This window comes from Anguilla anguilla, chromosome 12, assembly GCF_013347855.1.
Source record: "Anguilla anguilla isolate fAngAng1 chromosome 12, fAngAng1.pri, whole genome shotgun sequence".
NCBI lineage: Eukaryota > Metazoa > Chordata > Actinopteri > Anguilliformes > Anguillidae > Anguilla > Anguilla anguilla.
The window spans coordinates 5,169,730-5,241,536 of NC_049212.1; the positions used below are offsets into that span (position 1 = coordinate 5,169,730).

Here is a 71,807-nt window from a genome sequence, read left to right on the forward strand (position 1 = left end):
TTTTGTGCCTTTTTTGTGATCAACTGTTTAATTATTTCGCACATAAAAAAAGGCGTGATAACACAAAAAGGGAGAGGGGTTAATTAAACACGGAAAACATCTGCACACAATATAACTATTCTACAAATGAAAAAACGAAAAGAGGTATTCCATCAGATCCATATGGGTAAAAATATGTGTACGATCAACATAGCAGTACCAGTTTTGCAGTGCTGTAATGATATCTAGTGCCATCAATGGTATATAAAAGTCACAAATTACATTCAGATATATTTTATTTTAGCAATAGCAATGTTAATCGTATACACACAGTATATAACTATAGCAACAATGCTATAATGCTAGTAGATTTGGCATCTCTACTGAATTCGATGTACCATATACAGATATCTGATATACAATTATTCAGATATTTGATAAGCTGCATCCCAGAGTTGTATGGTTGAGGAATGGGCATTAGTAATGTGCACAACAGACAAAATAATGTTTGGAATTGAATAATCCAAAATCCCTGGTTAAGTGTGTCAGGGGTCACACGTAAAGACCGAATGGCATTTTTGGCAGCTGTTTGTGCTCCTGGAATTATTTTCTTCTCACGCACTGTAAAGGAAATTAGTATTCACCTGTTCTGATAGGCTGGTCGATACAGTGGTCTAAAAAGCTGGGGATGTTTCCAGAACATGCGCATATAGTTGGCTGTGACATCCTTGTATCTGTTACACCTGAGTTTCATTTGATCTGGCCTTAGAGGTGTGGCATGAGCTTTATGCACATGTTAATAATGTATGAGCTGATGGATCTTTAGAAGACGTGAATATGTTTTCCCAATCTACCTCAGCAGCATATGACTCCCATTCATTCCGCCGGTTCATAGTCGTCCCAAGAGTGATGCAGTCGCACGTTATCCGATTCTCACATGTGCAGCCACACTGCTGGAGGGAGTTTGGGGCCAAATCGATTCTGCTCTGGAGTGTTGCAGGAGGCTAATGTTCCACGGAACACCGTGCGCTTTGAAAGAAGATCTTGCAGGTAAATGAGAAGAAAACCAGAAGCCAGGGAGGGAGTGCTGAAACTACAGCTCCTGAAAAAAGCCACATCATTGTAAATGTCCTTTAGCTTACCAATGCCTTTATTTGCCCATGGATGATAGACAAAACATTTGAAATCAGATAAAATGTAGTACTTGTTCCAAATGGAGGAAAGATCTCAGAATTTTCTTTTATGGCCAAGGAATTGGTCATTGCATGTTTGCTCATTCAGAACGGTTTCTTCTCTTCATGGCTTCTGCCTGTAGGTGTCTTTTGGGTGCCATTCCCTTACCATATCAACTTCTTAAGGTAAATGAATGCGTCCTCACACAATTGGCAGTTGTTTGAGCATATACAAATTGACTTGGGTAACGGGGGTAGGGGTATTTTACCCTTTACTTAGATTATTTTGACAAAATATTGATTTAAATGTGCCTTTCCTTACTATGTTTCATAGTCCAAATTAAGTAAAATGAGAATTTTTATTTGTTTATTTATTTATTTATTTATTTATTTTTTGCTGAGCTGACTTCGTGCCCCCTGCCAAGCAGTGGTGCCCGACGTGTATTTGGAGGGGGCTGTCCCGCTCCTGATCCAAAGCATACCACCTCATCTCCGAAACACAGTGGAGGTAGTGTTATGGCTTGGGCATGTATGGCTGCCAGTGGAACTGGTTCACTTGCCTTTAGTGATGATGTGACTGCTGACAGCAGCAGCAGAATGAATTCTATAGTGCACAGAAACATCTTGTTCGCTCAGATCCAACATCTTATCTGCTCAGATCTAAATCAAAGAGTACATCAGCATAACCCCATGTCAGGATTCACCACGTCATTTGACAGATGGTTTACCATGTCCATTGATGGTGCTTCACATTGCAGTAGGACAGTGACCTAAAACAAACTGCTTAAATAACCAATGAGTTTTTAGAGCCAACATATGGGAAGTTCTTGACTGGCCAACTCAATCACCTGATCTGAATTCAACTGAACATGCGTTTCACTTGCTGACACTGAAGGCAAAAAGTCACTGAAACAAGCAGGAGCTGAAGATGGCTGCAGTACAGGCCTGGCAGAGCATCACCAGGGAAGATACCCAGCATCTGTTGCTGTATATGTGTCACAGTCATCAAATCCAAAGGATTTACAACCAAGTGCTAAATTTGATGACTTTATTCAAGATTATGTTAATTCGTCCAATTACTTTTGGTCCCCTAAAATGCAGGGACTGTGTACAAGAAATGGCTGCAATTCCTACCCAATGTGGATCACAGGATATCAATGTAAATACCCTTAAATTAAAGTGCTGACAGTCTGCACTTCATATCTACTTCTTTAAATCCAGTGTAGCACAGAGCCAGAAAAACAAAAATCATGTCGCCATCCAAATACTTACTGGACTGTACTGTATATAACACATAGAGCATTGCACATTTTTGCATTTCAACATCTTTAAGATCTGTTTGTTCTGTATGTCTGTTATATGTCTGAAATTTACATTTAGGAAGTCTCTCATCCAATGCAAACCTTCCTGGTGTATTCCTGGCTTCCTGGCCTTCCATCTTTGAGATCTTTTATAGAATTTTAGCCAAGTTCAAATTTCATATGTACAATGTGCAAGTACGTTGTAAATGTTTATAACTGGAGAACTAGCATCCGTGGTCAATCTAAGTGAGACAGTTCATGGGTTAAAGTAGCAGAATAAGGCCTCGCAGCCTTTTGAAAAAGCACCAAACTTCAAACCTGTGTGTGATGTCATTCAGAAAGTCACACACAGTTAAATGTCCAGTGTTAATTCAACTCTTAACGGATAACATTTGGTCCCAGTCTGCAATGTGTTGAATTAACACTAGACATTTTATTGTGCAGGCATTGATTTGGCAGCAGGTACTTGGAGCATAAGAAAGGTCTAAGGGTTTAACAGGTTGGGTAATAATGAGTTCTAGGACAGATGATTTATTTATTTATTGGTAGTCAATAGTATCCTTGTTTCTAAGTAACTGGAGCGTGCACAAAATAGCAGTAAAATACTCATGATTTTAAAAAATAAGTGATGACTAACATACAGTTAGGCATGGCAATAATCAATTTGAGTTTATTTGTTGTTGTTGTTGTTGTTTTTTCCTTCATGCTTGACAGATGTATCTCTGTTTAGCTTAAAAAAACGTAACTATACTTTTTTCTTCATGCGTACCTTCATGAAAGAGCAGTCGTTTTGGCTTCCTTTGTTGCAATGATTTGCTAATCTTGTCATCTTGGTGCAGATGAAATTTCAAAATACCATGACAGGCAATTTAAAAAAAAAATCATGATAAAGAAGTAGAAAAAAAAAAATAAGAGCAAAATTTAGGTGGTTTGTCTTCAGCTACTATTGAAGGCTTAACATTTTCATTATAGATAGTTCATGTTAGTTGGCAATCCGTGTTAAGTTCTTATGCAGTTAATTGAGTTAATGTTATCAATGTATCCACTGAGGTAACTGGTTCATCAAAATTACACAATGTATACTAGCTTTTACTTAACAGTCACAGTCTCTTTTGTAGTTTGACAGATTGGCACTTTCCTTTGTTATTGAGATTATTTCCTTTTTATTTTTTATGCACTGGCTGTTGGACAATATATAAGATTAGGAAGTATTAATATAACATGCATTGTAAAGAAATGTATGAACTTGTTTATATTTACATATGTTTATTATTTATATGCTAGTATACAATGGCAGTCTGTACTCGCCCCCAGTGGTGGAATGAGCTTCTGGAGGTCAGGGCAGCAGAAACACTGGCCGTTTTGTCACACAGACTAAGGACCGGCCCCTTCCATCTGTGCTTTGGCTCCCCCTATCTCTTTCTTTCAGTAATTACTTCAGGATTATTCTGTCATGGTTTATGGTTTTATATGGACATTAAATGCATTATTTATTTTCAGTTCATGATTTAAATTAACTTACAATTAGTAATTTATGAATGCTGTACATATAATTGCTGATGTAAGAATGGAGTAAGCCCAGTGTGGCACTGTTGTGACATTATTAATTAACACTGATGGACGCACTAAAGTTAAAGTTATCATGTTACTCTGGAAAAGGGCAGCTTCTCTAAATGTGTACATTACATTATTGTAGTGGTTTTGTTCCCCTCCCCCTTCCAAATAGTCTCAGTGGTTCATAATGCTGCACCTGGCTCCTTATATGGCCTTATAGCTTATGGTCTTTAAAGCTGCCCCGCTGCAAGAAAGGCTGTCGTACAGTGTGAGCATTAACAGTTGTCTGTAACTGCTTTTTAAGGAACGCGACCCGACAGATTTAAGTCGTAGTTCGGCATTATCTCATTCTAAATTCTGTTCAGTCCCACTAGAGCAAGCAGAAGTGGTGTCACACACGTGTCACTTACTTTTCCTCATCCTCATCCATTTTTTATGAAGTATGCGGAGCATGGACAAGCATATATTTGAACAGAGCAAGTGGGTCAAAAAGGAATTTTGAGCAATCTTTACTTCAAATAGAGTAATAAGGTAACCACGAAGGAAGACAAAGTTTTATTTGTATTTAACAAGATACAGTCAATGGCAATATTATTTATATAGTCCTGTTTTTTCATTGTACTAACCTGCAGGCAAATTATGACTTTTAAACTTTATACTTTAACTTTTATATTTTTAGTTGGACAACTGTATATATCTTGTTCTGAAATTTCAGTTTAACCTTATTAATGAAGTACTTAATTTAATTGAATGGTGAAGGAAGAGTTCAACAACGTGGTTCTCCTAACGATGCGATCAATAATTGCATAATTGCGAGAGAGAAACTTAATAAATTAAATAAATAGGCTGAATGCTTGCCTGCATAATTGCATAATTTCAGTTATATTTTGTACAAACTATATTCAGCTCTGTCATCAGTGATGTTCTCATAATACCGCCTGTGTCAGTTGCTAAGGGTGAGAAAAATGTCAAAACATTTTGTTTGAAATGTTCTGAAGTGTCCTGATGGCCTTTTCATATTCATGAGCTAAAATGTGGGAAAGTCAACTGAAGACTATCTCTGTTTGGATAATGACTGGATGCAGATGCTTTTGTTTCAGCTAGGATTTCAATAACTTTACATTACATTACAGGCATTTGGCAGATGCTCTTATCCAGAGCGACGTACAACAAAGTGTATAACCATAAACAGGAACAAGTGTGTCGAAAACCCTAGAGAGAAGTACCGTTCCAAGTGCAGGGAACAACCGCATAGTTCAACTTGGACCCTGAAAGATAAACTGGTTAATACTAACACAAACGAGAACAGCAACAACGCAGTCTATGCAGAAATACAAGCAGTAGTTAAGACGAGTGCATTAACTAAGTCACCTACGAAACAGCTACCTAGTTACAACCCTAAGCTTACAGTCAATTTAGAGATTACAGGGAGGTAGGGAGGGATGGGGAGAGGTGCAGCCTGAAGAGGTGAGTCTTCAGTTGCTTGAAGTGGGTCAGTGTCTCAGCTGTTCTGACCTCCACGGGGAGGTCATTCCACCATTGTGGGGCCAGGACAGACAGGAGACGTGTTCGGGAAGCGCAGGTGCGAAGAGGGGGAGGTGCCAGGCGTCCTGAGGTAGCGGCACGGAGGGGTCTGGATGGCATGTAGGGTTTGAAGATCTATTGGAGGTATGCTGGGGCTGATCCCTTGACTGCCTGGTATGCTAGGACCAATGTTTTAAATTTAATGCGAGCCATAACAGGCAGCCAGTGGAGGGTAGTGAGCAGGGGAGTGACGTGAGGGTGTCTGGGGAGGTTGAAGACTTTAGGTAAAATGGTCCTAAATGACCTAAAATTGATTCATTTGAACATAAACACTTCACTATGCATACTTGACATTTAATGTATTGGCAAATACATACAAAAGTAAATTCCAGAAATATTTTACAACAAAATCTGCATTTATTCAGCAAACTGGTATTGAGTGAAATTGTGTGTGCCTCCAACTAAAACCCGCCAAATTTCCTCCAGCCACAAAGCCACAAAACAAACGTTGATTACAGTTAGATCTTATCCGATCATGTTTTAAGTAGATACAAGACTGTGAAAGTCTCCCAAACGCAGGCCATGTTATTGGTTGCTACAAACGACAGCGCATAACTTAAGGAGACTGAGGAACGACTGCATTACATTACAGGCATTTAGCAGACACACTTATCCAGAGAAACATGCACAACTTTTACATTGCATCATCCATTTATGCAGCTGGATATATACTGAAGCAATGCAGGTTAAGTACCTTGCTCAAGGGTACAACGGCAGTGTCCTACCTGGGAATTGAACCTGCTGTACCCAGGAATTAAACCAGTGACCTTTAGGTTACAAGACCGTTTTCTTACCAATTATACTACGCTGTCGCCCAAGTGGTAAGTCTATTGCGGCTGCAAAAGCGGTAAGTCTCTCTTCACGTAACGTATTGTAGAAAAAATATCTCATTATGGGTTGCTAATGTTGAGGCTGTAGAGTAATTAACAGCCAGGAGGCCTGAAGTATTAACTGACAGGAGGGTAAATGAATGTGTCTTTGGGCAAGATACGTCACTTGAACTAAATTATGCGCAGCTGAATAAAAGAATGCCATGCAAGTTTGTAAGCAATATAACTTGCCCTGGCTAATGGAGGATACATGACACTTATCATTATTTAGTTTAACTAAGCATAATTAGCTGATATTCATGTCGTCTTACAGATTGGTTACACTGCCTTTTGGCGGAATCATAACAACGTGTTAGCAATCTAATTTATTCTGTGGCAAAGGTTGGTGTGTAAACAGCCCAGTGAAGACCTAAGAATGAAGGACTTAAAAATGACAACAAAAGAAAGGTGAAGGTCAAAGACTAGCGATAGTACCTTTTCAATTAAAATTAAAGGCACAGGTTAGCAAAGCTAGACTTCTCAAATTGTGCAGATCTATTATAACTGCTAAATTGTATTTGTAATGTTTCCATTGGTTTTCTGTACTGTATAAAATACCAGCCTGGCAGAGCATCACCAGAGAAGATACTGAGCACCTGGTGATGTCTATGGGTCACAGATTATAAGCAGTCATTGCATGCAAAGGATATGTGACAAAGCACTGAACATACTAAACATGACAACTATAATTTACATAAAATGTATGTGTCCAATACATTATTGTGCCTTGAAATAGGGGGGGGGGGGGGATTGGCTATGATTTCTACTAGGAGAAACCAAAGTGTATAATATAGAATAAAAGCTGAGAATGTTCACTTTAACAAGATGTGAATTGTATGATTACAGATCTATAATTGTCGAGTACAGACACAAAAAAAAGAAAAAATGTATCTTCGTCCCAAACATTGTGGAGCTAGTATCACTTGAGACAAACAACGTTCATTTTGAATATGAATTGCTTCATATATTTCAGCCATCAGGACATCACTTTTGCTAAATCTATTCTTCATTGGGTGACTTCAATATGGTCCATTAATATTGTGTCCCTCAAAACACTTCTTCACTGGTTTTCTTGCTGGGAATCCATATAAGTTGATATAAGAAAAAAATGCAAAAAGTAATAAACAAATAAACTAAAAATAAATTTTAAAAAATAAAATAAAATAAAAACACTTGAATGGTGGCGCTGACACCTTGCCGTGGTAGATTAGCTTGTGTGCCTGATATTGTGAACGATTCTAACCGGAACATTACATTAAGATTCTACCATGTTGGCTTGGTCACAATGTAGAGGCCAGACTAAGATCTGCTTAATGCTCTTTTTTTTTCAGGCCCTTGCTCAAAAGAATTCCATGTTAAGCAGTAATATGTGCATACAGAGAAATACTTGCAACAAAATTCAAATATTGAGGCTTACCTCAAATAAGTGGGGGTGGTTTAACTATACATTATAGTGTTTTATTATTTACAGTATTTGTATTTTTTATGATACTTTTCAATATTATAGGGGCTATCATAAAAGCCTGGCAATTTGCGAGTGATTGATCTAGCTTTGCACAAGTGTAAGTAACCTGTTTGTACCTGCATTGTCATGCCAATTTGCAGCACTATAAAATTGTTGGTGTGAAAATGTCACTGTACATTATCTACACACTGCACCATAAATTCAGTCCTTCTGGATTATAGCCCTACATAGATTTAATATGCCATGGCCGATCAAAAGAAACTGAAGTAATCTACGGTTGTTAACCTCCTTAGGGTAATGGTCTTTCCCCTCTCTGTCATGCAGCATTTAGGAAGCACAACGTGCAACTCCATAAATTCAACCACTCGCTGGAAAAACTGTGAAAATGGAGGGAAAGGGTAAGAAAGAAAATGTACAACCAGAAGTGGTATCTCCCTCAATCTATTCCACTCAGAAATTCACCACTTTTTTTTTTTTTTTTTTTTTTTTTTTTTTTTTTAGAATTCATTGGTTTGTTCCTTCAGGGATTGTGTCCTCTTCTTCTGTTTTAGGAGCTGCCTGTGAAGATATCTATGCATATGCCCTGTCCAGAGCACTGATAAAAATTGCCCCACCAGCCACAGTCGGTTTGTACTGTCAGTGTCAAAACCGCATTGAGACACTGCTAAAGAAAATTAAAAGTGAGTTCCACATTTAAAGATTTCCACATTTTATGATCCAGTCTAAATACTGGTCTTGGCTGAATATACTAAGAGATATTGGTATTTACTATAACTTTTGCATTTTGGTGAAGTGTGCCAGTAGTGTTTCATAACTGGATTGGCAATAAATGTCCGGTTTGCAGGTTTGAAAAACACAAGCAAGGAACTGAAGCAGCCTGAATTGCCATATATTATATTAAAAGGAGAATGGGATGAAATCTCAAATTTTTGCTCATTTGCATCTGAAAATTGAAATATATTAAAATACGCTTATAAGGTTTATGATTTGATCATCAGTTCATTTTGATTGAAAAGGCACAGTTTATTAGCATGCTTGTAACAACATAATATGAAGTATCAGTTACTGCATATGTGGCTATCTGCAAGTATTGTGGCCATCATGTTCCTCATGTTTCTACGTCTCAGTTTACATGAACAGAGAAGCAGAATGGAGGGAACAGAAGTACAAAGAGGACAGGCCCCGAACTTTCCTGCTCTCCCTGGTCGTCTTGCTCTCCATGGTCTTCTTACGCCCGGTGTGGAGCATGGAGACGGACCGGAGTCGGAAGAGGGTGAGGTGGATATTTGTACGCTTCAGTGCCTGGCACTTTGCGGGAAGCGACAGGCTGTGGGCCGGCCTGGTGATCCGCCTGTTCAAGGCCATACACGATGACTTTGGGGGACTGCCCGTCAGCTTCTACAGAGCCACCCAGCACCCGTACCCTAAGAGGTTCGAGGACCAGAGTGAAGGCAGGTGGAGGGCAAGGAAGGTGTGTGGGCTCCCACTCTGGCTTGCTGCCATGGGTGTGGCCGTCGTGTGCATGGGAATCAGTATCCTGCTCTACTTTTCGGACTTCCAAGTGAGAACGAACGGGACACTGACTGGCCTGTCGAGTCTGGAGTCCGTGGCCATCGCGACTCTCGGCCCTCCTGCCGTGGTGGTACTTCGGTTTGTCTTGAAGATCGGCAAAAATCTGCTCTACAGCCAGGGCAGCATCGTCCAAAAGAAGATGAACGAGTCAGCAGTCAGCGATCAGCTGGGATTCATGAACAAGGTGAGGAAGGAGGTGTCCATCCTCATCAATCTCATCCATTTCATGGAGGTTCTGGAGAACAGGAAGATCCGCGTCATTCTGGAGATCACTAATTTGGACCGGTGCAGCCCGGAAAAGATCATTCAGACTCTGGAGGCCATCAACATCCTTTTGACCGGGGAGAATGTCCCCTTTGTGTTGATTCTGGCTGTGGATCCAAAGGTTGTGGTGAACTGTGTGGAAAATTCATTCTTGCACCATAGGTCAACAAATAGCGGTTATGATTTTTTAAACAAGATTGTTACCCTACCTTTCTCTGTGCCTGAGATGTCTGTGAACTCAAAGCACAGGATATTTGAAACCCTTGCAAATAGTCACCTTGAGGTTTTTGCTGATGGGTTTGATGGTACAATGGCTCACCCAAGAAAGTCTGGTGAAAACAGGCATTTAAGAATGGAACTGGGACTACATGAAGGAAGCTTAGTGCCTTTCATTGGAAATTCCAGCAGTGGGTCTGAAGCAATAGATCCAGGAATTCCATGGGAACACTGGGCAAGAAAAGTGAAGGCACTGACAAATGATGCTTTACAGTTTATCAACAACAGAGGCAACCTCCACACTTACATTATGGCAGATCACATGTATATGAGGAGAATAATCAACTCAGTCAGAGTGTCCATCATCATCCTGGAGGGGATGAGGTGTGATTTGTCTTCAGGCGAAGACCTTGCAGCTTGGGTGGTTCTGGCTAACCTGTGGCCTTGTCGTCTGAGTTGGATTCTCCAGGTTGTGGAAGATGACCAGCAGAGGGCTGCTATAGATCGACCTGACAGCACGGGTGAGATTGACAACGGGAAGACTTTGTGGGAAGTCTTCAGCGAGTCCAGTGTGGAACTGCACATGCTCAGAGGTAGAGCCGAGCTACTCCTGGAGCAAGACGGGGACCCTGAACTGTTTGAAAAGTTTCTCAAGGTGGATTTCAGATTGACCGTTGGGGATGCCAACAGGTTCAGGCCCTGCACAGTCAATCTGGACCATTCCATCCAGAAGGAGATGGCCAGGCTCCGAGGCACCAACATTAGAGAGAAAATGAACTACAAAACCCATGCCCCACTGCCAATTAGGTCTCTCATCAGAATGAGTACAGAGGACATCTGCAAAGAGGTAATAACAATTTAGACTAACACTATGCTTATATTTTACACATTTCAAGGTCTTCTAAATGACAGAAATAGATTGTTGCATATATTATATGAAAGTGTATTATCCCAACTGTCATGTCATTGATGCTGGAAATAAATTTCTCATTTGGCGTGCACACTTGAATTTTCAAAACCAGTGCAACAGGAGGAACTGACATAACTGACACATACAGGTTAATCGCAAACACTGCCTGTGTTGTTTTCAATCAGTCTCCATTTGTCTCTAGATGCAAAGGCTGAACTTCCCTGAAAAATATCAGCAGCGGCTGAGGCAGAATCGACTTGATGGATCATCCCTGGCATTTGGCAATGACGGAGAGATCAAACGGGTTCTGCAGATGGCCTTGGGTGAATGGATCTCTTTCAGCTTTCGTTTCCTGGGAGCAAAGCCAAGATGCAGCCCGCACATGTCAAACCCCATGATGTCTGCACAGTAGAGAGGCCTTCCTCCCTTGCTTGGAGATAGCTGTGAAGCCTTGCTTCATTCTTAGGCTGCAGCTATTGTACGACCTCTATCAGAGCAGTTCTGCAAGTCTCGAGAGGCTAAATAGTCATATGCCACTAACCAGGATTCTCAGTATGCAAGGATAAAAATCATAAAACAATCCAACTGAAGGACTCACAAACTGAAATTTTCACATTTTTATGAGTAAGTCTAGACCTTAAGGTGTGTACTGCCTCAACAGTAAAGTTCCTGATCCCCATAGGGCATACATGCAAGTGACATGACTTCTAGACATGGATTATGAATGTTCAAAAAAAAAAAAAGAATCCTCTGCCCATATCAATAATGAAAGCAAACAATGGTTTTGATCTTAGCTGTCTGCTGTCATTTACAGAATGGTGCATAGCTATGCAAAATCATATTCAAAATATCAATGACTATACCTGAAAGATCACATCAAATGTGTTGCCTTAAGGTTAAGCCTTATCTAAATCCAACATTAGTTTGGAGAAACATGTCATAGCTTTCTAGCCTAGCGCACATAAATAGCTTCAGATTCATGTTCATGCATACACCATTCTGCCAAGTGATGCAAGGGATCACTGCAAATCAAAAGCTATGTATCAAAACCTATTATTATTCATATGATCATTCCGTTTATTTTCTACGGTGCAAAGACAATTTTGTATTCAGGAAGAAACTTCTAAACTGTCATTCAGTATGAAGCTTTAGACTTCCAAATCACTGATACACAATCTTAAGTATTTCTTTGTTTGACAGACAATTATTTCCATGCAGCCATTTTAAATCTCTGAGCCTACAAATTATTTTTATTAACTTATTAGTGCTTACACAAATTTCAGATCAAGATATGACTGAGCTAATTAAAAAATTCAGAGCAGGAGTTGGCACAAAATCCTGAAATGGATCAGCCCTTGTTGTGCACCCCTGCTGTTGACACCCATTAGCATAACAGTTTGTAACAATGGGAAACAGACTGTTTTATGTGTTGCATTAGCACACTGTTAAGTTTCTGATAAATAAATAAAAAGAAAAACTACAAAAACAATCATGCATAACAACAGTGCATAATCAGCTTCACAAACTACTGAGCAAATCGGCAATACTATGAATATTAATATATATACAGATGGATGACAAATGAAAGAAAAAACTCAAGTGTAATAGTAATTAGCCTCAAATGTAATAACACAGCACAGTGGTGAAGGAAATATTACTGTGACAGCACTACTGTTGCCTCACTGCAACAGGGTCCAGAGTCCGAATCCCACCTGAGGGCCTTTTCACCTTGTGTCAATGTGGGTTTCCACGGGGTACTCTGATTCCCTCCCACAGTCCAAAGACACGCAGTAGGCTAACTGCAGTCTAATTTGCCTGTATGGATGAGTGTATGTGCGAATGGTATGTGTGCCCTGCATTGAATCGGTGTGATATCCAGGGTATATTGCTGCCTCTCTCAGATAAAGGATGGATGGGTGAATTGTGTTAGATTCAGGTGAAAACATCATACTCAACCTCGTTTCAGGTTTTCTTAAGACAGCGGTGTGCTCGCTTATACGAGTGAGGAAAAGGTGATATAAGTGCATACTGGTCAGAGTATGTTCCTATTTAAGCAACAGGAAATGTTTTCAATTTTCTATTTCTCACTGAAGATTTTAGAGAAGTTTTGATACTGCTAAAGATGCATCCATGACAACAGTAGTACTATAAGAGCACCATCTTCTTCCACCTCTGTTTATTCCAAAACCCTGAGACCAACAGCTGCAAAAACGCACCATCTGTTTAGCAGTCCATAAATACTCATTCCAGACTAAATGTACATAAAAACGACATTACCCTGTCCCCCAGACATGGCCCAATCATGGAGGGTTTTCATTTCAACCAATCGCGTCACCTGCTGATTTCACTAGCCAGTTCCCTCCTCTGTGGTTGAAGGTGTGCTGATTAGTGAAATCAGCCGGTATAGTGATTGCTTGGGACGAAAACCTGCATACTCTCCTGCCACATGATTTGGCACCACTACTCTAACTGTATCATAAGCATTTATTGGGCAGGAAAATATTCATATTCAGCTGTCAACATGGCTGCCTGATTAGGACCCCAATTCTCTGTATTTTTCTCAAAATTTGGCAATTTTCCAATTCTCTTTCTAAATTCGGAATATGTTTACTGAAAAATAACATTACAACATGCAACACTGACCTTCAATGTTCATCATTTTTTCATATCATATGCACAATAGAGTTCCCATCATTGAATCATTCATAAATTCATATAAAATGATTAGCAGCATAATTTGTCTGCATCTCTGTTATGATACCTGTGTTAGAACCTGTATTCTTCTAATAATGAAGAAAAATCATTTCAAACATCTAAATAAAATGATGTTTCTGTTTATCAGAGGCAGGTGTTTGAGTCCGCTTTTAGCTGTGGCATTTCTAGCTAGGTGAAAACAAGTACACACTGTTGTTGCCATATAATATGCTATTAGAATTTGAATCAAATAATACAAAATGTATTATATATTTTTTATTATATTATTTATTATTATATTTCTTATAAATATTTTTAAATAAAATTATGCACTCTTTACATTTCAGAATTCCACTGACAAAGAGAGGGAAACTGTACTCAGTTCAGGTTGTTTTGGAGGCCATTCTTAATGAAGATACAAGTGGTTAGAGAATGAGTCAGAGGACAGGGACAGTGATGAGGAAAAAAAAACAGCACAGAATGACAAAGATCGTGACCTTATGAGAGAACGTGAAAGTGAGAGAGAGAGGGCAAGAGCAGCAACAGTAAGGACAGGTCTGGCACAGCACAAAATGATCAGAGTTGAGGTCGGCTTCACGGGCACGATCGCCTGGCACGATCTTCACAGCTGCTGATGTTGAGGTTGCCCCCGAACATGCACTGCTAATACCACTGCAGTACTTTCAAAGATTTGTGTGTGTCCTCAGAGATGCTTAAAACTGTGCTGGTCAGCACTAAAGAACACTGTTTTCAGAAGCAGGGGAATCTTGCTGACATCTCTGGCTGGATGTATTCAGAGAGAGAGAGAGAACTGTCTAACAGATAGTGCCTAAGAAGCATAGCTCTATGGATGAAATGGTGACTCCTTTCAAGGGGTAAGTTCAGTACCATACACTGTACATGCACGGGAGACCCCAACCCAGGGGCATCAATATATGGGCAAGAACAGGAATCTCAGGAAGACTTTAATGTTTGCCAAAGCAGGAGGCAAGGGCCACATGTCAAGTCATGTGCACCTACCAAACTTAACGTTAGCAGAAGAGGTTACAAACTGCATACATTTTTTTTTTCTTCAAAAGTCTAAAATGCACGGAATACAATGGATCATATTGGGTATTATAGCAAACCAACAACTATATTTTGTATTGTGCTGTAACAATCTGTAAAGGGTTTTTTGATTAAAACACATTTTTACAGTATGTATATGTCCAGTTACAACTTTTGTTTACTTTGTTTGGGCTACTAAATCAACATCTTTCTAACTGATCAATTTTACCATTCTGCTGTGTCAGAAGTTAAGTTAATAAATATAATTTTAAAGATATTTATATGCTATTGAGTCATTAATGTGTAATAATCTGTGGATTTAGTTGGTGACATTGTGTTATCCTAAAGACCCGCTTTTGTGCAACATTTTCATAATAATCCTCCCAAAAGCAAATAAAAAGCACAAAAGTCATTGTATGCTTCATCAGCAGAGTGATGAAAACAATTTAAAAAGGTGAAAATGTTCTCATCAGAAAGTGAATTCTTGCTATTTTGAGGGCTGAAGCCACTAGGTATTTTGTCAAAATAAATAAACAAGCGCGAAATAGCTGCAAATCTGTGAACCCATTCGGGAGTTATACCCCTTTTTGTGATAGGCCACGCCCATCACCATGCCCCCTCTTGGTCAAGCGGCCTGAAAGTTCGACTCAGCTCTACCTTTGGTCATGACCAACCTTCATGCCAAATTTCAGCCTCCTGGGGACAAAAACTGTGGCCGCTACGGGATGGGACACTTGTGGACCAACCGACCGACCAACTGACAGATTGACAGACAGAGCTATAGAGCTGTGGTCGCAGCTAATAATAAATACACATTGTTTCTGAGTAATTAGGGCTGGTTTGTATCTCAGCTCCTAGGAACGCTATAGTCTTGGATACACAATTTGTGGATGAGTCAAATGAATTTGTTAATGTTTTCTCCACAAATTGGTTTCAGTACTTAGTGTTCAAAGAACGTATGGCACACCGTTTTTCACATACAGTCATAACTGATGCTGTTAATTAGCAGCTGTTAAATACTGAACACCTGGCACACACTCTGCCTGTGTCATAGGCACTCTCTCTTGACTTTGAGTTATGCATTTGAATTCAGCTATTTTCCAGATGCAAACAATGGATCGATAACATTTCATGACAGTAACATCATGGCAGTGACATTTCACCCTTTTCACCTTTTGTCCTTTTTTAAATGTTAATGCAATTAAAATATTTTTCACATTCACCAACATTCCACACATTATGACGCAAAAATAATTTCCAATTAGGTATTTCAATGGATTATTGAAAAAAATACGGATGACAAATGCTTTCAAGTTCAATAGCTCCTAGATAATAGGGTCAAGGACCATCAAACCACTTCTAAATTGTCCGCAAACAATGGCCACAGGATGCAGAAACGTTGCTTTGTGCATCATTACCTCATGCAATTTTACACAAATATTTCCAATTAGGTATTTCTATTGATTTTGGAAAAAAATACAGATGACAAATGCTTTCAAATTCAATAGCTCCTAGATAATAGGGCCTAGGACCATCAGACCACTTCTAAATTGTTCACAAACAATGGCCACAAGATGCAGAGCCTATGCTTTGTGCATTATTACCTCGTGCAATTTTACACTAATATTTCCAATTATGAATTTAAACTGATATTTAAAAAAAAATACAGCTGACAAACGCTTTCAAGTTAAATAGCTCCTAGATAATAGGAGCTAGGGCCATCAAACCACTTCTAAATTGTTCACAAACAACGGCCACAAGATGCAGAGCCTATGCTTTGTGCATTATTACCTCGTACAATTTTACACAAATATTTCCAATCATGTATTTCAACTGATATTTGAAAAAAATACAGCTGACAAATACTTTCAAGTTCAATAGCTCCTAGATAATAGGGCCTAGGACCTTCAAACCACTTGTAATTTGTTCACAAACAATGGCCACAGGATGCAGAGCCTTTGCTTTGTGCATTATTACCTCATGCAATTTTACACTAATATTTCCAGATAGGTATTTCTATTGATTTTTGAAAAAAACAGATGACAAATGCTTTCAAGTTCGATAGCTCCTAGAGAATAGGGCATAGGACTATCAAACCACTCTTAAATTGTTCACAAACAATGGCCACAGGATACAGAAACGTTGCTTTGTGCATCTTTACCTCATGCAATTTTACACTAATATTTCCAGTTAGGTATTTCTATTGATATTTGAAAAAAATACAGATGACAAATGCTTTCAAGTTCAATAGCTCCTAAAAAATAGGGCCTAAGACCTTCAAACCACCTTTAAATTGTTCACAAACAATGGCCACAGGATGCAGAGCCTTTGCTTTGTGCATTTTTACCTCTTGCAGTTTTACACGCATATTTCCAATTATGAGTTTAAACTGATATTTGAGGAAATTACATATGACAAATGCTTTCAAGTTCAATAGCTCAGAGAATAGGGCCTAGGACCTTCAAACCACTAATAATAATGATAATTCAATTTCAACTTTTTTTTCATTGAAAGACATTTCTCATTTATAAAAGCATTCTTTCCCTGAAGGCAGATCTTCTGCAGACTGGAATTGGCTCTTCTGAAGGAGGCAGTACCTTCTGTCTCGCCTCTCTGCCAAAGACCCCAAATCTGTCTGAAGTGCTGAAGAGACTGCTGATCTCTTGACAGTTAGTACCATTTCTGCCCATGAGTTCTGAAATTCTGTAGATGGTTATAAAAAGTTAGCAAAGCTTTGAAACTTTCTCGGGGCAACACTAAGTCCTTTACAGCAAAATTGAAAAATCAGCACAGCCCAGACACTACCAAGATCGAGCCATCCAATCAGACTGAGCCACTGGATAAGAAAAACAGTCTAGGAAAACATGTGAACCTCTCGGCTAATGACTTCTCCAAAAGCTAATTGTAGTCAGGGGTTCCAATCGATGAGAAGAGATTGGGAGCTCTGGCCTATAAAAAAGGCAAACAAAGTTTGGCTACTGACAGTCTGCTCTTCTCAAGAAACATCTGTTCATGTGAACCATGCCCTGATCAAAACAATATTCAGAGGACCTTAGACGAAGAATTGTAGAGATTCATAAAGCTGGAAACGGCTGCATTTCTAAAGGCCATTCTACAATAAGACAAGTTGTCTACTAATGGAGAAAATTCTCTCCCTAGGAGTGAGCATCCTGCTGAGATAGGGTAACAGCAAAGGACCTGCAGAAATCTATTGAACTTGCTGAAGTCTCATGTTCATATGTCCACTATACTGTAAGTAAAACACTAAACAAGAATGGTATTCATAGGAGGACACAAAGGAGGAATTCACTGCTCTCCAAAAAAAAAACATTGCTGCACATCTCACGTGTGCAAGAGTACCTAAATGTTCCACAATGCTTCAGGGACAATGTTCTTTGGATGAGACGAAAGTTGAATTTGTTTACTAGATACAAGGGTTCACATACTTTTTACAGCCTGAACTGTGTGAATGTTTAGACAATGTGTTTAATAAAGACATATTAAGTGCAAGTGATTGTGTGTTATTAGTCTAAGAAGAATGTGTGTCTATGATTGTGACTTACATGAAGGTCAGACCACATTAATGAGAAATTAATGCAGAAATCCAAGTAATTCCAAAGGGTTCACAAACTTTTATTTTCTTCTTGCAACTGTTTATACTATACATGTATTAATTTAACTTTGCAATATTCCAAAATGAGATTTTTTTAAGGAGGGGGGGGGGAGAGGGGGGGGCATTTTCTGAATGCTCATGTTGGTTTAAAAGGCAACTTAAAATTTAGATTTTTAAACCGGGACCTACGTTTATAAAATCTTCCCTCTTCTAGGTATAGTGGCTATTCAACATGATTTCAGTTATTTTCCAAAACCAAAACTGAAACTGGGTAAAGTGGCTCCCTCGCTAGCAGTTACAGACAGCACTATGCGAGGATATTTGGCTTCTGTTGAAAACTACAGCTGGTCAAATACATTGTGGGCCTCTGATAATAAACAGCCTATGTCTGGCATGAATAACAATTGATTCTTAATCGCTATAAATATGTTGTACTTCTTAATCATGTCCAGCTGGATCTGAGAGCAGCATCTGCTTGTCCAGTTAACATAATAATAACAATATGGATTACACAAGGGGGAAAATGAACATGAAATTATTGGTAGTTGGGTGGTGTTCAAGCACAATTCAGAATGTGTCAGAATGTATAAATGTTTTGCATATGGTGAACTAAGCTCTTAACTGTTAGATTTGTTGTGACATTTTGTGCAATAATCTATGTAACTGTGGGAATTACTAAACAGGGCACAGGCCAAAAAAGGGTACTGTGTGCCTTCACAGCTTAACTTGAAAACAAATAAGTGCAAAATGTCAGCCAATTCTGAATCGGCCTTTAATATAATATAATATAATATAATATAATATAACAGGCCAAACACCCCAGAAACAAACAGGCACTGAGGATGGCTGCAGTACAGGCCTGGCAGAGCATCATTATGGAATATTCCCAGTGTCTGGTGATTTCTATGGGTTGCAGTCTTAAGGCAACCATTGAAAGCAAAGGATTTATAACCAAGTACTCACTATGTTTACTCTATTACTTTTACTCCCTTAAATGGGGGACTATGTATTAAAAGGGTTGTAACTCCTACACAAATCACCCGATGTAAATACCCTCAAATTAAAGCTGACAGTCTGCACTTTAACATCACATGCATTACTTTATTTGAAATGTCCTTTTTTTGCACTTATACAAGGACAAGTTTGTAACACAGCCACAAGAAAATTCACAATACCGCAATAAAATGAAAAGTTTCATATTTTTATTTCACAGAGTAAAAGGTTATTCATAATACAACATGACCATCCTTTCTGTTCTTACCCATTAGGCCTCCATACCATATGAGGAAAACACTAAAGAAAGAGAGAGGTGCGGCAATGTCTGTGGACATTCAGAGCACACTCTCTTGACCCTTACACATGGCAGACAGCACGCCCCATGTAACGGCCCATCATACATGCCAATTCACCTCTCGAAGGCGGGGCCACACAGGTACTGTACTTATTCAAATCGAATGAGATCACAGGTGCACAGACTTGCAATGCAATCATTGTTTGTTTACTTAAGTAGTCAGCCTGTCTCACTGACCTTGAGCTCCGGCTGAGAAAAGTGTAACCCATTGTCCACAAGGTTGGTGAGCCTCTTAACTCTAACTCCCATTTCCCCCCTTCAGTCAGCTTCTAAATCTGGTCCCTGCCACGGTTCTCTTTTGGCGGGGGGAGTGGGGGGGGGGGGGGGGGGGGGCGTGGAGATCAATATGGCAAAGACCACAAATCACAGCGCCAACAAGTGAAGCAGGCCAACTGCATGACTAAGCCTTGCCATTCACAAATAGCTGATATTTCCTTAACACCTGAAGTCTGTTCGCAGGGGGGCTGGGGATTTATATAAGCTGTTTATTTAAAGGACGTTTTAGAAAGGTTGTATTCCCCGTTACATTTGAGACCAAATAAAGTGCAGTGGCATGTTAATAAATCAAAAATACTGATTGGCATAATACTAATGATTTAGATAATTAACATTGTGCATGGTTAGCTTCTATTTTAAAGCAATAGCCTAAACGCGAATGCAGCTACATCAAGCAGGCAAAGAAAAAAAAGCAAATGTGCAGTCTATTCGTTAAAGGCTCGACAAGCGAGGCAGTACGTTCAATTAAAAAAAAAAAAAAAAAACATTATTTTTGGACATTTCGATATTGTTCGCATAAAACAGTTAAAAGCGACTGTCAGAGTTACGGAGTGTCTATGGTGATATCGGGGAGTAGGTTACAACTAGTAATTATATCGATTTTCTCAGAAACAGATTTGAGGTCTTCTAGAATAAGACGGATGCTGTGAGAAGCGTTGATGATGCCATTCTGGGAATTGTTGAGGTGAGTTGTGGCTATCCGTATATCTTTCGTTGCGTTGCTGTACACTTGTCTGAACATCTGTGTCACGTCACTGCACAGTCGCGCGTTGTTCTCCATCAGTTTCTGCTGAAGTAGTGTGTTATAGCGACCGCTTTGCTCAGCCCTCGGAACGGGTTTCTCGTCCACGACGGATACAAAGTCTGGGGCGTTTCTGATCACAATGAGCGGCGGTAAGTCCTTGCGCAGTACTTGCGAGTATTCCGCATTCCCTGCAGCAACCAGCTTCCGCACTTTCTCTGCCTCCCCTTCGCTATCCGACTCTGATGCTTCTCCGGGAACTTTTGCCCCGGCTGCTACGGTGTGTGCCGAAGGGAGGGAAGTTAAATAAACCTCTTCATCCGAATCCGTCTCAGATGCCTCACCTTGGACCACTATCTGGTATTTGTTACTCGCCATTAACGTTTCCACCTAAAAGAGATCGTAACGCAACAACATTTTACATTTTCAAACCAGCTACTACCAGTACATAGCTTAACAAATAGCTTACTCTTTTGTAGCTAGCGCTAACAAACAAAATAACACCGTAACCTACGACAAGCAATGCAGTGTTATAGCTACCAATCGGGATAGAGTAACAGCTAGAACATTACCATACGATGCAGAGATAAAGTATAGATTATAGCAAAAGCAGTTTACAAACCGTGTACGTGTGATTACGGAGAACTGAAAATTAGTCAAAAACAAGAATCCGTAAGTAAAATCACATGAATTGGAAACCAGGAACTGCCACCACGGGGGTAGCGGCTTATGCACGCAGCCAATCAGAGACCCACTATTTGACCACGTGATGTGAGGCATGTCAACAAACCACAGTCATATGATCAGAGCGTAAACATGAAGCTACCTTGACGCAGGCGAAACGCTGCGTAAGTTGCGGTGAAAGGATGATATGTTATTTTTAACAGTAAGCGTTTAAACTTTCTGAACCACTGCAAGGAAAGGGGTTGGAGAAAGCCGCCTGGCCCCTTGGTGCGTGGGACCGTGGCTCACCAGGTTTACTGTGCGTCAGCGATACCTGAGAAAGATGGCTAGCCAGCTAGCTGGCTAACTGGCTACGGTCACTCGATCACTTTGTGCTCTGACCAATGCTAAAATATGTTCGCTAACATTAGCTAACGGCCAGCCAGCTCGCTGATGCTAAATGAATTATCTAGCTACGTAAAGGTTGTACCTGTATGTATCTATAGCCAAGTAGTTCTGTTTATTACATTATTAAATGTGCTGCACTTGCTGTACATGTGTGTTTTATGCGGTTGAGAAAAAAGGAATAATTAGCTGCAGACCATTGAGATCAAGAGCCAGTGAGGGATAGGGATCAATATCTAATCGCGACGTCATCGATGTTGCAGGTATTAAAGCGTATAAAGGAGGCCGATTGTGTTTTGTTTGTAAATGCCTTACATTTGTCGAGAAAATATCTTCAAAATGCTGACCAAAAAATTTGGCAAGCTTTCTCGCGTACCGATAAATCAACCCAGCGTGGTGTCTTGTTCCCGCTGTGATTTTGCGATTGTGCCGTTATTCTTCAACAAATGAGAATAATTTAAATGCACGTAGGATACGTATTTTCCAATGACAAAGATGTCAGCGATGACATTCACAATTATTTTTGTCCAGTACGATGACACGTGTAGCCAAATAAAGTAGGCTATACATTACTACTCAACTTTGTTTTTAAAAAAATGTATTAATGTATGTTTTGTCATTCAGTTTATACATGCATGGTTTGCCAGGCAGTTTAAAACTAAGTCATCCGTTGTGTGCTTCAGTCCTCTGGTTGTTCTAGTTCAATGAATGTAATTGCGCAGTGCGTTATCTATATTCATAAGTGATTTAACATAGATCATTAGAACTTAGTGACGGATATGCATTGGAGCTATGCTGACTGTAATGCAATTTTTTGGCCTGTTGGTACTCAGATCTCAAACTGGAAGGCCAGACAAATGTTCATAGAATCTGGATTTTCTAAAAACTTGGCTGTGATGCTGTGTATTTTAAATTCTCACAGTTGTGTCTAATAATGAATGAATACATCATAAAGTCTGAGAGTATCAGAAACCACTGATGAATAGTCAATTAATTGTGTCATCCTGGATTATATATATACACCGATCAGCCACAGCATTAAAACCACCTGCATTTTTCTGCTTTTTTCTGATTTAATATTTTATTTTCTGTTTGTAATCAAACAATTCACATGTGGTCAATGCACAGACTCAGAGCTTTTATTAAAAGGGTATTCTTATACATTTTGGTTTTACCATGTAGTAATTACAGCACTTTTTATACATAGTCCCCCATTTCAGTGTTTTAGACAAATTAACATAATGCCAAATAAAAGAGTCATGTTTTGTATTTGGTTGAATATCATTTGCATGCCATGACTTCCTGATGTCTGTGACCTATGAACATCATCAGAGTCTGGATATCTTATTGTCAGGTTGTCCTAAAAACGATACAAAAACTATTTGCATTTGAATGGATCGCTATGGGAATTGGGGGTGGGACTAGATTCAGATGTAAATTAAGCTGATACAGTATGGAACACTTGTTAGCTAAATGGCTTTAAGTCATCAAGGGTCCAAGGTATCAAATGAGCCTCAAACCACTGTGCTGCTGCCAGATATGCAGTAGGTACTACAAGCATTGTTTCTCCTGAATATTTTTTCCATTGAGTTCAACAGGAAAATTAATCAGGAGAAACAGTAGTCACTGACAGATACACACCTGCCTACTTAAGAGTGTTTCTAATCTGTCAGACAGGGGGGTTTAATTCATTATGGTGAGAATTCTTCAGTCATCACCTGTAGAGGTTGTCTTTGGCTTACCAGGTCATTTGTGAACACTCCACCAGTGCTCTCTTAATTTTGAGTGATGTTCCAAAATGTTGATTTTGGTAAGGTTAATGTTTGGCTTATCTCTCTGGCTGTTTTTAAAAACAAAAGCCTAGAATCAAGGCTAGATACTGAAAGCTCCCATTCCTGCACTAAAGAAGCAATTGAACACACCTGACTCATCACAGACACCTGTGAAGCCATTTGTCCCAAACATGATGGTGCCCTTAATGGTGGGGCTATATATAATTTGCTGTAATTTCTTGGTGAAACCAAAATGTATGATATTACCCTTTAATAAAAGCTGAGAATCTACGCTTTACATGTGAATTGTTTGATTATAAATTTACGTGTATATATATATATATTTTTTTCTGTTTATTTATATTTTTAATTGTAAAGAAACATGAGTCCTGAGGACTGGGTTGGACAGGATTAAGTTTAATTGTCACTTCTATGTGAATCATTATTCTTTCTAAAAAAAAAAAAAATGAAAGTTTGCAAATTCTTCTAAATTGCACATGTTCGTTGTATTTGATGATTTTTGTCTGATGATTTTTAACATTGGTCACTGAAGTGATAGATTTGATTCCTGGAGAAACAGAAATGTGAGGTCATCCTGTGGGCAGCAGAGTCTTTGTCAGAGGGGGAGTAGTTTCCCCATCTTGTCTGGTGTATTGGAACCAATGAAATGCTCTCAAAAAGTGCAAACCCCGCCTTCTGGTCATATTGGCAGTCTCAGTTACACCAGGCAAGATCAATAGAGCACAGAAAAGTATTTGAATCCAAATCAAGTACGCATCTGACCCAGGTCCGGTGGTTTCTCTCTCTCTTCCCTGAAGCTGCCTGCCCCGAGGGCTGCCAGCGGACCGGGCGGACGAGCGGGAGACCATGGACCTGAGCGAGAGACGGCCCAACAAGTGGTGGACGGAGACGGACACCTTCGCCATGCTGGCGCTCATCGAGGAGCTGGACCTGGTGCACGAGCTGGACAAGAAGCGGCAGCGCAACGACTCGCACTTCCGCCGGCTCCGCCACGGCCTGGCCAAGCGCGACATCCACTTCACCGTCAACCAGATCCGCAACCGCTGGAAGAGCCTCAAGCACAAGTATCGCAAGATCAAGACGGCGGGCTACCGGAGCCCCGCCGCCCGCCTGTCCGCCATCGAGGCCTTCCGCTACTTCCGCAAGCTGGACCGCATGCTGGCGGCAAGGAGGCCGCGGGCCGCGGGCCCGGGCGAGGCCACCGGGGGGAGCCACAACCTGGTGGTGCTCTCCACCTCCGACCTGGAGGACCACACCGACAGTACTGCCGCCCCCACCCGTGCCGCTTCGCCCCCGCCTTCGCTCCTGAAAGCTATGGCAGAAACGCTGCTTTCCCAGGCCTGGTTCAGGGCCTTGCATTAGCCGCTCTCTGAGCTGACCCAAGTTAATGGCCATCTTGAGTTGTTTCATGAGAAAATAATAATACCGAGGCTATGTTTAACTGGACGTGTCCAGCATTTGAAAATCAAGCTTTAAGGAGCAGAGTGCCTGCTGCTTCTCTGCTTGGCAATCCCAAAACAAGCACATGCTTACAGAGTTTATACACATCCACAAATTGTGGCTAAGTTTAAATAGAGAATCCAAAGATCCTATTAATTTCAGTGTCAGTGCTAGGTTATTTTGTACTAAAAGCATATTGATGATATTTGTGTTTTTAGTTTTATCAAAAGCAGCCGTTCGTATAGCTTTTTGGATAAAGGTCGTTAAATCTTTTATTTTTTTTCCTTTGCAGCATGTTCTTCTTTCTTTTTTTGTTCTAATTTAAATCACAATTTATTTTATTTGAAGGAGGAATTGGTCCATTGTGTATTTTTACACTAAAGTATAAGTTCCATAATATTTCTGTAAATGTGTAAATTACATACCAACAACACAAATATGTCTGTTGTGATGAGCACCCTGATGATACGAGGCAGAAAATTTTGTCCGTTTCAATAAACACCATGTTCGTTGTTGGTAGTTTGCTTGATGTCAATGCCGTGACTTAGGAGTTCCTTCCAGAGCAGACAAATGCAATTTAGTCATTTGCTTTGGCTTTCTGTGGGCATTATTTAGTTTAGTTTTTCGGTGTGCCAAATATAAATGACAGTGTATAGCCTAATGTTTTATAATGGCAACCAAAAGACTTGCATGGGTGCTGGAGAGAAACCCTCCCATCCACAGGCAACGCTAGAGCCAACTTTGATTGGTCCCGATTTGATACTGTACAGTGGGGCCTATCCGTGCACTATAACAGTGCCTTAACAGGATGACCCAATCACCAGTCCTAAATACCTTGCTTTTATCACATTGAAAGCAACACCAGAAAGACTAGTTATGACAGAATATGGCTTTTAACCGCTCTCCTCTCCTCCCCTCTCTCCAGGTGATGTTCCTCAGTCTTGTATGTCCACGTGTTGGCAGGACGCCCTCCCGGGACCAGATGGGGACAGCGAGGAAAGCAAGGGCCCCCCGGAGGAGCCGGGGGACTTCAGGACGCCCCGCTGGGACGTTGGGACCGAGGAGGTGGTGACTTTGGGGCTGTCGGGGGAGTACCTCTACCCGGTGAAGGCGGAGCCGCACCTGCTGTCTTCCTTGCGCAGCCTAGAGGGCGCCAGAGAGCCACCCGGCTGTAGCCCGAGGGACTCGCCAGGTCAGTGTGCGGATGGGGCGATCTCGGTGGTAGGCTCCCCTATACAGAGCAACATTGCGTAGCACATCAGCAGTAACTAACAGGTGCAATTCCAAGCAAACCATGCCATTAAGTTGCAGGTGGTGTATTCAGAAAGAAAATTCAGGTAAAGTCACTAAACAGGGTGTCGGGTCACCAATTTGTTGATGAAGCTGCCTGTTCTCACCTCAAGTTGAAATTTGCTGTCAGCTGATCTACGGCTGCTCCCTTTGGTCGCCCTGCACTAAATAGTAATAGCACAGGCATAATGATCCTTAATCCTTGATGATCCATTATGATCCACTTTTGAGTCACACGTCTGCATTGCACATACCGGTACTTGTTATCCCTCATTTACCAAGGTATCATTTGTTCACCATCTCTATCTGCCATACAGTATTTTGAAATGGATTTGTTTTCATTTGAACAATTAGTAAGGCCCACAACATTTGCATCAGTTCAGCTGTTTTTTTTTCCTCCTGTCAATCCTTAAATGACTCAGATTAATCGAGAAGAATTACTGATTATTATAAGGCCATTTGTTAGAGCCTCAGGGATCTGTACACTTTGGAAATGGGATTGTGAGGTGTAGGGTTCCCCAATTATTCCACCTATCCAATTATTCCAGCAATTGTATATTGTGGTTAAAATAAAAAATACAAAAAAAAAACATATCCAGTGAGTTGCTCTCCCTTTAAGATGCTCAGGGTGTTTTGGGTGGGACAGGGCTGGAGCGATCACAGAGTGAGGGACAGCTCAGATTGGGAGGGCTGGAGTGGTCCTGTGTGCTCAGTTTGGGAGGGCTGGAGTGGTCCCGTGAGATCAGATTGGGAGGGCTGGAGTGGTCCCGTGAGATCAGATTGGGAGGGCTGGAGTGGTCCCGTGAGATCAGATTGGGAGGGCTGAGATTGAGCGCATCGTTGCCAAGCTCAAGCTCAAAGGAACTGGTCGTGATGGACTGAAGCCCAGTCTTCTCAAGAAGTGCTTACCTTCCATATGGAAAGCTCTTCTGCATACCCTGAGCAGTTCTCTTGACACTGGCAGCTTTCCAGACCAATTCAAGTGGGCCAAAGTTTTTCCCCCAGTGCTCAAGGGAGATGATGTTTTTGTCTTTTCCAACTACAGACCCATCTCTATTCTTCCATGTCTCACTAAGGTACTTGAAAGTTACTTGAAATGTACCTGAATAGCATATCATGGGTTCAGAGAAAAACACTCTACTGCAATGTCTTTGGTTCAACTGATGGATATGTTTTCTAGAGCTTTTCATTGTAATAAACTTACTTAACTGGGATTTATATAGGATTTGTCCAAAGCCTTTGACTCCATAGATCACATAATCCTCCTAGTACAGGGGTGCCAAATACGTTGGTCGCGATCGACCGGTCGATCCCAGAAGGTGGTAGATTGCCGTGTTATTTTAACATATGTGTCTAATTATTCCCATTTTCATCCCATTTCCCCACGGCTTCGGCTTGACAGACAGTTACGCTTGATTGACATAAAATGTGGCCAATCTGCTGCTGTCGATAACTTTGTTGCATTAAGCGTGTCCGTTCAGTCGTGGTATCGTCCAATGTTACGTGACAGCAACACGATTACTTGCATTTTATATTGCCCAGTACAGTTGTGGTGACACGAGAAATCGGGACCATTTTAGGCAGGGAATTTCACTTAAAATATCCGATGGATAATGTTATGAATCTAAAAGCTGGTATTTTGTCCAGATATGATATTGGTGTAATGATTTAACTTTTATTCCAATACAACATGGCTTATACTATTTTTACGTGATAGTAACAAACTTTGTCAAGTTGACATGATCTGGTCCATTTTAGGTTTTGCTTTCAATATCTGATGGACAATGATGTTTTAAATCTAAACTGGATTTTCTGGATTTTCTTTGTCCACAAATAATGCTGGTCTAATGATTTTACTTTTATGCCAATGCAGCTAACCTACAATTGTAGCTAGTTCATTTTTTAAATAGAAACTACACACATGGTACTGGAAAACATAGGCTAGTTAAGCTAATAGCTCTGCCCAACACTAGATATAGAACTCTACTACACACACACAAAAGTGGTGGTTTGTGGTTTTACGCAGTAAAAAAAGTAACTAACATTTTTTGTGTTTTCTGTCTATGGGGGGAGGTTCTTGTTGTTGTTTGTTTTTTTGACTTGTTTTTGATGAAAAAAGTAAAGAAAAAAAAACTTTGAGGTTCATAGTTCATAGTTCTGCTGTAATTGTCGACTGATGACCTTGTGCTCATGGTATTAGAGACTGTTTCTTTTTGGAGATCTTAAATCTCCATTATGGCTCTGTCGGCGCAAGTTGTCTTTGGAAACAGGAAACTGTCACTTCACTGGCTCAGTGTGACCATTGTGCTTTTTATGTCATCACAATCATAAGCAGAATCACACTTGTAAAAATAGCTCAGTAAGTGTAAAAACACTCTGAATGCCTACATTTGAAAACCATGAGTTTGGACACTAAGATGAACAGGAAATTGTATAAGAATTATAAATCATTTTGAATTGATCAAAATGCAGTGACAGGTATTATAAATTATGAATGAATAAATAATGAAATAATTCATTTACTTGGTTTGTTAAAACATTTATTTTTAGTTTTATTTTTTATTTTGCCTTTATTTAAGCAGGGTGTCCTATTGATACCAGGGGTTTCTTTTGGAGAGTCCTGCAAATCATACACTACGTTTCAGACAAGCCTTGTACAAACACCTTAAAATGCAGCAGCATACATTTAAAATATAGAAAGATTTATGCACATGAACAAACACACATACATACAAGACAACTAAGACCGTTAAATTACACCAAGCAATTGCACACACTTTCGTCAGTGATTCAATTAGTCACCAAGGCCTTAAACTGCCTAAAGGCATCTAGTTTAAGTGACTCCTGAAATTTATTCCACTTGTGGTGCATACACTTCCAAAGCAGTCCTTCCCATTCAGTTGTGAATCATGGCATTTGTAGAAAAATCCAACCATAAGATCTTGTGCAATAGTTTCAGTTTCTAAAGTATAAAAGTGTGGTGCAGTAAGATAAAAATGGAGACTTGTGAGGAGTGTTTTGTATGTAAATAAAATTATGTGCTGCTTCCTCCTTGGAGTGAGCGATTGGCATGATACCGCACGGTAAAGAAGGCAGTGATGAGTAGGAAACCCATCACCTGTAATGTTACGTGATGCGCGATGACAGACTGCGTCCAGGGCTTTAAGGACTATGGCTGTGGCATGCATAGATAATATATCCCCATAGTTAAGAACCGGTACAATTGTGGCTCACACAGTCTTTTTGCGGTTTTGAAATGTGAGGCAAGACTTGTGTCTGTATAGGAATCCAATTTTGACTTTGAGTTTTTTAAATTTTTTTATTTGTAATATGCATTTTAAAAGAGAACATTTCATCAATCCACACGTAAGTATTTACAGTGCGAGACTTGTTCAATTTGATCACCGTTTAAAATGGATAAGTTTGTCCCTACTGAGTTCAGTGTCTCAGAGGAAAGTATGTATTTGGTTTTCACAGCATTTAAAACCAGTTTAGGTTTGCCAGTGCATTCTGTATGGGAGTATGTGCAGCCTGCATGTTGTACACAGACTGATTGAGTGGGCAGAGGCGTATGGGACTGCGTCATCAGTATAGAAATGCACTTTGCTAGAAATTTCATTTATGTAAATTGTAAATGGCAAAGGTCCAAGAATGGAGCCCTGTGGTACGCCTTTGTTTATCTCCAGAAAGTGTGTTCCATCCTCCACTATAGCCTGTGTTCTGTCTGAAAAGTTATTGTGAAACCAAATTTGCATATTGTCGCCAAGGGCAATGGCGACCAATCTATTTAATAAGATTTGGTTGTGTCCTGTGGCAAACAAAGTCAACAAACAAGGCTGTGCAGTATTCCTGTGAAGTGCACTCACAAAGTCATTGATTACCAGTGATGCAGCAAAGATGGTGCTGTGTCCTGGTCTAAAACCAGATTGATATTGATTCGGTCTATTATTTGTGGTTAAAAAAGCACAAAATATAATATTTACCAGATTTACCAATTCCAGAATTTTTGCTAAGCAGGGCAATTTAGAAACTGGAATTGTAATTGTTGGCATCGCTAGCATCACCCCCTTTAAATAATCGTGAAACGTGCTGCTTTCCATATGCTCTGGGTGCATCCAACACCAAGAGTAAGATTTAAAATGTTAATGAAGTACCTCCTTCTGTGTGAATTTCCCAAAAGTGAATCGTGTCCTGGTATCTTTAGCCAAACTAAAAGAATGATCAGACTGTGCAGTCAGTACGGTGGCTCGCTCCATTCATTAGAACAGCTGAAATAAAATGACAATTAAAGGCATCGCCAATTTTGTATCATCAACAGGACCGGAGTCACAATGGATAAACTGAGGTAGTGATGGGGCGAAACTGTGATTTAATGATTTGGATCACCTTTGCTTTTGGATAAAGAAGTTATGTGGCTTTTCTAATCAAGGCTGCACATTTATTTCTGTAATACATTATACTATATACACTCACCGGCCACTTCATTAGGTGACAGAAGTGGCACCCGGTGTGGTCTTCTGCTGCTGTAGCCCATCTGCTTCAAGGTTTGACGTGGTGTGCGTTCAGAGATGCTCTTCTGCATACCTCGGTTGTAACGAGTGGTTATTTGAGTTACCGTTGCCTTTCTATCAGCTCGAACAAGTCTGGCCATTCTCCTCTGACCTCTGCCATCAACAACGCATTTTCGCCCAGAGAACTGCCGCTCACTTGATATTTTCTCTTTTTCGGACCATTCTCTGTAAGTCCTAGAGATGGTTGTGCGTGAAATCAGCAGAGATCAGCAGTTTCTGAAATACTCAAACCAGCCAGTATGGCACCAACACCCATGCCACGTTCAAAGTCACTTAAATCACCTTTCTTCCCCATTCTGATGCTTGGTTTGAACTTCAGCAGATCGTCTTGACCATGTCTACATGCCTAAATGCATTTAGTTACTGTCACGTGATTGGCTGACTAGATATTTGCGTTAACGGGTGCAGTTTGCAGTTGAACAGGTGGACCTAATGAAGTGGCCGGTGAGTGTATATATATTTCTGTGTTGGCTGAAAGCAAGTCAATCCTGGGATGAATCAAACGTGACCGTGCCTTATCTTTTTGGCAAAGTCTGTCTGTGAGGTCCGTGGAAAACCATGGATGTTATCCGTTTTTTTTACCGTCTGTTGCTTAAATGGAGCATACATAGTTACTAGTTTGCTAAACACTAAGATGAACAAGAAACTGTAGTTTTGTAGAATATGCTAATAATTTTGAATGGATAAATGTGGCGTGATGGATATTATGAATATCATGAACAATGATAATTTAGATTGTTGCATTGCTGTAGTATCTCACATGAAGACGGTGAAGTTACAGTCCGGTGTCTGTCCTGCTAGGCGTGTGTGATGACATCAGCAGCCTGATCCTGCAGCAGCTGACCATCCTGAACCATCAGCTGGGGGAGCAGCTGGCGGAGCAGCGGGCCTTCCACTGCAGCATGCTGGGGCTGATGGACCGCCAAATCGAGGTCCTCCAGCAGCTCTCCAACTCCACCCGCACGCCCCCCGCCAAGGAGGCGGCCGGCGTGGAGCGGGACGCCCCCGTCAGCCAGCAGGTGCACGAGGCCCTGGTTCGGGTCCTCCGGGGCGTGGAGCAGGCCCAGGCTCAGGGCCTGGCGGCGTGCCCGTCCAAAGCCCCGCCCTCCGAGCCCCTGGCCCCGCCCTCCTGGACCGTCTCCCTGCTGGAGGTCCACCGGGGGTCCCCGCCTCCCGCGGCCGGCAGCGAGGCCCCACCCCCCGCCACCGACCCCGCCCCCGCCCCCCCCCCAGCGGCCCCCGGACGAGGGCCGGCCCGACCCCCCCGGCGCCCCCCTCCCCGAACAGCTTCCCCCCTCGCGGGGGGGCGTCCTGCTAAATGGCCTTTCAATCCGGTGCCAGCACAAGTGAGACCCCCCCCAAAACCACACGCCATCAGCTCAACCCCCCCCCAATCCATCTCCCTGTTGGAGTCTCAACTCAGAGCTGCAGTTAGGGGGATGGAGGACAACAGTTTTGGTGAAAAAACCAAACAAAAAAAACTATGGGTGCTTAACATTTTTGAGGGTTTGTAGATTTTAAGACAAACTGTACTTTATCAAATTTTAGGCATTTTAGTCAAATTTGAATTACTTTGTTTTTCAAATAGGTGGCTGCTTTGGGACTGATTAGTGACAGGCCTCGATTCATAACTCAATTTTAAGGCAGGTCTTATTATTATTATTATTATTATTATTATTATTATTATTATTAATAATTGGTTAGTTGATTTCCACTGCCTTGCAAAAGTATTGAAACCCTTGACGAATTCTCACATTTTACTGATACATGGAACTATTTGTGTGATATTTTATTTATAAACATCATAAGTCTAAGGTGCAATTGGTTTTATCTTCTAAAATACACTTAGTGACCACTTTATTAGTGTCGCCTATCTAGTACCTGGTAGGACCCCTTTTGCCCCCGGAACAGCTTGAATTCTTTGTGTCGTGGATTCAGCAAGCTTCTGGAAACGTTCCTTAGGGATTTTGGTCCATGCTGTCTCGATAGCATCACACGGTTCCTGCAGATTTTTCAGCCACACATTAATGCTGCGCACCACCTGTTCCATCTCATCCCAAAGGTGCTCTATTGGGTTGAGATCTGGAGACTGTGTAGGCCATTGGAGTTAAACTGAAGTCACTGTCATCCATGGGAACCAGCTTGAGATGATGTGTACTTTGTAACATGGTGCATTATCCTGCTGGAAGTGTCCATTTGTAAAAGGGTAGACTGAGGCCAAAAAGGGATGCACATGGTCAGCAGCAATAGATATGGTGTGGCATGCTGAAATGGTATTGAGGGGCCTAATGTGTGCCAAGAAAACATTCCGCACACCATTACACTACCACCATAAGCCTGCACGGTTGACACAAGGCAGGATGGATCCACCGATTCATGCTGTTTACGTCAAACTCAGACTCCAGCATCTGAATTTCGGAGCAGAAATCAGGTTTATCAGACCAGGAAAGATTTTACCGATCTTCAGTCATCCAGTTTAGGTGATCAAATTCCCACTGTCTCATCTTCCCGTTCTTAGCTGACAGAGTGGAACCTTGCATGGTCTTCTGCTGTTGTAGCTCATCTGCTTCAAGGTTTGATGTGTTACGCTTTCTGAGATGCCCTTCTGCATACCACTGATGTAAAGAGCTGTTATTTGAGCATTTGTGGCATTTCTGTTATTCTGTTAGCTTGAACAAGTCTGCCCATTCTCCTCTGACCTCTCTCATTAACAAGGTGTTTTTGGGCACAGAACTGCTGCTCACTGGATGTTTTTTGTTTATTACACCATTCTCCGTAAACTGGAGACTGTATTGCATGAAAATCCCTGGAAGGCAGCTGTTTCTGAGATGCTGGAACCACCACGTCTGGCACCAACAATCATACCCTGGTGAAAGTCACCAACGTTTGCTCGAAAACTAAACCTCTTCACCATGTTTGCAAGCTTTATACATTAGTATATTGGGCCACATGATTTGCTGTTTGAAGGATTAGATTATTTGCATTAACGAGCAGGTGTATCTAAAACAGTGGCCTCTGAGTGTATTTTTAAGAAAGAAAAAAAAAAACTCTAATATCCTTTTTGCATTAATGTTCAATCCCTACCCTCTGGAAGCTTCGGGTTTACACCAATGACAAAAATTACCTTAACAAAGACAGGATTGCCTTACCATTGGCTCTTCTTGTGAACCAAGGCAGTAAAAGTAACTATCACATTATCTGGATAAAAACCCCACTGAAAGATCATTGGTCAGGCTGGGAATCTAAAGGAAAGGTGTGAAGACTAAAGGGGCGACATAGCTCAGGAGGTAAGACCGATTGCCTGGCAGTCGGAGGGTTGCCGGTTCAAACCCCACCCTCGGCATGTCGAAGTGTCCTTGAGCAAGACACCTAACCCCTAACTGCTCTGGCGAATGAGAGGCATCAATTGTAAAGCGCTTTGGATAAAAGCGCTATATAAATGCAGTCCATTTACCATTTACCATAAAGAATATTTCACAGAGATTAAAAACGTAAAATTGTACAAATGGATAAATTATGAAAAGGGTACAAAATAATTTCCAGGTGTGTGGATATCCCAGTGAGCACAGCTGGATCAATAATCAGGAAGTGGAAGCTGCCTCACACCATCCAGGCACTGCCTATGGAAGGCCGCCCCTCAAGTACTCCGTGTCTCGTCAACAAGGGGACTTGTGCGGGAAGCCATAAAAAGTGGAGTTTAGGTACACCAGTCTACCATAACAAGAGGGGTTCAAGGGGTTTGAATACTTTTGCAAGACACTGCATTTTAACAAATCACAAACGTCACAGAGTCTTTAAAATAAGATGAATCTTCCACATAATTTAGTACCTCATAGCATAACACCCAAAAGGTGAAATTGGACATTTTAAAGCTTCTGAGAGTTCCTGATTTGTACCAATGAAAAAAAAAAAAGCTTACTGTTTAAAGGACTGTCCTAAAAGTGCTTTATGAATTCTGGCCAATGAACAGCAGTGTAGCTCTACTCTCTATGGTCAAGGAGAATGCTCACGCCTGCCAGACTGGGATCAATGGTCTCTTGGTGTTTCAGGCTGAATACTCCTACTGGAGGGTATTGCTGTGTGATTGCAGTGGTTGATGATGTGTCTTTCTGTCCAATCACAGTGGACTCCGCCCTGTGCGGCTCAACACAGGTTTGTTACAGCCTATGTATATTTGCCTTTTTTCCCAACGACAAAGTTTTGTTGGCCATCTTTAAAGAAGTGTTGTTAGCGCCCTAACTGAAAATTCACATTAGGTGGTAGAAAAACAAGTTATAGCAAATATTTATAGTACTGAGTGGGAATCATAAGAAACGTGTGAGCTTTAGGCCAAAATCACAGGGGCAATATTTGTCCTTAACTCCATATGAAACGTGAATTAAATCTACTGAATCTAGCATTGTGCCATGGCATGCTAATGAAGTATTGCACATCTGATGTTACGTAGAACATTCTTTCCTTGATTTAAATACCATTGTACTTAGATTGAACAATCACTAGCTAAATGGGTTTTCATATGAGAATTTGTTAGGCCAAGATCAAACAATATTTTATTCAGTTTCACATATGCTAAATTTCAGCTTATTTCCTACAAGTGTGTACTCCTTACTTCTTTTGTTTCTTTAATTCATACTTTATCATAGTGTTGCAGAGCAATGTAGACTATGCTTACTTGAATCATGAAGGGAAGGAACGTTGAAAAACTTATTTACTAATTTAGATGTTGGTAAAGTGTGTGCACCGTTAATAACTTTATTCAGTTGGGCAACATTTTAACATTTCACATAACCAGTTTGAAGAACTAATGCTACTTTGAAATTGTATCCACTAGACTTTTGGACCTATTTCATTTGGTCAGTACTAAAAATGCCACAGTATTGCTCTAAGACAGAGTGAAAGTATTATGTTGTTCTGCTTTGAGTATGCAGAACAATTTTAGCTTATTCAGTGGTGACCTTCTGTTTTACATGACTAGGCTTTGTATAGAATCCTCTCATTGTCTTGAAGAGGGTATCATTTCTTAGTTACAGTAAACACAGCATGTATTATTAATGCCACTAGATTTTAAATACCACAAAAAAAGAAAGAAGGAAGATCAGGTTATTGACTTGTCGCCCAGGTCTCTTTTTCCGCATTTTCCCCAAAGGCAGCTGAACCCACTGTATACCAGTAAGAATAATTCAAAATACTGTACTTTGCAGACTTGACTGGTCCAGTGACAGTAAATGGTGCTGAATATTCACCTTTTTGTCCTATCCAATGTATCCATATACAGAGGGAAAAAAGCTGAAATTGTAAAATATCATTTCAAATATGGTTTACTGCTGAAACTGGCAGTCCTGTCTGTGACACTTTACAAGTAGCCTATTCATGTTCACATGTTGTATGTCATAAACTGTGTATGAGTTCAGAAACGATAAATTGGCGTTACTGACACCTATAGCAAACCGGCAACCCGCTATTTATGTTACATAAAGCATTTTTCATCAGTCTAAACACTGCTGAATGGGAATGAAATTTTGGGAGCTGCATGAAAAAAGCACATTTATTAACAGTGACGTGTCTAAACTGCATATGTATAAAGCTGTGACTTCATCCCAAAGAATCTCGAGAATTTGAAGGATTTTTTTCCGTTGGGTCATTTAAGGACTGGCGTGGGACAAAGCGTTTGCAATATGCGGTATTATACGAATTTTGGAGAGCATGAATTTAATGTAAATAAAATACAATTTTGGATGTGTCAGGCAAGTTCACTTTTTATCTCCCCCTCCCCCCTAAGTTCCATGGTTGCAGTTGTCCTTTTGATTTACTCTCTAGCTTAGGAACGTGGTTTGTGTCCATTTGTTTGCTCTCAGCACTTAATAACAATCATAATAAATATAATTATTTTTTATATATCAAAGAGTCTGTTTCTTGAATTCTGTGGCCCTACACTTGCACACATCAAATGCGGGTGGGTGCCCGCGAGAACCTTCAGGTACCGGTTGTGAATCCTGCAGTCTGTCCTCTCGAGATCGACTAACTGTCCTCACGTGATGCACGTAAACCTACACAAGATTGTCCCACTGCGGTATCCTGAAACAGGAAGTAGTTTGGCTAATAATTGTTTACATCCTGAAGCAGGTGATCGTTTTCAGTGAGGTACTGTTTTTCAATGTCTTTAAAGCGTAGATACTTTTTATATACGGTAATAGAAATTGTGATTTAGGAACTTATACGTGTCCATTTATCTTTAGCTAAAATCCACATCTCGCGAATCTATTCCAAACTAGCTAGCGTTGGCTAGCTTAGCTAGCTAGCAAACTGGCTGCCTTCCAGTTAACTTGGCATTAAATCGCCAGTGATTGGACAGATAAATCACTGCCGAGCTCAGCTTCACGTTTCTCTTTTTATATCTTTAATGTTAAACTTCTGCGTTTTAAGACAATGTAAACAATACTTTAAACAGCCAATTTAACGCGCTGGCTGGCTGGCCGGCCAAGTTCGCTAAGGTTAGCTAGACTAAACTTAGTGAAGTTGTTAGCTAACTTCATGTTCGAAGAAAACCCAGACATGTTACCCATTTAGATGTCTGTTTTCGGGCTGATCAAAATATAGTCTGTCAACGTAGACAAACCCTTGATTTTGCACTGCGAAAATGAACTCTATTGTCAAAAAACGAATGGAAAAAGACCAAATTATCAGCTGGTTTCTTAAAACACTAAGGTGCTTATTTGTTTATCTAAATAGCAAGCTAGCTTAATAATTAGTACATGCTTATGTTTGTACAGTACATATAACTTATCTTTTTTTGTTATTCGTTTACATCATACTTATAATTCTAGAAATCCAAGCCAGAAACGGTGCTTGTTACGTCAGGTTTAGCCGAGAAATGATTTGTCATGTGCGCTGGTGGTTTGCCACAATTCCAGCACAGATATTTTCATGTATTCAGGTTTGTTTAACATTAGTTCGAAATGCTGTTTCCACAGGTAGGGCCGTGCATATGCATGGTCACAAATACTTTATATAAAAAGATCGGATTTACTGCTAGCAAACTGCTGTTTTAAACAAATAATCTCATATTTTATATTGATCTGAAACGTTAACATCTTAAGTGGTTGTTATCGTTATGTAGTGTCTTATGTTACCTGGTTACAGATATGGCCGACGACGCACTGTTTGAGTTTCTACACATGGAAATGGTGGCACACATTTACAAGGAGCAGGCTTCTCGTGCTGAGACGGAACAGGTAATGCCAGTTCAATGAACAAATTCTCAATTGCAATAGTGCTCTCAGTATCTAAATCCAAGTTCAGTACAGATGCACCGGCTCTGTGTTAAAACCGAGTGAAACCTGCGCAATAATAATAATTCTCGTAATAATCTTGATTTTATTTGCCCTTTCGACTTATTTTTAATGATGATGCCTGTTGTGACAAAACAGGTATGGTGTATTTCTAACAATGTCTTTAATCTTCTGGTATGTAGCCTGTAATAATAACACGTTTAAGTCTGATTACTGAAGTTACGATTTAGGGCACACAGCAACATCTAGAAAGGGCTACAGAGGCACAATCAAATTGCAGTAATTTCTTGCACGCAGTAGCACAATGTTTTACATTATTCAAGCCAGTGACAACCAGGCTGGCCTTTTTTTTTTCAATTGAACCTGCTGAAACAGTATGCTGTTTGTAAGTGAGCTGTTTATCTCTTTGCTTCAGGAGAGAACTACTAGTGTGTCCATATTAGAAGGCATGGGGTTCAGAGTTGGACAAGGACTAATTGAAAGGTATTGATTTTGTACCAAAATTAGTATTTTGTGAAATATGTACTTTTTAAAGTAATTTTGCTATAGTGGCATGAAATGCAAGAATAAAATGGCCGATTTAAACCAGGGTGGAAAAAGTTGCATTTAAAACAATGTCCAGTTCATCGAATCAATCTAACTCGAATGTGACTCTTTAAAGTCTCCAATTTATTTGTCCAAAAGTAATTGTAGTTCTTATGTCGTTACCGGGAGTCTAACACTGTGCTTACCATCAAGGATTACGAAGGACACGCCCGGTTTCAAAGACGACCTGGACGTCATGAAGTTCATCTGTAAAGATTTTTGGATAAGCATGTTCCGGAAGCAAATTGACAATCTGAGGACAAACCATCAGGTGCATTTCTCTGGATAAACACATTCATGATGCTTAGCAAAGACTCTTGTAGTTGATTAGAAGAATCAGGTGTGTGCACCCACACTGGCCCTTTCTGGATAAGACGGGGGACCCCAGCTCTAAAACATGAAAAGCACGTAATCAAGAAAAATGAACAGTTTGCTAAAATTCTGGGATTGCAGTTGAGGTTGGAATGAAAACCAGCATACATGATGATCCCCCAGGACCGAGTTTGAGAACCACTGATTTAAAGGGGGGGAAAAAAAACACATTGAGGCAATTACATGTAAACTTTATACACTGAGTGTTATACAAGTCATTTCTTTTGTTCCATGTTATATCATGACCCACCTGCATCACTCCTGTAACCGGGCAGTGGGGCTCAACCTGGGAACCACTGCTATGTCGTGATAGCATGCCGTATACAATGTGTATTTACATAGTATCACCGAGTACATGTCATGACATAGTGTAATGTAAGTGCACTAACTGTGGTTCTGTTGCTTATAGGGCACTTACGTGCTACAGGACAACAAGTTTGCTCTTCTCACCCAGCTGTCCAATGGGAAGCAGTACATGGAGGAAGCACCCAAAGTAAGACTGTTCACCTCATTTTGTCCACGCAATCCTGTAACTGTCAACAAATTCAAACCGTAACCGTTTCAAAGGGCACTCCAGGAGGCGGAGAAACCCCATGAAAGACGGGCGCAAACACGCATCCTCGCGTTCGTGAGAAAGGCGGGTGTTCAAACAGCCGAAGGAGAGCCGTTTCGACGCTCCTTATTTCTTTCGCCCCCGTCGGTGCAGAGGCGCGCGTCTGCACTTAAAAGACCAGCCTTTGAATGGAGACGCGTTCTCGTCGACGTCCGTCAGGTTGTAGGCGCAGCGTCCTCGCTCGCCCGCCACGCTTGTAGTGGACCGTTCGGGCTCGCGCGGCGTGAACGGAGTGCCTTTGCCCGTCCGTGCGGGCTTCGATGCGCGTCACTTCCTCGTTTGTCATTTCCCCCTGAAATGATTCTGTGAGAAGGGACACCGCAGGAGGGTGTCTAGCTGGATGGACCCGTGTTGAATAAGCATTATGAGGGCCGTTCGTGCACGCAGATGAAAAGGGGGAAGGCTTCCTTTGACGTGAAAATCAGAATTGACGTTCATGCGCGGAGCACATTTTCTTCCTTGGAGCGGGCATCACGTCACCGTGAGAGGCCTTGCGAGCCTCGCGTTCTGTCCCCCGCCATGACAAAAAGCGTTGACACGACCGCATCCCGCTCACAGCGCTTCCAACGAATAAAAATAAACCACCATAGATCATGGTAAATGGTAAATGGTAAATGGACTGCATTTATATAGCGCTTTTATCCAAAGCGCTTTACAATTGATGCCTCTCATTCGCCAGAGCAGTTGAGGAGTAGGTGTCTTGCTCAAGGACACTTCGACACGCCCAGGGCGGGGTTTGAACCGGCAACCCTCCCGACTGCCAGACAATCGGTCTTACCTCATGAGCTGATCAGATGTATGACAAATATTTACAAACAAAATGTACGAGCCATCTCTGAAGAGGCTACGTGTTACTTTTGCTGAGACTTGTTTGGGTAATTTTGAAGGGCAGTTGGAAAAAGTCCTGCCGCTCTACCCCCAAAAATTGGTTGCAAAAGCAGTCCGCATCAATCGGCACACCTGATTTGAAATGGACCCTTAATTGGCCTCACGTGGGAACCTTCCAATCAGTGAATAAATTAACCAATCACAATCAGTCAATCAGTTGGTATGGCTGCAAGGCATGCTGTGCACTATAATTTGACGTAGAGTCCATGCCACTGCTGAATCAAGTTTATCGCGCTGTGGTTTTTTGAATTGAAATATAACATCCATGAAGCTTACGCATGGATTTTTTTTTTTCACACATAAGCATACATTTTAAAACAGGTCCGGCCCCCACTGCAGTGAAAGGCTGCCCCTTTAGAGTCGCACATACACACACTTGCGAACAAACACACACTCACTCATGCACACACACACACACATTCACACTTAGGCACTTGCACACACACGCACGCACACGTACAGTCACACTCACACTCGCGTACGCACACGCACACTCTCACACTACCTGGGATTCATGTACAGGCTTGGGTGACTGAGCGAGCATTTTTTCCGGGTCTTTCTCCGCAGTACCTGGCGTTCTCCTGTGGGTTAGTGCGGGGCGCCCTCTGCAACCTCGGCATGGACAGCGTGGTGACGGCAGAGGTCTCCACCATGCCTTCCTGTGAGTATCGCACCCCCCGGTGGCGTGACTCTGCACTGCAGCTGCAGTTCATAACTTCAAACTCAGTCCATTTTGGGCCGCAGGGGGACCTCCGTAGGTCACTCTTGGACGGAAGTGCAGATTTAGCACGTGGCAGATTTACGCTCGGAATGAATTTACAGTCGGAAAAGTGTCCCGTTCAGAACATCTGCTCATGCCTGATGAAATGCTTCGGAGGTCCCAGTACGTTTATATCTTCTGTTCTCACTCCTGCCACAGGGCCATATCTTATCCGGTCAGTGAATTGGAGCTGAGGCTGATTGGCAGACATGGACCGGTTTCCCTAGTTTCTCTCCAGCAGACCACAGTTTGGCTTCAGCTGTTATTCAATAGCACGCAGATTCCCGTACACGTATAGCCGGTCCTTACGTCCGTTATGAAGATACCCTGATGGCGTGTGGAAAATATGCCGTGGTTAAAATGGAGCAGCCGCGTTCCCTTGCCCATGCCACTCGTGCATGAAGCGTGTTAATTGGCAGCAGGTATGCCCCCCGCCGTGCCAAGCAGTCCGGAGGCGTGGGCGCTGTGGGCATTTGGGCTTATTCTGCCCAAGCGCCGAGCTCGCCCGCCGTGCGGTCTCTGGCGGGGTACGCCACCGCGTCATACCGCCATCTGTCTAGAGAAAACGGCCGTCTGTACGATCCCCATGGAGAAGCCGCACAAGTCCAAGAGAAGATTAGATTAGATTAGATTAGACTTCATCAGATTTCTCTGAAATATGTCTTGTGTCACAAGCCATATTCCTTTTCACATATAGAGGAACAGACACACATTGGTACAGTAATACAAGACAAACAGTACAAACAGTTGTAGCACATTTCGCTATTATTATTATTACTATTATTAATAATAATAATAATAATAATAATAATAATAATAAATATAGCTGCAAGCAGCGATACACAGGGTCCAAGCACGCCCAGCCAATACTATGCCACGAACAAGTGGCCAATCAATGCTAAAATCGCACAGTGACGAAAGGGACGTACCAGTGCACCAAGTTTGAGAGGTCTCACCACCTTTGTGGTTTGGCCAAAACTTCCAAAATGGATGCAATCCAAGATGGAAGCAACAAATAAGGTGCACATATATGTTCCAGATAAGGAAGTCGATTACTAAAGCAAGTTTTAAATGTCTAACAGACAACAGTGATTTTTCATGAATTTTTGAATAATGCCCTATAGCACCATCATATGACTCAATTAGACCAATACTTTAGCGTTGGGCTCCAGCTGTGAGTTGCTGCCTAATTTAATCAATTTTTGTTAATCAAAACTTGTGATAATCCATGCCCACGTAAGTTTTTGACTTACTGTAGCCTTGTGTTTTGGAGTATCAATTTTATTTATTATAGTTATATATAAGACCATGGACTGTAAAAACTAATTCAAGTTCATGTTGATACATAAAATGATCTAGGAGGAGATAGCTTTGAAAGGTTTTTCAAAAAAAATTAAAATAGCAAAAAATTCAATAAGGAGGACTTTAATGGTCTTTGAGGAAAGTTTGTTTGTAATGAGCCAGGGAATCTAAGGAAAAAAGAATGTTGACAATAGAACAAATGTTTTAAGTTATAGCCCAAAAAAGCAAAAAAAATTCACTTTCTTCGTGCAGCACCACCACCTGACCAATCTAGGTAGTGTTCCTTATCTGAGTAGCAGTTTGGAATGGGAACCTACCTGCCAAATTCTGTTGCTTTACGATGTACAGTTTTTGCTGCGCGAATATTTTTAGGGAAGAAAATAAAAATCAGAAGAAAAACAATATGGTTTCAGCACCTGCAGAGGTTAAAGGGCTTGATTTTGCGATGCAGTTTGCATGAGTGGAGTTTTAGGGCTGAATGCAGGCCCTGGCATGGATTTTTCTCCTGAACCTGGAGTTTTCCTGGCTCAGCTGATGCTGGGCCACACTTAAAAAGACGGGTGATTTGAGCACTTATCACATTGGCTGGACCTAAATGGTTCAGGCCAAAATTTAAATGGGAAGCTGAAAAGTGTTGAATATGTGCTGTTGCCAAGAATTTTATTCATGGACCCAGTAGTTTATAAGATATTTGTGAATCTGCGCTGTTGCACGAGGATAATAAAAGTTTGTGTTAGCGAAGCTATATGGCAGAAGTGTGTGTTTTTTCACAAAGCTGTATTTGCATTTAATTTGTTATCATTAATGTTGTTTCATTATTCATAAAGTAAAAAAAAAAAAACAACTGGCGTCCATTTTAATAAATTATATTTCAAGAGTTGAATGAGTTGTGAAGATTTTTTTTTTTTTTTTTTTTTTTTGTCTTTCAGGTAAATTTCAGGTTGTGATTCAGAAAACGTAAAACGGACTGCCCTTTCAGGGCTGTGGAAAGCCCCCCCCCCCCCACGCAGCAGAAATAAGCGGAACGTCGGCAAAAAGGACTGATCTGAAATGTATTAGAAGATGGTTTTAAACCACATGACGTCAGCTCGGGTATGCTGTGGTCCCCAGCCTTGGTCCTGGAGAGTCGCAGGGTCTGCTGGGGTCCCCATCTCCGGTCTTCTGAAGTCACATGGTCTGTGGTTTTTTTGTAAGGCGATTTAACTGTGTCATCGATCGATTCAGTGCTGAGCAACAACAAAAACCAGCAGACCCTGTGACTTATCAAGACCAGGGCTGGCGTTTGCTGTTTTCCAGAAATGTCCCTTTAAAAAGGTGTGTGTGTGTCAGGACTGTGTGCGTTTGGGAGGGGCGGGGCTGAAATAAGCCAATGGTGAAGCATATAACGTGATGTCATATACAGGAATATAACGAAAAGAAAAGATTACAGGGAAAGAATGTTTGTTGTTTCGTTGCATTGCCTGAAAGCTTTCAATTTGAAAATTCTCTTTAGTTTACCTGTGGTCATTGTTTTTTTGTTAAGATCTGATTTGGATCACTGTTGACCTCAGATCTCTGTAGAGATGAATGCAAGAAAGTGTCTGCCGATGGTTTTTATTTTATTTTTCTTGTTTTATTTGCCAAGAAAACAAGAAAATGAATGAAAAGCCATATTTTTTGTCTTATTCATCGAGATCTTAGATTTGTACAGTTCTCTGGTTATATTTTATTTTCTATACTAGCATAAACTGTATTTTCTGAATAATGTCATGTAGGGCCTTAAAAGTAATCGACTGTATTTTCTTTGTTGTGAATGTTGTCTTATTGAAATATTGCAAGTTCAACATTCAGACAGAGTTCAGGCACTCCCCAGTTTACTCCCCTCTAGTGGTGCAGTGCTGGTACCGCAGCCCGTTGGCATTGAGACGTGCACACAGAGCCAAAAACAACGTCCTCTCGGCAAGGGTAACCTTCCAAAAAAGTGATCTCGGCTTTACTGAGTTAGCGTATTTATTTTTAACATTTGGCACCGCCGTTTGTTTTGGTTCTGTTTTTTCCGGTGAAGCGTCACCATAGTAAATTCGACTCGAGGGCATAAACAACTATCTGAAATTTGTAAACATCAATCAGATTCCATCACATGACTCACATATCTGAGGAAAGACTGGCATAGTGGAATTAGCTGCTGCGCCTCTTTCAACCACCAGGTGGCAGCGGTTCACAAGAGGGGATTCCACATACGAACGGCAAGCTTGGGAAGACACGCAGGTCCGGGCAGAAGCCTGCCTGGTCTGCTGTTTGGCACGCTTAACCATTTGCGGACTGTTTGCTCGAAGGAGATGGCCTGTCAAACCAGGTCCATTGAAAAGTCTTGGTGATATCTGGGGTTTCTATCATTCTTCCCCGAGGGCAGGATTGAAAAAACAGCCATCACCAAAGTGGAACTACCAACTTCACTCGCCCCCCTAGTCCGTCCGAGTAGGAGTCTGCACTCACGGCCACACTCCATGAAAGATTTAAAATTTTGAGAGAGACACAGACTAAACACATGCACTGTGAATTGTCCTTGGCTTAAGGAGCGGTTTCAGTATATCACAGTAGAGAATACAGAGTGAACACCTGCATATGTGCTTCAGAGGCGGTGGATGAAGACCTACGGGTCTAAACGTTGAGTAAAGACATCACTTGGAGCATAAGTGTTGGTTTTTGTTCTGGATTTTCTAATGAGATGGGTTACACAGCAACTGCCTGAGCCAGAAACATTTTTTAAGTGCAAATGTTTTATTGTTTGTAAACTAAGTAGCAGGGTAGGGGAGCAATAGCAGGGATCCCTCCAGTAGGAAAGTGTCCGACGTTCCATTATGATATTTATTGTTTTATTTCTTTTAACAATCTCCGTGTGAAGGTTCAGGAGCCGTAGCCCCTTGGTTGTCTGGCCCTTGGCAGTGAGCAGCGTGTTGAGTGTAATTTCAGAGCTGTTGGGGGAACATGGTGTGCTTTACTAGATGCTGCAATCTGACATGCTTTGGGCCGTGAATCACCCTGAACGGATGGGTGGACCTGTTCTGTTTGCTTACGATTTCAGCTCAGATATGAGAACCACCCCCCCAACCCTCCCCACCCCACCCCCCAGCAAGGGAAGGGGGGAGAGAGAGTGCCTGCCTTCCAGGTAATTGATCGGGGGAGGGGATCCAGCGCAACAAGCGACAAGTCCTCTATGGGTTGCCGCCATTCAAAATGACTCAGTTTACCATATTCATGTGGCAAAACAAAAGAAAAAAAACGAAACCATTGATCACACAGTTTTTTTGGATCATTTAAATGAATTCTATGGTTTTAATATGAAGCAAATTCATAGGTCGGTTTGTGGAGGTTAGATGGCGTCCCTTGTTCATATTTCTCCAATTAAAGGTCTGTCCCCATCTGAATTCAAGGTCATGATCATTTAACTGAACATTTTCATTTGTAGTGCATATTTCAAATGTGAATAAACCTAGAAGTTTGTTTTCAAGAAGCTCTTGACAGGAACTACATTCCTGAGGTCTGCATTTGCTATGACGTGTCACACACAGTTGATTGAATATTATTATGATGAATAGTTATGTATGTGCGTGAGAATTTTACGTCCAAGGGGTTATATGTGTCAGCCCGTACAAAAGCGGGGATTTTTAATGAAAATGTAGTTTAGAGATCACCTGGGGTACATGGATCGGTTTGTGGGCTGGGCTTTACGCTGAGTGAATCTGGGACAGACTATTAAATATTTGTGCTGCCATATTTTGAAACAGAAGCAAACTGCCATTCAAAAGCCACGAGGTAGAAAACCTGAAAATAGCATCACCATGGCTCATAGATTGCGTGACTGCTTGGCATGACGAAATACAACATTCAGGGTGTTACTAAATATATTTGTTTGTCTTTCTGCAAAGTTTTACTTTACATTTTGTGTAAAAAAAAAAGTGATTTTAAAAATCTGAGCTGTCTGCGAGAGGCCTCGTAGCATAATTTGTCAAATTAGAGGAGTCCCAGGTTTATGACTTGTTTAATAGGGAGACCAGGTGGTTTAGTGTGGGCTTTGCCCCACAGGATGTAGATTGCCATTTTAATGCACATGTTTGACACACAGCCTCCTGCACCAGCAACTTCAGAGGCGTACAGTAGAGAGGAAATGACTCGGTATCACTACGGCACCTGATTGGTGGACGATGACTCATTCCATTTCGTACACGATGTAGATGAGGTAGGCTGCACCCGCACGACAAGGAACTTCCATGATGGTACACGCTGTTCTCCAAGGCCTGAGCGGCAGAAAACTGGCCTTGCTTAAAGCCATTTACGACATTTATAGCGAATATCAAATGAGCTACCCATTTTCAGTCGTTTTCTGTTCCTTTGGAGCATAAGTGAGATCGTGGGGCTCGGGTGGGTGGCGTAGCCAGCTAAGGGCACTGTTCATAGTGCAGTGACCATAGACTGTTGCAGTGACGCTGACGGCTGTCCGGGATGGAATCGCGGCAATGTCGGCTTCCCACGCCTCATTGGCCGGTAACGGTTTCACCGGCCAATCAGACGCCTGCTTTTTGGCTGAGAATTACACATCGGCTTGAAATTAGTCCTCTGGCCCAGCAACTGTGAAGCTCAGCTAATGAATTAGCGCAGTGGCGGCACCTGCTTTACTGGGCACACGTAGGAGCGCGCCTTCCATCAATACACAACACGTAGTGTGCGTGTTTTTACTGCGATTGAAAGGGGAGCGGATAATTACTGCCTCTAACCTGCAAATTCTTGTATTATCACTTCTGCGGTACATTTTCCAGAGGGGTGTTAAATGGGCAGCATGTGGCAATCTAGAAATACACACCAGAGCAGTTTAGAAAGGTTCATTTAGTTTTTTATTTTAGTTTATTTTTAACTGAGCTGTAAAATGATGTGCATTGCAGTCATACGATGGGAAAAGTTGCAATCGAGAAATAGTTTCTTTTGCTGTCCAGATGACTAATACAGTTGAATCAAGAAAAAAAAAACAAAAACAAGAAGAACGGAGAACAGCGTGTGCTCAAGACAGAACATGAAAAAAATAGAAGTGCACTGGAACTTTTTTTCTCTCCACTGAGTCAGAGTGTTTATATCATTTGAAAAGGGGATTTTTGAAAACTAGAATGAACACAGACTATCTTAACCCTGGTACTTAAAATTCTTATCATAAATCACGAGTAGGCTTTTAATGGATTAAATAAAAATGAATTTGTAATTCATGAAATTGCACATTTAGTTGATATGTAACAAAGAAAGATTTTTTTTTTTGAAGACGAAGAATCCCCTTTTACATTGTTTATGTATTTTATTCAGGGTTGGGGGCAATTCTATTTAAATTGAGTCAATTCAAGGAATGATGGCTATTAGGTTCTATGAGGTTTTTACAAATAATTAATTGAATTGCAGTTAATGTCCTGAATTGAAACGTAACAGACTCCAACTTGTGTGAATTCAGTCAAGGGAATTTGACTGCACCATATGAAAGACATTTAATGGTCTTGAGAGTGGTTGTGAAATGTGTTTTGGATTGTGCGAGTTCAACAGATGTCAAAGTTTAGCTCTTTTTATGTTTGCATGCGGTGCAGTGTGACCATAAAACAGCCCTGTTTGGTCTGCTTAACAAATGTACCACCTTTTGCACCAAAAAAAGCTTTGCCAGAGTTCGCCACTGTCATAGGTGTTTACACTAGACATTTTGTCCCAGACAAATGCATCAAAACATCATCTCTGTTACCACTCCACAAAGGGCTTCCTTTGAGAAGGAAGGATGAATGAAGGAAGAGTATTTTTAAAGTTAACAAATATTGGTCAGAAATGGCCACTGAAGCAGCTGATGCCCAGCTGTTCCACCACTGCTTTATAAGTCATAAAGCAAACACTGAAACACGGGGGAGAGATTTGGCCCTTGGTCTCTCCATCCGGCATTGTAAAAATGAGTCTGAAGAGATGTCCAGTCAACAGTCGGGTAGGAGACCTGTCCAATCGGCCGCAAAGCTAAACGTTTGCCTCGGTTTGCCATTTTAAACTTTAAATCTTAAGGTCATCAAAGGGGGCCTTAGCCATTCCACGATGAGAAATATCATGGACTACGATTAGCATTTGACACTTATAACTCATTGCGACTCAAAATGAATCTGTATTAATAGAGTATCTGGTTTGAGCATGCCAAGAACACAAGTCAATCAGCCTCATAAGGTTGATGTATTTGGTTCCCCAACCAAAAAAAAAAAACTTTCCCTGGGTTTTTTCTCTTTCCCATTTTTCTTACGTTCAGCATTTCTTGTGAATGTATTTTTTCACTCCGGGAAGGGTCTCGGTTGTTCTTATGGTTATTACTGTTTGTCACTCTCGTTGTGTGTCTTGCACTAAAAGTTGTCCCAATTGGAAGAAATGGAGACTTTGTATATTTGAATAGATATGTGATGCTTGTGTACCTTATTGTTTTAGCACTGCACAGGGGTCATTACCATCTCACAAAAGCTGTGTAGTTCTCTTTTTGTTATGGTCGTTTCGTCTATACGCCAGTTCCATGATCATTGCAGTTCATGTGGGAAGTTATGAAATAAATGACATTTTATTTAAACTTTTAGCATTGATGTTTCAATGTGGTTGAAAAATGTGTTCTGCAGATGCCAATTATAATGCATTGTGCTGGTTTGAAAGAGACGGTGGGGTACTTAATTTGGCCTTCACGGTTGCTGCCTTTGTAGCAGTTGAAAATAGCAGTGTGCTATTATTTGTGTATGCACTGTCCAAATCTAATACATATCCTGCCCAAGGACTCAGAAGAAGAACACCAGAAAAATAGCGTTTGAAGGCGTGGTGAATTTTTCTCTACCGTATTAGCTGAAATCGATTGCTAGTTGCCCAAAGAATTACGGTTTTTAATCACATTTATGATTGCTTATGGAAAACGTGGATCAAAGCTTGGGTCGTGAGAAGATGTCTTGCTGAAGATGGAAGTGAAATGATATGGCTTGAACAAATTTGAAACGCATCGCTGATTTTACAGGATTGTGGAACCCCCCCATTCCTCAACTGTGCTTGGTGACTGGAAGTCTTTTTAGCCGAACTCTCTGGTGCTTGGACCGGCTGAACGGTGTGCGTCTTTGCTCAGATTGGCTGCATGCCGTGCATCTTTACACTGATAACGGGCGACAGCGAGAGAAAATCGGCGAGCGGTGGAGGAGGGGTCGTCCAGCCAGCAGAGCCAGGGCCTTCAGTGACCGTGGTGACAAACACCCCTGTGGTGGGGGTGGGGGGCGGGGGGCGGGGGGGGGCCTCACGCTGCTCCAGAGATCAAGCGGATCGGCCTCCCCAGGACAGAAAGGGCAGGGGGAGTCCCGGGGAGAGTTTATGTAGCGGCCATTGGCGATGTCCACGTCCTCCATTTGCACAACAAAGGCTCGGGGTGGGGTGAGTGGGGGGGGGGGGGGGGCGTTGGAGTTTGTGAAGAGGGATTCTCGCCTTACCGCTGGAGCTGGAGGCCCCTTCGTCTTCTTCCACCATCACCCGCCAATCAGGACGCTCCGTCTTCTTCATCAACCACCAATCAGGCCCCACGGAGCCGTGTGGGGCCCAGCTGTTGGCCACATTCCCAGGCTTGCCCTGTATCACAATGTAATCAATAAAGTCACGGGGGGGGGGGTTACTCTATTTGTCCGCACTCATTATGTCAAACCTTCCTCCTCACCACCCCCCCTCAACCCCCCACCCCCGCTGCTAAAGCCGCTCAGTCCGTCAACCACCACCCCCCTCCGTCCCCCCCCCCCCCAACCCCTCCCCAATTTATCAACAGGACTCGGGAGGTTTAATCTGCAGCTAATTATGGGAACCTGAGTCATGGAAACAGGTCAGGATGCCCAAAGACCCCAGCTGGGCTTTAAACTCAGCCCCAGCCACACAAAAGATCGCTTTCTTCTGTCCTCCGCGTGTTTGTTTGTGTTGGTTTCAGGCCGCGTTCATGAAGCTTTCTCTCCGCTGAAGTTAGTCACGTTAAGCCAGTTGTCGTTCTAGACGTTTCTGCACAGTACGATAAACATCTGACCCGAATTATGACCAAAAGTACAAAAAAACTGAATGGGTTAACAGACATGACATAGTTTGGAAGCTGAAAAAGGTTTTTTTGTTATAGCAGTAGTTTGTAGTTTATAATCAGTTGATGTGCAGCATAGATAGATGATGGTGTTTTCAATTCAGCAGTGTCGTCTTCTGTGCCTGATCAAACACAGTTTTTTCCACATGTTTTTTCCAAAAAAATCAAATCAAATATTCCGTCCAAGTAGCTTTGCGGGAGCGTAGCTCTCTCTCTCACCTCCCTTCAATTTTCCAATAAATCTCCTCCTTTGTGGGGGGGGTGGTTTGGAGTTGGAGGTGGGGTGGAGGCATGGGTAAGGGGGGGAAGAGAGTGATTGAAACTCGAAGAGAGTAACAATAACTTGTTTAATTTACGACCGTGGTCCTGAAAGGGGGAATACGTGATGGTGCCTTTTTTTTGTGAGTGAGAGGAAGACCAAACCACAATCGCAGGATGTCTGCGGAACTTTCTTTCATTTTTTTTTCAGCAAGTGAAAGGATTAAGATTAACAAAAAAAAAAAAAAAACTTGTCTCTAATCACTTCCCCTGACCAAAGCTTCTTAATGATTAAATAAGGGGTGTGTGTGTGTGTGTGTGTGTGTGTGGGGGGGGGGGGGGGGGGGGGGGGGGTACTACTTGACCACTAGTTCTGGGGAATGAGAAAGAGAAAAAGGTTTTTCTGCCATCACAACATAAAATGTGTGTGCCTGACAGTAACATCAAAACTTTTGGTCGAAAACAAACTGGCTACAGTTTAAAATTGGTTGAACTGAACCTGAAGGATGTTTACTGAAATAACTCAATTATTTACTTTACCAAATCCCTTTAAAGTAGCCTTTAAGGTGAACTGAATGACATTTCTTATTGGCATTAAATTAGTTTCGGTTTGTGTCCCTTGTGTCGAACCGGGGTCTGTGTCCTCTGAAAAAAGTGTCAGAGCTTGTCGAGAACGCTTGGGCTGTGTCAGTATATTAAAACATCTTGGGAAGTGTTGAAGTAAGGCAAATCGAGCCAGGAGAGCCACTTTGCAGATGTGCTCAGTGTTTTTGAGATGAGCTTCATGCTAATACGACAGTGGGAATCAGTCCAAGAGCTTTAGGAAATGGAATTCTCGCCGGAATGGAATCGCTCTAGCAACCCCAAAATGTGTCGGCTTTTCGAAACAAACTGGAAGACGTCCTCATCCCTGACAAGGACCTCCGTCTGGTTGCTCATCGCGATTAGTCCCGGAAAGCGTCTCCGTCCTCCCCCCAGATTTTGAAGGTAAAAGGGTGTCTGCGTTCAAAGGCGACACTCCCCTCCCTGTACCTCCGAATTGTTCTGAAAAGGCAGGGGAAGCGGGGTCCCAGGGAATCCTGGGAGTCCGGTCTTCGCGCAGGCGCCGTAGCCATGGGGATCGACTCCGGGCCCTTCAGCGTTAAACGGCTCGACTGCGTAATCCACATGATCGTATTCGCCAAGATCATTCCTTCTCCCTTTGGCGGGTGTCAGGTTTTCCAAAGGCCTGAAGGAACCTGCCAGGGTATGATGCATTGCACACTGGCTTCTCAGCAGGAAAGCACTTATTCGTTTCTTTTTTTTCACAACCAGCCAAAATACAGGTCAGGAGTAGTTTTCAAAACATTATCTGTCGCAATGTACAGTAGTTCAGATCTGCACATTCAGTTCCATCTCTCTGGCTGTCGCACGCCCAAGGCCCCCCTCCGCCTCTCCCCAAACCCCCCCCTCCACCCCCCTTCCAGGGCACCGGAGGTTTGTTTAGCCCCAGCCACGAGATGCAGTTACGTTACTCCCCCCCCCTCCCCGGATTTAGCGCGGGGACGAGAGCAACCTTTTTTTTTTTTTTTTTTAATAACTCTGAGTGCTTCTCTCTGAGGCCCCCCCTAGACGAGTGTGTTTATGCACGTCTTCACCTCAGCCTCCCCGGTGCCACGGTAACACAGGCTTTAGGGGTGTTCGGTTTCCAAGGCTCCGGGGCTTCCAGAAGGGTTGTTTGGGTGAACCTGACACTTCCCTGCTGTCCGTCCCCGCTGCTCTTTAGAGGCTTTTTCGGGAGGACAATGCCGGCCGTTCCACAGGCCATTAGAGGCGCGTCGGACTGTCCGGAACGTCGATTCTTTGAATTGGTTTAGCCCGCAGGTACCGGCCGCAGGTGCTCGGAAGCATCTAGAAGGCACCGTGTCCGGGACGGGCCGGAGCACGCGGACAGGAAGCACAGCTAAAGGAACCCCTGCCCTTTTTCTTTTACCAGCTTCCGTTCCCCCTGTTCTCAAAGTGCCCAGGGTCATGCGGGGGCATCGAGCCGAGGCGATGTTTTCGCTTTTCAGCTAGGTAGCGAGGTGGCTCCCGTTTGGGAATAAAAAACCTGAGGGAATTGTGCACCAGGGAATTCGGAATTCCCGCAGGTCCTGAGCCCGTTTTCCCAGGGAACGCCGTGTTGTGACAGGCCATAGCACCGCCTAGTTTCAGAGTACTGCTGGCCAATCAGGTGCCTTTCAGCGGCTTGACAGATTTCAGAGTGAACAGAAGCCAACTGCAGGCACGTCGGAACGCGCCTAACAAAATCGACCACAGGCACGGCCCGACGATTAAGAAAAAATGCTGACTTTTTTTTTTATTTTTTAAGAAAAATGTAAAATTTCATTGGACCAACACAATTAGCACAGAGCACGTTCCTCAACCGGAATGAGTGGTCGTGGTGGTGTGTTGAAGGTCGTGGTGGTGTGTTCTCTATAACCAGCTGCCTCAGTGCTTCCCAGCGCGGTCAGGCTGTCGTGTGCGAGAAGTGAAATCGCCACCGGCGGACCCTGGTAGGATTTATGGACGGGGTGTGAGATTATGACCACACTGGGAACGGGGAGCAGGCCATTACGCTGGCAGCACGCCAGCGCCCCCCCCCCCCCCCCCCCCCCCCAGATCTCGACCCCGGAAGAACCGCGCCGCTGCATCGGCGAGATTGAGCGCAGGTACCCGCGGCTATTGTCTTCACCCCCCGAGGTGTTTTCGCAGCCTTTAGACGCAGCCGTCGCGGCTAACATAAACCACGGCCCCGCTATCGGTGCGGAATCTTCCGCCGGCATCCTGTTTGATTCGACGCGAAAACGGGAACAATGCCCCCCCCAAGGTCGCCGTCAGGGACCTGGGAAGGTTCAGGTGGAAAAAAAAAAAAACATGTTGCCCCCCATGCTTTCCTCGCTTCCTGCCCCAAAACGGAGTTTCCGTCAGGCTGGTAAACAAATGTAAAACACAACTGCCACAGTGCCAACAGTCTGTTTATGGTTCTTACTATGAAAAAGATTCATAGGTTTTCCCTCAAATTGACCCCAGGGGAGATATATTTTATCATATCCCTAGTTTCAGCAAATTCAGTAAAGTACTTTTTTGTCATTCTAGTCACTACAGTAAAGAAGCAAGCTATTGCTTTGATTCATTTATAATTTAAAGGGAAAGGGTAATGGTAATGGAATTCCAGCATGTGAAAATGGGATTCATTGGGAGAGCAGCAAGGTGGAAACCACTGCTAACTAAGACAAAAGTTTGTCTCTCATCTCTCAATGCTCGTCTCACATTTGCATGATTGTCACCAAGCCTTTTGGGATAATGTTCTGTGAGCAGATCAGTCAAAAGTGGAACTTTTTGGATGACATGGGTGCCATTACATTTGGCGTAAAGTGAATGCAACATTTAACTATACATCATACCAGCAGTCGAACGTGATGGTAGTGTGATGGTGTGGGAAAGCTTTGCAGCCTCAGGACCTGGACGACTTTCACCATTATTGAAAGAAACATGGATTCTGCTCTGTACCAGAAAAAGGAGGATGGTATCTGTTCTTGAGCTGAAGCTGAAAATAAATTGGGTTACGCAGCAAGAAATTGATCCAAAACACATTTGAATGGCTGAAAAGAAAATTTAAGTTTTGAAGTTACCTAAGGTTAAGGGGGTAATTACTTTTTCATATGGGTGATATGGGTGTTTTTTTGTTTTTGTTTTTTTTATCATTAAATAAAGGAAATAAAAAATGTTAAATATGTTTTGTGTTTACTTAGTTTCCCTTTGTCTAATAGTAGATTTTGTCTAGAGATCTGAAACCATTCAGTGTGACAAATATGCAACAGTAGAAGAATTCAGGATGCTGTACATTTAAAAAAAAAAAAAAGAGATGACATCCAAGTTCAAATTGAGCAGGCTGGTGTCCCAGTTGGCTCCCAGAGTGATATTTTGTGATGTAGGAGAATGGGCGGGAGGCAGCATGTGTCCCCCTGTAAACAGCTGCCCCCCAGCGACATGGGTGACCACTATTTAAGCATCAGCTTTCAGACAGTCAGCTGTGGAGCAACAGACAGCCTGGAACATGCATCCACCAATAGCAGCAACAGACAGCCTGGAACATGCATCCACCAATAGCAGCAACAGACAGCCTGGAACATGTATCCACCAATAGCAGCAACAGACAGCCTGGAACATGCATCCACCAATAGCAGCAACAGACAGCCTGGAACATTTATCCACCAATAGCAGCAACAGACAGCCTGGAACATGCATCCACCAATAGCAGCAACAGACAGCCTGGAACATGTATCCACCAATAGCAGCAACAGACAGCCTGGAACATGCATCCACCAATAGCAGCAACAGACAGCCTGGAACATGCATCCACCAATAGCAGCAACAGACAGCCTGGAACATTTATCCACCAATAGCAGCAACAGACAGCCTGGAACATGCATCCACCAATAGCAGCAACAGACAGCCTGGAACATGTATCCACCAATAGCAGCAACAGACAGCCTGGAACATGCATCCACCAATAGCAGCAACAGACAGCCTGGAACATGCATCCACCAATAGCAGCAACAGACAGCCCCACACCTGGATCCACCAATAGCAGCAACAGACAGCCCCACACCTGGATCTACCAATAACAACACCAAGGTGGTGTTTCGCTAACGCCTCGGGCCGCAAACATCAGGACGAGCTGGGGCTCACGGAGGTGGGGGGGCTGGCCCCTGCCAGCTTCCCTGTCATTCTGGGTGTTAACCCCTCCCACCCAGTTGCCATGACGCTTTGATCTTGAAACGGTGCATGACAGGCCTGTGCTCCGGCCGGCCCGGGCGGTTTATTGACCTCTGGTGTTGGGCAGAGAGAGAGAGAGAGAGAGAGAGAGAGCTCACAGACCAGGCCCGTTCCGTTCTTTCTTCCGCCAGCTGCCTCATGAATTTCATGCCAGAACAAAGCAAAAAAAATAAAATAAATTGTTAGTGCTTGGTCATGACTCAGGACCTCGGAATTCATTTTGCATATGACTAATTATTTCAGGATTGTAATGACACGCTTTATGTTAACTGTATGAATCTATGAAGTCAATGGTTCTAGCTGGGAGTAAATTAACCTCTGTTCAGTTTATTCATGTTTCACTGATACTCACTGGCCAGGGAATGTTATTAGCCAGGTCTGGCTCTTGGTCACATGACATGGGTGGATGCACGTACACTCACCAATTACTTTATTATGTGCATGAATCTAGTACTGGGTAGGACCCCCTTTTGCCTCCAGAACAGCCTGAATTCTTTGTGGCATGAAATAAACATGGAAACTGGAAACATTTCTTAGATTTTGGTCTATGCTGAGTTGATATTATCACACAATTCTTGCAGATTATTTGGCCACATATTAATGCTGCGAACCTCCCATTCCACTGCATCCTTAAGGTGCTCTATTGGGCTGAGATCTGGGGACGGTGCAGGCCATTGGAGTAAATTGAAGTCACTGTCTTGTTTGTGGAACCAGCTTGAGATGATGTGTGCTTGGTGACATGGCACATTATACTGCTGGAAGTATCCAGTTGAAAAAGGAGAGACTGTGGCAATAGGGATGCACGTGGTCAACGACAATATTTAGCTGTGCTGTAGTATTCAAATGATGCTCAATTGGTATTGAAGGGCTTAATGTGTGTCAAGAAAACAGTCCCCACACCATTACACTACCACCAGCAGCCTGCGCATTTGACACAAGGCAGGATGGATCCATGGATTTGAACCGTGGGTTAATGCCACATTCTGACACTACCATGTGCATATCGCAGCACAAATCGAGACTTGATTTTCCAATCTTCATTCATCCAGTGTTGATGCCCACTGTAGCCTCACCTTCCTGTTCTATACGGACAGGAGTGGAATTCGGCGTAGTCTTCTGCTGCTGTAGCCCATCCACTTCAAGGTTCAACGCGTTGTGTGTTCAGAGATGCTCTGTACAGGACTGTTGTGGCCTTTCTGTTATCTTGCACATTCTCTGATTTCTCTCACATGGTGTCTTTGCCCACAGACTTGCTGTTCGCTGGTTGTTTTGTTTATCACACCATTTTCTGTAAACTCTAGAAACTGTAGTGCATGAAAATCCCAGGAGGGCAGCCGTTTCTGAGATGCTGGAACCACCACGTCTGGCACCACCAATCATACCATAGTCAAAGTTAGTTAGATCACCCACTGTTTGGGTCACACATTATAATGTTTATTCGAAGAACAACTAAATCACCATGTCTGCATACATTATATATTGAGTTGCAGCCACATGATTTTTCTGTTTGGTAAAGCAGACTATTTGCGGTGTACCTAATAAAGTGGCCACTGAGTGTATGTTCTTTCATTGTATGTCTACTAAATTAGTGTAAGCTAAGGTAATGTATGTCAAATTGATGTCAGGTGTACAACACACACACAGTATCTGCACACACAGAATGGATATTTAGCCAAATGCATGTATTGCGAAAAACTAAACACTTAGCACCCGCCTTTTATTATTAATGAATGGTAAATAAAGTATTAGTTGAATGGCAGTAAAACAACTGTGCAGACTTCCTTAACCTAATCAGATTTCTGTTCTTTTCTGATCTTTACCACTGATAGACTGAGGCTCAAGTGTGAAATGTCATTTAAGTTCCCTTTAAATACCCGCAGTGGCTGTAGCTCATTTATAAATATAAACATGTAGCGTGCCTGAAGCCAGTGAAATGGGTGGAGCACCAGCGCAGGGCAGATCAGTTTATCTACCCCAGGACATGCACAGAACACGCATTACATTACATTACATTATAGGCATTTAGCAGACGCTCTTATCCAGAGCGACGTACAACAAGTGCATAGGTTTCATGATGTAGAGGCGCAAAAGAAACACTAGAGTGAAGTAAGGATCGTAGTGCCAGAAGTGACCACATCGATCAGGACTCCAACCCTGTAGAGTAAGCTTGTTCAGCAAGCAAGAATCCTACCAAGTACAAACTAGAATCACACCTAATCATACAAAAACAATCCTGCCAGATACACTAACATAATCAAATTATCCTAGCTAGGTACAGTGAGCTGAACTATAGGCTAGGGAGGGGTGGGGAGAGGTGCAGCCTGAAGAGATGAGTCTTCAGTCTGCGTTTGAAAGTGGTGAGATTCTCTGCTGTTCTGACCGTCACGGGGAGGTCATTCCACCAGCGAGGGGCCAGGACAGACAGCAGACGGGAGCGGGAAGTGCAGACTCGAAGAGGGGGAGGTGCCAAGCGTCCAGACACGCAGTCACGCTTCTTCTGCGCAGTCCGTTTGCGTAGTCTGCCTGCGTAGGGCCCTCCATGCAGTCTGCCTGCGCAGTCTGTCTGCATAGGCCATCCGTGCGGTCCGTCTGCATAGGCCCTGCACGCAGACCGTCTGCGCAGTCTGTCTGCATAAGCCATCCGTGCGGTCCGTCTGCGTAGGCCCTGCACGCAGACCGTCTGCGCAGTCCTCCGCAGCTGATCTCCGTACCGTCATCGCACTCTGCTCCCCAAATCCAAAGGGTTTGTCCCAGGGAGAATGACCCTCTTTGTCCTCCCTGTCTAACTCCAAACTTGCCTCCTAATTTCACCTCTCCCTGGTCACTGGGTCTCAGTACAGGGTGCACTCACGCTATCCCATCACCCCCCACAAATAAAAACACTCCGTGGCCTGCTCTTTTATACCAAAGCGTTCCTCCACTCTCCGGGCTTAACTGAATCAGCCATGTTGTGGGGCGGGCGGGCGGGGGAAGGGAGGGCCGGGCGGAGGGGGGGTGGGGGGCGGCCATCCAGGGGGGGGGGCGTGGGGCGTAAGGGCGTGTCAGAGGCCAGAGCGAAGGTCAGCGCTCCTGACCCCTGTCCGTCACCTGCTGGGCGCGCCCAATGGGTGTCGAGCTCTTCGCGTTTCAGCAACTTAACCCTGTGTGTATTTTTCTGGCTGTAATGAGACACAGCTGGAAGAGAGGTTGCTGGTTCTTTTTTTATCTTTTTTTTATTTTTTTTTTCTCAAGCAAAAAGAAGGAAAAACAAGACCCGGCGACTTTTGGCTTTATTTTGACTGGAGAGCCAAGGCGTGTGAAGCCTGCGAAACGACCGGTCCTCTCACTAATGAAAAAGAAAAGAAATGAAAAAAAAAAAAGACGAGAAATAATTCAGGAACGGCTGTGTATTTAAGAAATAAGAACCGGGCCTCGCCCTTAAGAAAGACATCCGATCGAATCTTTGAAAAATGAAACAACATCCATTTTTTGGTGTAATGAAGCAATGACCCTTCTCACCAAAATAGAAAGTTTATGTCCCAAGTGATTAAATATAGAAATTGGACCACGATATGGACATAATAGTAGCATTCCAGACACTGATAATGTACCCGTTTGCCTTCTAGTCTGGGGTCTCTGCAAATTCCATTCCTAGAATCCAAACATTGAAATTGTCTACATGAAAGGAATTTAGCAGACGCTCTTACACAGCTCCAACTTACACAGCTTTTTTTCATAGTATTCATTAATACAGCTGGATATATTCTCACACAGAGAATAGCCTTGGGTCCGTGTGAAGGCATGCCAAGTGAAAAAAGGGGAAAGCTGAACTGTCCCGACTTGCGAAAGTTTGTCCCGGAGCCGCCGGCGCACGGAGTTTTCAGAATTTTTCCGAAACTCGTCAGAGTCACGGGGGAGCGACGACGGCGTGGCGGGGGCTCTCCGGGTCAGCGGCCCCGTTGCAGCACGCACCCACAGGCACCGAGCGCAGCTGCAGGTTCGGGGGAGGGGGCGGGGCACCAACCAACAACGAAACAAACGGGAGGGTCGGGCCGAGGGGCAAAAAAAACACGTATCCCATAATGGAGTGTGTATCCCATAATGGAGTGTGTATCCCATAATGGAGTGGGTATCCCATAATGGAGTGTGTATCCCATAATGGAGTGTGTATCCCGTAAAGGAGTGTGTATCCTATAATGGAGTGTGTATCCCATAATGGAGTGTGTATCCCATAATGGAGTGGGTATCCCATAATGGAGTGTGTATCCCATAATGGAGTGTGTATCCCATAATGGAGTGGGTATCCCATAATGGAGTGTGTATCCCATAATGGAGTGTGTATCCCGTAAAGGAGTGTGTATCCCATAATGGAGTGTGTATCCCATAATGGAGTGTGTATCCCATAATGGAGTGTGTATCCCATAATGGAGTGTGTATCCCATAATGGAGTGTGTATCCCGTAAAGGAGTGTGTATCCCATAATGGAGTGTGTATCCCAGAATGGAGTGTGTATCTTGTAATGGAGTGTGTATCCCATAAAGGAGTGTGTATCCTATAATGGCGTGTGTATCCTATAATGGAGTGTGTATCCTGTAATGGAGTGTGTATCCAATAATGGAGTGTGTATCCTGTAATGGAGTGTGTATCCAATAATGGAGTGTGTATCCCATAAAGGAGTGTGTATCCCATAATGGAGTGTGTATCCCGTAAAGGAGTGTGTATCCCGTAAGAGAACGCTTTCCCAGATTGCCCTGGGAAGGCCAAAGTGCGGCTGCTAAGCCTGCAGAAGGGAATAGCATGTGGAAAGCTCGCTGATGTGTAATTGTTGCCACATGTCCAGACCCATAGCTCATCTGCCTTACCTCAGGCTTTGGGGGTGGGGGTGGGGGTAAGGGGGGGAGGGGGGTTGAACTGGATGGGGTAGGGTGGGGTGCATCGCTACGGAGCCAGCTCCTCTCCACCGACCCTCGGGGTCCACAAATCAAAGTAATAAGCAGATTATCAGCGAAGTGTCTACAGAGAGGCATAATAAACAGGGCCTTGGGAAACAGCACAGCCACACTACGGATTCAGAAGCAGCTGAGAGAAGTTTTTGTGGCTTTGCCGGGGGAAAGGGGGTGTGGGGCGGGTGTTCGGGGGCTGGAATTTATCAGTCCGCTGAGTGGTGTGGAATAATTAGGAATAATTACGGAGATCAGAAGCGAGCGGAGCTCTGGGTTTTGGCGAGCAGGGCCGAGTCGACCGTTAAGGGGTGACGCAGCGTTTTCGCCGGACTGTTTCACACGCGTCGCTGGCATCGCTCCGATGCCCCGAAATTTACGGGGGCTGTCGTCGTGAATCGGACTCTGAAGCCTGGGCTTTCAGCTGCAAGTGAAACGCTCGGAGAACGGCATTAGGGAGCGTTCATGAAAAACCATGCCTGGTTATCATAACAAATACACAACATTACCCTATAGGTGGCTGGCACAATACATTATATTATTACTACTATATTTATATTATCACTGTAAATTTTTTTGTTCATCCCAGTCCAGTGAAGGGTGAAAATGCAATGGTTTCCATGCCCTTCTGCAATTGGTTCCCCAGATTTGGCCATCAATGCCTTTGTCAAATTCTGGGTTCCTTCCTTCTTCCCGGTACAGATTGCAGGTGTGGTGAACAGGCTCTCTAGAACTAAACCGGACAACTTGTGGAAATGTACTGGATCTTGTTGGAGAAAAGCTCTGAATTCCGTCCGTGAAGAGTCATTATTGGGGGTCTGTCTTTGTGACGGATGCTTTTATGCATGCCTCTGTTGTAAGGCTCTCTCTCTCTCTCTCTCTCTCTCCTTCTCTCTCTCTGAAACACATCCCCCCCTCCTTCACACTCAGATGTGTATTATTGGATTGATAAATCAGTCCATCTTATTGAACATGTTCAAGGATATTGTAAAACAGTAACCTAAATTGTATCATGAATGGTAACAGAAATGACTATCTGTCTCTCTCTAACTCTCTCTCTCTCTCAGGCTAGGGGTGGGGGTGGGGTAATTGGTTATTACTTTTACAGCAGCAGTGAAATCTGATTCTATCCTCCAGCCTTCCTCTCCCCTACACTCACTTTCTCTCTCTCTCTCTCTCTCTCTCGCTCTCACACACACACACAGACACACACAAACTCTTCTTCCACCAAACTCCTTGTGTTTACCCTCTCTCTCTCCCACTTCCTGTCACACCTTTGTCCAGGTGAAATCATTCAGAGCCGTTACGCAACCAGCATAGGCCATGATGCGCTTCTGAAAGGCACGTTAGCTTTTGTGCTTTATCACTGTGCCAGTGAATCAGGGAATCCACGCTCAGGTACAGTCGCCCCTTTCCGATTCTTCCGGAAGCTTCTCCAGAGCCATTGTATCCACGCATTGCTCAGGGTCCTAGATCAACATCAGTGTGTGAATTAATACAATCCTGGGACAGAATGACATCCTAGACTTGTACCGCAGGTCTCCCAATGAGCGCAAAACAAAACAACAAACAAACAAAAAAAAAAACCACTTCTCTCAATTTTCTTTTTTGTTCGTCAAAGTTTTCTTTTTCAAATCCTGAAACTAAATACAGCGACCAAAAAGGAGAAACACAAACAAAAACCGAAACCCTAAAATAATAAAACAAACAAAGGACAGTGTGTGCGTGCGTGCGTGCGTGTGTGTGTGTTTATGGGGCTGGGGGATGGACTCAAATGCAAACTGCAGAACTAAATGTTGACAATGAATTCCAATGACAAAGTAGCCAACACATGACCAGCCATTCAAAATAGCCGAACTTGCGCTGTGGAACCAAAGTATTTTGAAAAGTGTTCACATTTGGGATAACATCTTTTAACTCAGTTGATGGAAATGTTCAGTCTTTGGTGGGGTCTGAGTTTGGGTTGGAATTCAACAAATTCAGGGGACACTGTCAAGTACGAGCAGGAAAATAAATTAAAATGCTAAACAATTCACTTCATTATTCTTAACATGTCTTAGTTAATACTAATCACAAAGATGGTAAAAGAAAGTCTGAATCACGACTATACACATTATTGACTTAAAGTCAAGATAAAACTTTTTTAAAAGTTAAACTGCATCCCAAAGTTTTTCACATTCACGTAGAGTGTGTACTTCACTGTAATTTTCATAATTTCGCCAATATGAAGCTTTTTTTGAAGGAAAGTAAATAAATAAATGAATAAAGCTTTGATGTTCAAATTCCGATCCAGAATCAGTTGGTTTCATCTGCTCCAGAAGACTGCCGAAGCAATAAAAGCCTATCTCAATATTGCCCTGAGTGATTATAATTGATATGCTGCGCAATCTCTAAGCTGCCATTAGTGCAAAAGGAATTTTAAATGGTTCAATGTGACTATATTTTGTCCAGCCTACTGAACATGAAACCTGTGTGCGTGTATGTCTGTGTGTGTGTGTGTGTGTGTGCGTGCGCGCATTTGTGTGTGTGTGTGTGTGCGTAGGTGTGTCTGTGTGTGTGTGTGCGCGCATGTGTGGCTGTGTGTGTGTTCACATTGTTTCTCCAGAGAGCGAAGGCCCACCAAGCAGCAATTAGCAACCCCAACGAGCAACTATAAGCCATGAGGGCTTTCTTCTACCTGGACTAAGTAACAGTAATAATCGCTGCGTTTGCTTCTGTACTTTCTTGCACTTCTTTTTCACTCCATTCATCTTCCGCCTCTCCTCTCCCCTTTGAAGCAGCACACAGGGCTCCGTCCTTTTAAAGCAGAGCCTGCCCTTTAAACCGTGTACCAGGATTACTATATCCCCCCCCCCCCCCCCACACACACACACACACACCCACACCCCACCCGCCCCCAACAAACTCTCTTTAAAGCCGCAGTAGGCTCTTTGTCTAAGGAGAAAAAAAAAAAAGAAAAGAAAAAAAACAATCCGTGTGCTCACCCAAGCATCGGCAGCTTCGCCTTCGCATCCCCAACGAGCGGAATCTCATTAGAGGAGTTCCTTGAGGGTTATTGTGATTGGACGACGGAGCTGAAAAGGAAGGAGGTTCGGCGGGGGGGTGGGGGGGTACAGGGGTAATGGGGGGGGGGGGGTTGGGTTGATTTGTCTTGTTCGCCGCGAGCAGATGTTCGGCCAGGGCCTAACAGCTCCCGCCACTCAGAAAATCCTTTACTGCCATGGCTGCGCTGCACCCCTGCGCTCGGGCTGAATGGGGTTTTGTGCGCGGGGAGTGTTTTTCTTTTTTTTTTTCTTTTTTTTTTTATGCCCCCTTGCATTTCCATGCTCCTGAATGCCTGTTAAAGGCAGGGCCATAAAGGAGGCCAGCGGGGTCCGGGCTTTGAAAACCTATCCCCCTAATGTGAGCCCGGCCCGGGCCTCCGCGGGGAAGAGTGCGCGCCGCGCACCCGCAAAACGAGACTTCCTGTGGGGGCCCCTGCGAAAAAAGAAAAAAAAAGTTCTTCAAAAACGGGGGCCCGGGGAGGCTGGAAGAAAAGCAAGCCTCCCTTTTTTTTTCTTCTTCTTCTTCTTCTTTGCCCTCGGCCCTGAGAGGATGAAGAGAATGTCCCCCCCCCCACCTCTCTCCACCCCCCCCCCCCCCACCCCCCGACTCCCCCCCCCCTTCCTTTCGGCTCTCCTGTGTTTTCACGTCAAGTTACGAGCCAGATGGTAACGGCTGGAAACGAAAATATCTGCGCAAGTTTTTTTTCTTGGTCTAAGAAACCTCATCACTGCAGATGGGGTTACACCAGTTTCACTTTTGTTGACATAACCTGCCCTGCTGCATCCTATATATAGAGTATAAATATGCAAACCTGGGAAAATCTGCACTGCGAAACAAAACTTGTAAAAATGAATTTTACTGAAGCCCAAATCGCAATGCCATCTTCTACTTTTTGGGATATTTTAAATCATTAATTAAAGCAAAGTGAAAAAAAGTAAAAAGTTGTGCTAATCCAAGAAAGATGTGTAGCCTACCATACAGTCACGTATTATGAATGCCTGCCGTCTTACAAAGTTACGCTCAAATACACAAACTCAAAAAGACTAATTTTTGGTTACAGATGACTATGACGTTCATGGTGTTAAACTAATAATAGTACTAAATCCAATACAGGTAGATCAAAAGAGGAATTATGGCTGTCTGGGCAACTACAATAGATGGCCAGGTTTGAAATTTGAGATCCAGCGAGAAATCTATTGAATTTTAAACCGTACCTTCAGAATACAGTTACACCCCTCCTCCTAATTCAACAATTGCATTTGTAATTGCATACCACCGATACCACTTAAACTTCCTGAAACTCATGAAAGAGGCAACGCAAGACTAATATGTCACCCTAGCAGCATTTACAGGCCAGCACAAACACACACACACACACACACACACACACACACACACACACAAACACGCACACACACACACACACACAAACACAACAAATTCAGTTATTTTGGTAATAAAATAAGGGTTTCCAGCGGTCCCATTTTTTTCAAACGTGACTTCCATTTTTTCTGACCGCTCTTTTACACATTGGTGAATTTGCGGCAGGTCACTATGCTAAGTGATGTAGCAGAAGGTCGCAGGCTAAAATTCCTAAGTGGGAAAGGTCAGCTAGGGGGCCTTTCTTAAACATCTCAGCATTTGTGAGCTAATTATTGGTTAATTAGGCCCCGCGTTCTGTCCATCACTGGCGTTCTGTGTCCAAATGCTCAGAATTACAGCCGATTGATAGCTAACCCTTTCCTGGGCGATCCGTACATTGATTGTATATGTTTGAGCCAATAATCAAAGCAGAAAGTGGCCAATTCCCCTGGCTTTTTACATAAATTGCAAGGTGAAATGTCCAGTGTAAATTCAACTTTACCAGAGTTCATATGAGACCAATGGGGACCATATGTCCTCTGTAAGAGTTGATTTAACACTGAACATTTTACAGTGTGCTTCAGAGCTCACACGCTACAATGAAATAAATTGTTTCCAGTGAATACTGTTATGGCGAATGTCACAGACTGTTATCGTAGAGGTCTCAGACCTTAAATTACATTACAGACATTTATCAGATGCTCTGGATAAGCGCGCCTGCTAAATGTCTGTAATATAATTTAATGTCTGAGACATCCACGATTCGAATTATACAGCTGGATATGTACTGAAGCAATGCAGGTTAGGTACCGTGCTCAAGGGTGCAATGGCAGTGTACTACCAAGGAATCAACCTTTAGGTTACAAGACCAACTCCTTACCCATTATACTACACTGCCTGCCAGACAAGAGGGTATGGCCTTTTATCACACTGGCCACCATCTTAATTTTCTCCCAGCCTCGACCCTGTTCAGATAACCCTCAGTACTGGAATAACAAACCACAGACTCCCTGAAATCATAATCATTTTAATCTCCTCAGCTCTGGTTTGTATATGAAGGTCAAACCAATAACCGAATCAAGGTCGTTTGGAAATCTGAAATGTTTGCACCATTGAAAATTATATCAAAATACATCAATTTTAATGGCATCTTTTATGGGAATGATTACTTACAATAGCCAATAGGCTCTCATTTTATAGATATGAATTGTTTTAGAATTGAGTAACCAATTGTCAAAGAAGCTCATTTGGACTTGTTCAAATCTCATCAGGAAAATGGTCCTAACAAATGAAAACTTATTAGTTTTAATTTGTTATTTATTAATAGCAAATTAATAAATCTGGTCCTTGTGTGTGCATTACAGAGTAAGTATAAGCTATTGACCTAGTGAGAAAAAGCATTAGAAAGATATGTTGGGTGAACATCAGTTTAAAGCAAGCTAGGAATGGTTCCAGCCTTATCGTGAAATACTTGCAATTACATACAAAGGACAGAAGTCGTCTGCAGACGTGCAATCAGTTTCTGTTAATCGCTGTTAATCAATGAAAAAATCTGCCCATGTGTCAAAAAAATTGACACATTTATGCGACTCAAATACATTTTTTCATTGTTCATTAGAACGTTATTTAATTATGCTTGTGGTTTGAAAATTGTCCCTTTTTTATCAATGGAAAGTGACGTTTCATTTGAATGCTCAATTTTTGGCATCAGTGAAATAATGTGTTGTATTATAAGGAGCTTGAAAAACTTTTTCTAAATAATCTATGTGTTGCTGCTTCTGGTTTAGTACCCTGTTTTATTGATTGGTTAGTTTGTAAAAGTGAAAAAAATAATTAATTCATGAATTAATTCATTCAATTAGCATTTGTTTCTTAAATGTAAACATAATTGTTGGATGATTTCAGTGTTCACTAAAACCAGTTTCCCAAACTTTCTTTGAAGAAAAAGTGTAATGTTTGTGTTTACTTGTCAGAATCAAAGTTAAGGACAAATGTTGATTGAATAGAGGCCACTGTTTCTATCTAAATGGCAGAAAACTTTGCGTACACATCTATAGGAATTGGCTTTAGAGAATAAAGACATTGAAAACAGTTTGAATATTATGCAAGGAGATGAGTAGGCAAAAGAATGATTCTTTGCAGAAATACGTACATATTTATTTAGCTATGGTAAATGTTTTCCTGTTGCTCTGGGTTGCAAAACTTTTTTGATAACATATTCTGCCAGGATGAAGAGCGTGAGTCACTATTGCAGCACTTGCTGGGAGATTGTTGGATATGATATTTGCAGCCATAGGTAATACCACATTGAATGGGGGATGTGGTGGCTTTAGATTCAGTGGGTGACTGGAAATGGATATTGCATCTGAATGCAGCAGTACTGAAGTATTTTCAAAGTTTCTCACTTCATTATGACTTCATAAACTGAACAAGATTATTAACGTGAGCACTGCCATCACTTTCTGCGGGCAAATCAAGTAAATATCTGTGCATTTAACTGCAAACATCGCAAAATCTCTGACAGGATGGTCATGTTACCTGGTATTTGTGCACGTAATCTCTGACGAGCACTGGGATTCAGGCTACCATAACCAACTATCTACACAACAGGGCCTGTAAGTCCCTAATTAGTTATTGACTGAGCTAGCAGTGAGGAACATTGTGTTAGCGGTGTTAGCAGTGTGAGTGAGGAGCACTAATGCTGTCATTGTGTTAGCAGTGTGAGTGAGAAACACTAATGGAGTCATTGTGTTAGCAGTGTGAGTGAGGAGCACTAATGCAGTCATTGTGTTAGCAGTGTTAGCAGTGTGAGTGAGGAGCACTAATGGAGTCATTGTGTTAGCAGTGTGAGTGAGGAGCACTAATGCTGTCATTGTGTTAGCAGTGTGAGTGAGGAGCACTAATGCAGTCATTGTGTTAGCAGTGTGAGTGAGGAACACTTATGCAGTCATTGTGTTAGCGGTGTTAGCAGTGTGAGTGAGGAGCACTAATGCAGTCATTGTGTTAGCGGTGTTAGCAGTGTGAGTGAGGAACACTAATGCAGTCATTGTGTTAGCAGTGTGAGTGAGGAGCACTAATGCAGTCATTGTGTTAGCAGTGTTAGCAGTGTGAGTGAGGAACACTAATGCAGTCATTGTGTTAGCAGTGTGAGTGAGGAGCACTAATGTAGTCATTGTGTTAGCAGTGTTAGCAGTGTGAGTGAGGAACACTAATGCAGTCATTGTGTTAGCAGTGTGAGTGAGGAGCACTAATGCAGTCATTGTGTTAGCAGTGTTAGCAGTGTGAGTGAGGAACACTAATGCAGTCATTGTGTTAGCAGTGTGAGTGAGGAGCACTAATGCAGTCATTGTGTTAGCAGTGTTAGCAGTGTGAGTGAGGAGCACTAATGCAGTCATTGTGTTAGCAGTGTGAGTGAGGAACACTTATGCAGTCATTGTGTTAGCGGTGTTAGCAGTGTGAGTGAGGAGCACTAATGCAGTCATTGTGTTAGCGGTGTGAGTGAGGAGCACTAATGCAGTCATTGTGTTAGCAGTGTTAGCAGTGTGAGTTAGGAACACTAATGCAGTCATTGTGTTAGCAGTGTGAGCAGTGTGAGTGAGGAGCACTAATGCAGTCATTGTGTTAGCAGTGTGAGTGAGGAACACTAATGCAGTCATTGTGTTAGCAGTGTGAGCGAGGAACACTAATGCAGTCATTGTGTTAGCGGTGTTAGCGGTGTGAGTGAGGAACACTAATGCAGTCATTGTGTTAGCAGTGTGAGTGAGGAGCACTAATGCAGTCATTCTGATAGCAGTGTGAGTGAGGAACACTAATGCAGTCATTGTGTTAGCAGTGTGAGTGAGGAACTCTAATGCAGTCATTGTGTTAGCAGTGTGAGTGAGGAACACTAATGCAGTCATTGTGTTAGCGGTGTGAGTGAGGAACACTAATGCAGTCATTGTGTTAGCAGTGTGAGTGAGGAGCACTAATGCAGTCATTGTGTTAGCAGTGTTAGCAGTGTGAGTTAGGAACACTAATGCAGTCATTGTGTTAGCAGTGTGAGCGAGGAGCACTAATGCAGTCATTGTGATAGCAGTGTGAGTGAGGAGCACTAATGCAGTCATTGTGATAGCAGTGTGAGTGAGGAACACTTATGCAGTCATTGTGTTAGCGGTGTTAGCAGTGTGAGTGAGGAGCACTAATGCAGTCATTGTGTTAGCGGTGTTAGCAGTGTGAGTGAGGAGCACTAATGCAGTCATTGTGTTAGCGGTGTTAGCAGTGTGAGTGAGGAACACTAATGCAGTCATTGTGATAGCAGTGTGAGTGAGGAGCACTAATGCAGTCATTGTGTTAGCAGTGTTAGCAGTGTGAGTTAGGAACACTAATGCAGTCATTGTGTTAGCAGTGTGAGCAGTGTGAGTGAGGAGCACTAATGCAGTCATTGTGTTAGCAGTGTTAGCAGTGTGAGTGAGGAACACTAATGCAGTCATTGTGTTAGCGGTGTTAGCAGTGTGAGTGAGGAACACTAATGCAGTCATTGTGTTAGCAGTGTGAGTGAGGAGCACTAATGCAGTCATTGTGTTAGCAGTGTGAGTGAGGAACACTAATGCAGTCATCGTGTTAGCAGTGTGAGCAGTGTGAGTGAGGAGCACTAATGCAGTCATTCTGATAGCAGTGTGAGTGAGGAACACTAATGCAGTCATTGTGTTAGCAGTGTGAGTGAGGAACTCTAATGCAGTCATTGTGTTAGCAGTGTGAGTGAGGAACACTAATGCAGTCATTCTGATAGCAGTGTGAGTGAGGAACACTAATGCAGTCATTGTGTTAGCAGTGTGAGTGAGGAACACTAATGCAGTCATTGTGTTAGCAGTGTGAGTGAGGAACACTAATGCAGTCATTGTGTTAGCAGTGTGAGTGAGGAGCACTAATGCAGTCATTGTGTTAGCAGTGTGAGTGAGGAACACTAATACAGTCATTGTGTTAGCAGTGTTAGCAGTGTGAGTGAGGAGCACTAATGCAGTCATTGTGTTAGCGGTGTTAGCAGTGTGAGTGAGGAGCACTAATACAGTCATTGTGTTAGCAGTGTGAGTGAGGAGCACTAATGCAGTCATTGTGTTAGCAATGTGAGTGAGGAGCACTAATGCAGTCATTGTGTTAGCAGTGTGAGTGAGGAACACTAATGCAGTCATTGTGTTAGCAGTGTGAGTGAGGAGCACTAATGCAGTCATTGTGTTAGCAGTGTGAGTGAGGAGCACTAATGCAGTCATTGTGTTAGCAGTGTGAGTGAGGAGCACTAATGCAGTCATTGTGTTAGCAGTGTGAGTGAGGAGCACTAATGCAGTCATTGTGTTAGCGGTGTTAGCGGTGTGAGTGAGGAGCACTAATGCAGTCATTGTGTTAGCAGTGTGAGTGAGGAACACTAATGCAGTCATTGTGTTAGTGGTGCTAGCAGTGTGAGTGAGGAGCACTAATGCAGTCATTGTGTTAGCAGTGTGAGTGAGGAACACTAATGCAGTCATTGTGTTAGCAGTGTGAGTGAGGAGCACTAATGCAGTCATTGTGTTAGCAGTGTGAGCGAGGAGCACTAATGCAGTCATTGTGTTAGTGGTGTGAGTGAGGAACTCTAATGCAGTCATTGTGTTAGCAGTGTTAGCAGTGTGAGTGAGGAACACTAATGCAGTCATTGTGTTAGCAGTGTGAGTGAGGAGCACTAATGCAGTCATTGTGTTAGCGGTGTGAGTGAGGAACACTAATGCAGTCATTGTGTTAGTGGTGTGAGTGAGGAACTCTAATGCAGTCATTGTGTTAGCAGTGTTAGCAGTGTGAGTGAGGAGCACTAATGCAGTCATTGCGTTAGCAGTGTGAGCGAGGAGCACTAATGCAGTCATTGTGTTAGTGGTGTGAGTGAGGAACTCTAATGCAGTCATTGTGTTAGCAGTGTTAGCAGTGTGAGTGAGGAACACTAATGCAGTCATTGTGTTAGCAGTGTTAGCAGTGTGAGTGAGGAACACTAATGCAGTCATTGTGTTAGCGGTGATAGCAGTGTGAGTGAGGAACACTAATGCAGTCATTATGTTAGCAGTGTGAGTGAGGAACACTAATGCAGTCATTGTGTTAGCAGTGTGAGTGAGGAACACTAATGCAGTCATTATGTTAGCAGTGTGAGTGAGGAGCACTAATGCAGTCATTATGTTAGCAGTGTGAGTGAGGAACACTAATGCAGTCATTGTGTTAGCAGTGTGAGTGAGGAACACTAATGCAGTCATTATGTTAGCAGTGTGAGTGAGGAGCACTAATGCAGTCATCGTGTTAGCAGTGTGAGTGAGGAACTCTAATGCAGTCATTGTGTTAGCAGTGAGAGTGAGGAACACTAATGCAGTCATTGTGTTAGCAGTGTGAGTGAGGAACTCTAATGCAGTCAGTGTGTTAGTGGTGTGAGTGAGGAACACTAATGCAGTCATTGTGTTAGTGGTGTGAGTGAGGAACTCTAATGCAGTCAGTGTGTTAGTGGTGTGAGTGAGGAGCACTAATGCAGTCATCGTGTTAGCAGTGTGAGTGAGGAACTCTAATGCAGTCATTGTGTTAGCAGTGTGAGTGAGGAACACTAATGCAGTCATTGTGTTAGCAGTGTGAGTGAGGAGCACTAATGCAGTCATTGTGTTAGCAGTGTGAGTGAGGAACACTAATGCAGTCATTGTGTTAGCAGTGTGAGTGAGGAACACTAATGCAGTCATTGTGTTAGCAGTGTGAGTGA

General features: G+C 42.6%; 4 protein-coding genes across 5 annotated transcripts in view; 3 read left to right on the forward strand and 1 right to left on the reverse strand.

Moving 5' to 3' along the window:
* The window catches only part of LOC118209915 (NTPase KAP family P-loop domain-containing protein 1-like), a 22,229-nt gene extending 10,931 nt beyond the window's left edge, over positions 1-11,298 (forward strand). Inside the window, exons 3-4 of the mRNA XM_035385640.1 lie at positions 9,052-10,823; positions 11,089-11,298. Of these exons, the coding sequence (XP_035241531.1) occupies positions 9,052-10,823; positions 11,089-11,298 (1,982 nt within the window). The remainder of the gene's footprint in view (positions 1-9,051; positions 10,824-11,088) is intronic.
* An 8,122-nt stretch (positions 11,299-19,420) lies between these two features.
* On the reverse strand, positions 19,421-21,356 carry bloc1s3 (biogenesis of lysosomal organelles complex-1, subunit 3). Its single transcript, XM_035384110.1, has 2 exons — positions 21,232-21,356; positions 19,421-20,999 (listed from the first exon to the last, which is right to left on the reverse strand). The coding sequence occupies exon 2, from the start codon at positions 20,985-20,987 to the stop codon at positions 20,412-20,414; it is 576 nt and encodes a 191-aa protein (XP_035240001.1). The 5' UTR covers positions 20,988-20,999; positions 21,232-21,356; the 3' UTR covers positions 19,421-20,411.
* A 71-nt stretch (positions 21,357-21,427) lies between these two features.
* On the forward strand, positions 21,428-32,733 carry si:ch211-116o3.5 (uncharacterized protein LOC325902 homolog). Its single transcript, XM_035385641.1, has 5 exons — positions 21,428-21,560; positions 24,268-24,731; positions 25,836-26,102; positions 31,573-32,117; positions 32,710-32,733. Exons 2-5 carry the CDS (start codon positions 24,317-24,319, stop codon positions 32,731-32,733), a joined length of 1,251 nt encoding a protein of 416 aa, XP_035241532.1. The 5' UTR covers positions 21,428-21,560; positions 24,268-24,316.
* Positions 32,734-36,794: 4,061 nt separating this feature from the next.
* trappc6bl (trafficking protein particle complex 6b-like) lies at positions 36,795-46,441 on the forward strand. 2 transcript variants are annotated; one of them, XM_035384111.1, is made up of 7 exons: positions 36,795-36,912; positions 37,912-38,003; positions 38,476-38,543; positions 38,799-38,916; positions 39,427-39,510; positions 41,086-41,179; positions 43,510-46,441. In XM_035384111.1, exons 2-7 carry the CDS (start codon positions 37,914-37,916, stop codon positions 43,539-43,541), a joined length of 486 nt encoding a protein of 161 aa, XP_035240002.1. In that variant the 5' UTR covers positions 36,795-36,912; positions 37,912-37,913; the 3' UTR covers positions 43,542-46,441. The 2 variants fall into 2 exon arrangements, with proteins under 2 accessions (XP_035240002.1, XP_035240003.1); XM_035384112.1 differs by lacking the exon at positions 36,795-36,912 and adding an exon at positions 37,112-37,476.
* Positions 46,442-71,807: the final 25,366 nt, after the last annotated feature.

Bases quoted from the DNA above. Each gene is read 5' to 3' on its own strand.
- si:ch211-116o3.5 (XM_035385641.1), top strand. From the start codon at position 24,317: ATGGACCTGAGCGAGAGACGGCCCAACAAGTGGTGGACGGAGACGGAC. The intron at 24,732-25,835 runs GTACTGCCGCCC...CCCTCTCTCCAG, and splicing joins CCTGGAGGACCACACCGACA to GTGATGTTCCTCAGTCTTGT. The intron at 26,103-31,572 runs GTCAGTGTGCGG...CTGTCCTGCTAG, and splicing joins TAGCCCGAGGGACTCGCCAG to GCGTGTGTGATGACATCAGC.
- trappc6bl (XM_035384111.1), top strand. From the start codon at position 37,914: ATGGCCGACGACGCACTGTTTGAGTTTCTACACATGGAAATGGTGGCA. The intron at 39,511-41,085 runs GTAAGACTGTTC...CTTTCTCCGCAG, and splicing joins ACATGGAGGAAGCACCCAAA to TACCTGGCGTTCTCCTGTGG. The intron at 41,180-43,509 runs GTGAGTATCGCA...TTTGTCTTTCAG, and splicing joins GGTCTCCACCATGCCTTCCT to GTAAATTTCAGGTTGTGATT.
- bloc1s3 (XM_035384110.1), bottom strand. From the start codon at position 20,987: ATGGCGAGTAACAAATACCAGATAGTGGTCCAAGGTGAGGCATCTGAG.